The sequence below is a fragment of the Dipodomys merriami genome, unplaced genomic scaffold (genome assembly GCF_024711535.1).
Source record: "Dipodomys merriami isolate MVZ:Mamm:240054 unplaced genomic scaffold, mDipMer1.0.p SCAF_2, whole genome shotgun sequence".
In the NCBI taxonomy this organism is placed as follows: Eukaryota; Metazoa; Chordata; class Mammalia; order Rodentia; family Heteromyidae; genus Dipodomys; species Dipodomys merriami.
The window spans coordinates 17,263,729-17,335,817 of record NW_027203381.1 but is presented as its reverse complement, the minus strand read 5'-3'; the positions used below and the strand labels follow the sequence as shown (position 1 = coordinate 17,335,817).

General features: G+C 43.8%; 1 protein-coding gene across 1 annotated transcript; it reads right to left on the bottom strand.

Moving 5' to 3' along the window:
• Window positions 1-32,703: 32,703 nt before the first annotated feature.
• Mex3c (mex-3 RNA binding family member C) lies at window positions 32,704-53,099 on the bottom strand. Its single transcript, XM_070029126.1, has 2 exons — window positions 51,914-53,099; window positions 32,704-35,724 (listed from the first exon to the last, which is right to left on the bottom strand). The coding sequence occupies exons 1-2, from the start codon at window positions 52,656-52,658 to the stop codon at window positions 34,499-34,501; spliced, it is 1,971 nt and encodes a 656-aa protein (XP_069885227.1). The 5' UTR covers window positions 52,659-53,099; the 3' UTR covers window positions 32,704-34,498.
• Window positions 53,100-72,089: the final 18,990 nt, after the last annotated feature.

Genomic DNA, 72,089 nt, shown 5'->3' with positions numbered 1-72,089 from the left:
ACTCTGGGCCTGAGCGCTGTCCCTCAGTTCTTCAGCTCAAGGCTAGCACGCTACTCCTTGAGCTACCGTGCCACTTCCGGTTTTCTGGTGGTTTATTGGAGATAAGAGATAAGAGTCTCATGGACTTTCCTGCCCTGGCTGGCTTTGAACCGTGATCCTCAGATCTCAGCCTCTTGAGTAGCTAGGATTATAGGTGTGAGCTACCAGCTGGGTGCCCAGCTGGGTCACCCTTCTAAAATGCCCACCTAGTACTTGCCTTCCATGCTGTGATTTGAATCCACTTCCATTGATCTGCTTGACTACTGTATTGTAATGAATGACATACTTAATACATGGCAATATATAGTACTATATCAATGTATGTCATAATATATATTAGATCTCCTAGGGTGAAGGTATTCTTACTTTACTTGCAGAGACATATAGAGTACAGTGCTAAAGCCTTTTTACTACTTCCTTCCTCAAAGGTAGCTTTTCATGGATGATTTATATCCTTCCACTTTTTTCTCAATTCATTTACTATGAATACATTTATACACATAATAGTTTGTACGATGCACATGCTAATAAAATCCTAACATTTTATCAGGCGCAAGATATCATATGTGCCACATGTTACCAAGAATATAACACTCTTCTTGGTAAACTATGACACCATGCTGTCTTTTCACTTGTTTTTATTTTGTATTTGCTGACAGGGTTTGCTTAGATTTATTTGCATATAGTTTTGTGTGTTTCATATCATGTCCAAAGATTAAATGTCAAATATAGGTGGAATATATTGAGTCTAGCGTTTTCTACAACAATTGTTAGTGTTCAGAATTGCTGCTTTGGAATGATTTCTGACTGAGTTGCCTATGTCTCTGCCATCACACGGTTTCCTTCACGCCAGCAGGAGCATTGGGATGCAGCATTTCTTGCAAGACTGCTTCACTACTATTTCTGGTTGTTCACACCCATGCGGCAACTAAAAAATATCATTAGTGTATGCTAATTATACAGAGTGAAGGATTTCATTGTGATATTTTTCTATCACACACATGCACACAATGTCCTTTGATCATATTCACTCTCCATTATTACCCCCTTTGCCCTCTTCTTTAATTTTTGAGGTGGGCACTTCCTTCATCTTATATGAAGTTAACAGAAAGTTTTCAGACAATAGACATAATCATGTCCTTCCTCCACTGGTCCTTCAGTGGCCTATAAACTGACACTTTAAGGGGCCATGTATGATTCGCAGTATGGGTCCATTTTAACTGGTGATTGATCAGTAATGTGTATGAGTATGTTTTCCAAGAGAAGCAAGTGATAGTACCTTAAGGAGTTCAGTCTGACAGAGTCTAAGCAGCTGAAGGGAGCCTGGGCCTATAGTTCCTAGAAATGTTTCTCTCTCTCTCTCTCTCTCTCTCTCTCTCTCTCTCTCTCTCTCTCTCTCTCTCTCTCTCTCTCTCTCTCTCTCCTCTCTCTCTTCTCTTCCCCCCCCTCTGTTGCTGTCTCTTTCCATCACTTTTTCTCTCTGTTTTTGTGCTGGTTCTGTAGTGTCTGGGTGCTGTCTTTGAGCTTTGTTGCTCAAGGCTAGATAGTACTTTACCACTTTAGCCACTTAGGGACTTAGCCACTCCACTTAGGGACTTTTTTCTTTTTGGAAGTATATTAAACAGTCTCATACACTTTCCTGCCTAGGCTGGCTTTTAACCACAGCCTTCAGATCTCAGCCTTCCGAATAGCTAGAATTACAGACATGAGCCACCAGTGCCCAGCAGTCAGCTTTGGTAGGGAAACATTCCGAGAATCCTCTGCTGCTGCTTCAGCGAGAGACCTCAGGACTCCTATTTGTTCTTTCTCAGTGAGGAGAAGGGAGAGGAGAGGAGACAAGTTTTCTGCAGACCAAAGTAGCAAGTGGCGGGTGCTTAACTGAAGTCAACTAGGACCACCAGCCTTGTGAGGGAAAAGCTGGAGCATCAGAAAGGAGTCCTGGAGGAGAGACCTGTGAACCAGGCTTTGAACGTTGGGGAGAATTTCAGTAGGACATATTATATATGGAAAGAGGCTTCCAGAAAGAATATGGCAAAGGTAGGAGCCAAGTTGATTTCTGGAGGCTTTGGCAGTACCTGGATTCCTAGGAGATTGAGAATGGAGACACAACCCTAAAGAAGAGTTGGGGTCGGATTCTGCTGAGGCTTATGAACAGGCACAGAAGTTGCAACTTCAGGAAAAATGCAAGGTCAGCTTGACTTGTTTTGACCTTACAATGTTCTTGCTACTGCCCAAAAGGGAGAGGCTATATTCCAAGTTAATATTCCATTTTATACCTGATATGAAAGAGAGAGAAACATGGGCACTTAAGCCAGGAGTAAACAGTCATTACTGTGACCACAAAGCATCACTGATGGACCAATAAAACGTGCAAGGAGTCACAGGAGAAACAAGTCCATTTCCAAAGCGTGGAAAGCAACACCACCCCATAAACCCACTGACCGTCCCTGGGACCAACAAGCCCCCTACCTGGCAAGCTTTCACTTTAGTTGAAAGTCAGATCACAAGCAGATTGCCCTTCAAGACTGGGTTGGATGTGTTCACATCCTCCCCCCTGAATGTGATATTATTTGGGTATGGAGTTGTGGCAGATGGAATCCAGCCAAGATCAGGTCAGTTAGACTAATATCCTTATAAAAACAGAAAAGACACAGGCTCACACACAAGGACATCTGTGCAAAGACAGGCTGAGATGGGAGGGCTGGAGTTACAGGCCAGGGATGCCGAAGGGCTGATGCCAGCACTGTATGCTTCGGAGAGAGGCCAGGAAGGAGCATCCTGGGGAGGTGGCCATACCATGATTTGGAACCTCTCCATACATTTCCATTGTGTGTATTCTTGGCTATGCAAACCTAAGCAATTAATGCAACTTCATTCATTCATCCTTCAGACATATAGCATGTGCCCAGTCTGAGTCAGGCTCTCTCTTCTGGGAGCTTCGAGTGACTGCTGAGTAAGATGCTGGCTGCTCATGAGGACTTAATATGGCCAACTTAGCAGCTGATGGCTCTCAGAAGTTAGTATGTGACCAGGTCAAGATGTATCCGCTATCTTTAAGGAGACCTCCTGGGGACCCAGGCTCTGGCTGGGGAGGTCAAGGCGCATGGGATGCGATCAGAGCAAGTCTTTGGAACACTCGGGGCAGGGTTAGAATTAGGAGGACTTTCCTTGACACCTCCTAGCATCCTGGAGATGCCTTTCCTTGGTGCTCTGAAGATCAAGCAAAGAGCTGGTCATAGAAGGGGAGCGGAGGAGTAGAGGCCCTTCCTGGAGTGGCAATGTGTGGTGGTGGCAGCAATCTTTTTTTTTTTTAATTTTATTTTATTTGAGAACATACTGTACAGAGGGGCTACAATTACATGGGCAGGATAATGCATACATTTCTTACCAAGCATTGCAGCCTCCTCCTTTGTTTACCCTTCACCTCCCTTCCCAGCCTCCCCCCTCCCCCCACCCAATTATACCCCCCTCCCCCCCACACCGACATTGTAAAGCTGGTTTTGACATGACATTTTGTACTTCTCATTGTTGCAACAGGTCCACCTGAATCCTTAAACGACTTGTTTGCCCCCATCTCCTCCACATGTTATACTGACATCAAATATAGTGAAAGCGGGGGTTACACTGTGGGGGAGGGACATACAAAGCAACAAAGAAATAATCTTATAAATGCGTTAGAAACACATGTATGAAAGAAACGAAAACATTAAAATACATATTTAAGGGTTCATTTTCCTAACATCACATTATCTGACCTTTTCTGCTTGACTCATACCTATACTAGATATTGCAAATAAGGGAAACCATGGGACCTATGCTTCTTTGGGCCTGGCTTACTTCACTTAATATAATTTTTTCCAAGCCTTTCCATTTCCTAACAAATGGGGCAATGTCATTCTTTCTGATGGAGGCATAGAATTCCATTGTGTATATATACCACATTTTCTTGATCCATTCATCTACTGAGGGGCATCTGGGTTGGTTCCATATCTTAGCTATGGTAAATAATGGGCAGCAATCTTTCTTTACTGTTACATACATGAGTCACTGGCAGACACCTGGAGGTGTCCTGACCTGATTACAGGTTAGCTGTCAGTAAAGTCAGGTCGCTGCTTTGTGCTCATTATTGGGCCTTTGGCAACGTATTTAACTTCTTTAAATCATAGTTTTTTCAAGCCAAGTGCCAGTGACTCATACCTTTAGTCTTAACTACTTTTGTGGCAGAGATTGTTGACTTAAAAACCAGCCTGGCTACGTAGAGGAGCCGAGCAAAGGCATGGGCATCTGCTCTGAGCTCTGAAAGCTGCTTCCTCTAGTTCCTGCAGTCACCACTAAGTGTCACCATTGCCCCGTGCAGGTCCTCTATCCTCCCCACCCTCCCCCCCTTTCCTGTCTATCCCAGTGCCACCAGATCCTGGGGACCACTGTGCTGGATGTCATGCTGCTTGCTAGCTTCACAGAGCCTGAATTCTTAAGTGACCCTTGTGTGTCCAGAATCAGCCCGGCTCTGTCTCCTAGGGGTCTGCACAGGTCAGCAGCCTCCCTCACATCTAATGGAAAGCCAGGCTCACTCCAGCCTGTACCATTGGTATACAAATGGATCCTTGGGTGTCCTTGGACTGGTAAGGGCTCCTAGACCTTTCTATGCTGGGGGTGGGGCCCAGTTCCAGTCCTGGAACCCAAGAAGCTAGGTCTGTTTTGAAAGCTGGAAGAATCTGGGGGTAGCTGGGTCTGTGTCTCCTGGGAGACAGGCCAGGGCCCTGGGGTTGGGACGGCAGCAGGGAAAGAAGGTGGCCTGACAGTGGGGAAAAGAACAGAAATGCCAGGCAGAACATTCCACTCGAGGCAACGGCTCTCTGGAATGTTTCTAGTCCTCAGCTTAGGCCGTGTTCTTGCCCTTTCTGTGCTGGCGGTGGCTCCCAGAAGCCTGGTTGGTTGTGCTAGACTTGTGCCCACCCCCTCCGATGTATTACCTGTGTGTGGACCAGAGGCACCTAAGGTCCTGGCAGAACACATCTGATGACTTGGAGCTGGGATGTTAGAGAACTGGAAAGAAGTCCTGGACCTGAAGACCCCTCAACCCTGGGTGCCCCACTCCAGCCAGCTCCCAGTATTCAGTACTGGCTGTGTCTCATCACACTTCCTTTATGGGAAGTGAGTAAAATGGCTGCCTTCTCTTTTGTCATGGATCCAACCAAACATGTAAACCAGTTTGGCAAACCGGTGCCTTCAATAAGCCAGTGGGAGAAGCAGCCAGGGAAAACCTTTTGCTCTTCCTTAGAAATGTGAAGTTCTTTGGATTAACTTTAATGTTTATTGCCTTATGCTAAAGACATAGAGAGGTAAGAAAAGTATCTCACTTTGCTTCTCCATCCTGCTGGAGAAAGACTGGAGGCAGAGTGGGCCACGGCTGTCCACTGCCCTGGGAGGGGAGAGGAGCGGCCTGCTGGGCGGTGGGATGAGAAATGACACCTGAGCCAGTGCGCAGCCACTCAGCAGTCAAGCAGGCCGCTGCCAGGCAGGAAAACCAGCCTCGTGCCACCAGATCTAATATTTCAGGAGGGACCGGAAACCAGTATTACTGATGTTTCCCAATGTTTGAAGGTTGGCAAATGATTTAAAAAATTATTAAACACTGCAGGCCAATCCAAACAGGTTTGCGAGCCAGAGTAAGGCCTCTGGTTGCCAGTTGGTTGACCCCAGATCCAGACCTCTCTGGGGCCCTGCGCTGGCAGCTGGCTCCTGACCAGCCATTTCCACAGGCAGTGGGAAACGCCTGCACTCTTGTCCTTGCGACTCTCAGCTGTCCTGGAACTGAGGCGCGTAGGGTACCAGGAAATGTTTCATTCGGAGGCATAGAGATTTGGAAGGATCTTTGGGAGGTTTAGCACCCATCTTTCTCTGTTTCTCAGACAGCTCTAGGTAAAGGGTGGCAAGAGGAGGGGCCTGCAAACCCATGGTCACTGCTCCCTTGAACCCACTTTCCTAGCTACACAGTCATTCAGATCAAACTTTTCATTGGCTCTAGTGTCTTTTTTTTTTTTTTTTTTTTTTTTTTTTTTTGGTGCCAGTCCTGGGGCTTAAATTCAGGACCTGGGTGCTGTCCCTGAACTTTTGTGCTTGAAGTTATAGCACTCTACCACTCTGAACAACACCAGCTCCTTGGTAGTGAATTGGAGAGAAGAGTCTCAAATACTTTCTTCCCCAGGCTGCTTTGAACTGTGATCCTCAGATCTCAGCCTCCCAAGTAGCTAAGATTACAGGCGTGAGCCACTAACGCCCAGCGCGAGTCAGTTTTTGTTAGGGGAATGGAAGAATTTTTGAAGCATGGTACTAAAATGTAACAATTTTGTTCATGGTTTTAGTTGAGACTCTAAAGTCTGCTGCTCAAAGAAAGATACTGTGAACCTCAGGTGTCAATTAATATTTCTAGTAATCATATTTTAAAAAAAAGTTGGGTGCTGTGGCTGACACCTGTAATTCTAGCTACTCAGGAGCGTGAGATTTAGAGGGTTGTGGTTTGAAGCCAGCTTGGGCAGAAAAGTCTTCGGGAAACAAAAACTAAAGCTAAACTGGAGACATGGCTCAAGTGTTAGCTGTGAGCAAAAAAGCCAAACAAGAGCATGAAGCTCTGAGCTCAAACCCTGGTAATAGCAGGTGCACACATGCCTGCATGCACGTGTACACACACACACACACACACACACACACACACACACACACACAGTCGGAAAACATCAGTTCAGTATGTAATCAATCTAACGTCCTATGATATTTTACAAAGAAAAGATTAAGATGCCTCTTGCCTGAGATGCCTCAGAAGGGCTTTTGCAGGTCAGCTACTCCCCAACTTTTCTAGGTAGCAGCTAACACAGTAGCCCGTTGCCATGGGCTGGAGTACAGAGCCCTACAGCACAGAAGGACAACTTCCGGAAGGTACCGAGAAGAGCCGGGGCCATGAATCCCAGGAAACTGTTTGACACTTTGAAATGAGCTCCTGGCCTCTCATAAACAAACTGAACACTAATTAAGACGAGGGTGGGTAACTGTGGTTGAGGGTTGGGATCCCCACACTTCATGAGGTGCTAGAGGAGGCTTGGACTGTGAATTGAGCCCCCGCCCCAGGCAGCTGGAGGGGTGTGGGTGACTGTAGTCTTTGGGACAAGACGTATGGCTGCTCTGGGAAGCAGCACATCAGCAAAGCCCCGCCCCTTTGAACCTGTGACCAGGCTATCTGTCATTCACGGTTGAACGAGGCCATTCTGCAGCCTGAGCCCATTTTTAGCACCAAAGCTCACATGCAGGGGCCCCCCATTGGGTTTTTCTACCTCCCACGGGAAGCTGGTACTTTCTATACTTTGACTCTACACCTGTTCCTCTCCCCCCTGCCCCACCCAGTGGAATAGCTAATACTTTAGGAAGACTTCCTGGGTGCTACACATTGTTCTATGTTTTGTGTGAATTATTTAATCCTCACAGCAACCTGATGAGAAAAGGGATCATCATTGCCTTGTTATACAAATAAGAAGCAGGAGGCTTATCCAGATCGCTGCGAAGTGAAGTGACTTAGCCAGGATACACAGTGAGTAACGTTTTTTTTTTTGTTTTTTGTTTTTGGGTCCGGTGGTGAGGGCCTGAACTCTGGGCCTGGGCGCTGTCCCTCAGCTCTTCAGCTCAAGGCTAGCGCTCTACCACTTGAGCCACAGCGCCACTTCTGGCTTTTTGCTTTTTGCTTATGTGATGCTGAGGAATCGAACCCAGGGCCTCGAGCATGCAAGGCAAGCGCTCTACCACTGAGCCACCTTCCCAGCCCCACAGTGAGTAACGTTTGATCCCCAACCCAATCCAGTCTCAAAAGCCAGCCTCTCAATCACTGTTTTAAGAAATAGCTCCAAGGACTCAGACCCATCAAATAGACCAGGTGAGGGGTGATTGGTAGCCTCTGGGCTGGGCTTCCCAGGTGTGGCCCTGGAAGAGTGCAGTATCATCACATTTTGGAGCTGTGTGGCCGTTTGACACAAAGGGTGGTACTTGCCAAACAAAGGTTCTTGGCAAAGGACCTGCGTGAGGAATGGGGCAGGCATAATGTGTGTTGGGACCCAATGTTTCTTTTGAAATGCTGGAGTGTAATTTTCCTGGTGAAACCTTCACCTTGCTCAGGTACCTGTATGCTTCATCTGTTCGGTAGAATTGACTAGGGTCCCGCAGAGGTCACCTGAAGAAGGGAAACTAAGAATGCCCAAAACTTTGCAAAGCTCTCCCTGTTCCTGATTGCTTTGCTCTATCTGTATCCTACCACCAGGCAATTCAGAAATTGAGGCAGAAGCCTTGTGAAGGTTAAAATATGTTTGTGACGTTAAGTATCACTATTCCACAATACTGTGAAATATGTGAATTTTATGTAATCACCTATATCAATTTTTAAAAAGTGGGAGAAGGGATGGGTTAGGAGGGATGGGTGACAATGTTGTCAGACACCTTGGATTCATATACTGTTTTGTAGAATGGGAACTTCTTTGTACAACTACTTAAAGATAATAATAAAAATATTTAAAAAAAAAATGCAGAAGACTTTAGGGATCAGAACCTTTGTGTGGCAGCTCAGAAGACTCTCAAAATACACATTCTAAACCGGTTTTCGTAATTAAAAGAAAAAACTGGAAAAGGAAAAGAAGCCAAGCTGGTAAGATCTTAGTAAAACCAGCCTATGCCTCCTGAGATGCAAGGGGCTGTTTCTTCAATAGCTTTCTCTCCAGCTCTGTGCTTTGGTGCTTTCTTTTCCTGCACATACACCTGTCCTCCCTTCCTCCAGGTACTGGCATGCACCCTGGAGGAGAGCAGAATCACAGCTGGACGCACCAGCCCGGGCAGGCTGAGGGCTGCTTGCGTGGCTGCCAGCTGTGATCCCTGTACATCAGACACTGCCTGGCCGGTCAAGGGTCTGTGGCTAACGGAGCTTGAATTTTCTCTGTGCTTCTTGGATCCCTCACAGAGACATAAAATTCATGGCAATCTCTTTACTTCAAGGATCATCTTGGTGCCCACTGTTGTCTGGATCCTGGGGTGGTTAGACACCCCATCTGGGAAGCAGAAAGCCCCACTCCTAGAGGTCCTGTAGTTGCTGGCTTCAATGTGTGCATAAACACTTCGGCATGTAAATGCACATATGTGAATATATGCATACATGTGTCAGTGAGATGAAATGTGTTGATCATGTTTAAAACTTTGATTTTTAAATCCTGTTTATTTTTACTATAACAGCCTTCAGACACATTAAGTCACATTATATAATCTACTGTTAATGAACTATTGTAAGGGGAACATTTTGTCATCACCACACATGCAGGAAGACTAGAGCTTGTGTCACACACACACACCCTGGCTCTTCACAGCCAGCCCTGCCTGTCTGAATAGAGGCCTCATAATGAAACTCTGGATTTATACTTTCTTATCTTCCCAAGTGAAAATAACCTACCTACATTAGTCAGATCTTGTCTTTTTTATATATCCTTTAAATCTTTGTTAATTTGCAACTTTTTCTTCTCTGAGAAGTTCGCTTAAAAACATTTCATCCAGGGGCTGGGAAGGTAGCTCAGCGGTAGAGTGCATGCCTTGCAAGCATGAGGCCCTGGGTTCGATTCCTCAGCACCACATAAACAGAAAAAGCTGGAAGTAGCGCTGTGGCTCAAGTGGTAGAGCACTAGCCTTGAGCCGAAGAGCTGAGGGACAGCGCCCAGACCCAGAGTTCAGGCCCCATGACCGGCAAAAAAAAAAAAAACAAAAAAAAAAAAAAACATTTCATCCAGCTGGGCATTGGGGGCCTTACACCTTTCATCCTGGATACTCAGGGGGCTGAGATCTGGGGACTGGCGTGAAGCCAGCCTGGGCCAGTTTTAATTTGCTGGAAAGGAAAAAGTGGAGGGGTGGCTCAGGTGGTAGAGTGACAGCCTTAAGCAGAAAACTCTAAGGGACAGCGCCTAGATCCTGAGCTCAAGCCCTAGGATTGGCACCAAAAAACCCCAATAAATGAAACCCCACTTCATCTGGTACAGGTTTTCAGATTCTGGATTTGTTCACTACATTTCCTGACATAATTTAGCACTCTAGGAACCTCAGGATTCCTATAAGTTGGTAAGTGGATCTTAAAATCTTAGCAGGATCTGTTGCTTTGTGGTAAGAGTCCATAAAGTTGCTTGATCGATCATCGAAGGCCATCATGCATGACGCCCCTCTTCATGATGACATTTAGTGGTTATTGTACTACATATTGTGTTCCAGGTCTCCTTGCGTTGGTTCATTGAGGGGTCAAAACAGCTATGTATGGTTGCCCCATCCCTGTATTCATTTGCTGCCATACTTCTGTAATAAGAAATTTTACCTCATCTTCTATTTGGATTCCATTGTCCAGTACAATAGAAAAACTCTGCAAGCACTTGATTATTTCCTTGTACTTACCTGTTACCAGAATGAAGACCTGGATTCTCAGCAGCCTCCGTGATGATCAATTAGTGTTTTATTTTTTTGTTGTAATGAACCAATGGATTTTAAACATGTATAAGTACACACACACACACACACACACACACACACACACACACACACACACACCCTGGATTTTAAACACACACACACACACACACACACACACACACACACACACACACACACACACACACACACACACACACACACACACACACTGTACAGGCTAAGCAGTTGGACCACTAAACTCCAACCCCCAACCTTGACCTAAACAATTAGATGTCTCTCATCCATTGCAGTGGTAACCCTTCATACACAAATTGTCCCATATTTGGGCAGCTGGAGAGCGACTTGTACCTATGATTCTTTTAGCTTCTTTTCATCTGTTATAACAAGATACTCCAAAGCTCGTTTTGTACCATTCTTGTCCTAAAACTTTCTCCCTGAAGTGCTGGCTCTTAGTAGGAAATGATACGCTACTGACCACATTTGGTTTGTGAGCACAGCTGAGCAGATTCTTTTGGGTGTATTTTCTCAGTCTGTTTTGCTTCCCCTTCTCTGCTTTTCTATGGAGCATGCAGTCAGTACATATTATACTCTCTCCTTTATATCTCCAAGCAGAGTTTTATATATACAAACATATGATTATCAAAACTTCATTCTTTAATGTTAGTCTCCTAAGAAAGAGTTACAGAATTAATATTCTCTGAATTATCATATATGACAGGCACAATATTTTTGCAATATTGTACTTTAAAGCCCAGAGCTGGATATTGTAATACATGCTTGTACTCTCAGTACTCAGAAGACAGAGACAGGAGGATTTGAAGTTTGAGGGCAGTCTAGGATACATATGGAGGTTCTATCTTTAAGAAGGAAAAAAAGAAAAATAGGAAGGAAGGAAAGAAAGATTTTTAAAAGTTTGGATTTCATTTTCTTTTATTGAGTATTTAAAATATTTTACACATTTTCTTCTGGCATACAGTATCTATTATTTTAATGTCCATTATTTTAGTAAATCTGTTTTAGTATTAGTCAGTTTACTTTGGGTCTGTTTTTTCAACTAAGTCCTTTAGATTCCTTTTAGATATTTTTGTTTTCTCCAGTTTCTAGGAGAAAAGTATTACCAGCCTTTTTTGTTTGTTTACTGTGGGGTTTGAACTCTGGGCCTGGATGCTGTCTCTGAGCTCTTCAGCTCAATGTTAGCACTCTTCCACCTGAGCCACAGTGCCCCTTCCAGTTTTCTAGTGGTACTCTATCACTTGAGCCACAGCGCCACTTCCAGTTTTCTGGTGGTTAATTAGAGATCAGAGTCTCACGGACTTTCCTGCCCAGGCTAGCTTTGAACTTGGATCCTCAGATCACAGCCTCCTGAGTAGCTAGTATTATAGGCGTAAGACACCGGCACTGGGCTCAGCCTTTTATATGATGATAAAAATACCTCTTTACCTATAGGAATGTCTTTAGTTGCCTTTAGTTAATTTGGTTTTTGATTGTTATATAATTTTAATATTTTAATTTCTATCAATTCTGGTCCCTTTCTTTTTCTCTTGTATTCCTTTAATGTATTTTAACCGTATTTTTTTTGTCTTTTCTTTTTTGGTACTGGGGATCGAACCCAGGACGTTGCACTTGCTAGGCAAGTGCTTTGCCACTGAACTACATCCCAGCCCCTTTAATGTATTTTAAATTATTTACCTTTCTCTATTTACCTGGTAGCTATTTAGAAATACGCTTTTTAGTTTTCAAACTTGGACATGACAACAGACTTCAAGTTATCAAATTTTAAAAGAAATGACTACTGTCATCACTTCTCAGTATACATGTCTTACAAAAAGCTGATTGCATTTACTGCCTTCCGATTAATGAGCATCAACCATGTACTGCCCGGCAGCTTGTGGCCCTTTGCACGCTCTGTCTCCACAGGCTATCGACTCCAGATGTTTGTCTTATGTTTGTTTGCCTTCTGCTCTCTAGAGATCTTGACCCAGAAATTCTTCAATTGCACATCACCTGTCTGACGCTGTCATTTATCGTCCAACTTTCCCACTTGTCCTTGGTGGCATGACTGCTAGTTCATCGTCTGCCAAGGATGGAGGTGGCTGTCCGGTGCTGTTTACTGCACTCTACATGGTGGGTCCCCACTGAGCCTGCTTGGATGGGGTACTGCTCTTAAAGGAGTAGTTGAGATTTTACGGCTCTTCAGCTTCTGCAGTGTCTGGGAAAGATGAATCATAGCCACAGCATGTGGTCTGGCATCAAGTGCTGGGGTGGGGTATGGGTTAGCAGAGCCTGGGGGCTGCACAAATTGCTTATTTGTCTGAGTAAACATAATCTAAAAGAGCACTTGAGGGCATGTGCCATCCTGAGCGGATTCTGGAGACTGCTGGTAAATGAGAAAATATCCTTCCACTTTTTTTCTTTCTCTATCTCTAATCCTTCCCTCTCATCATCCTTTCCCTCTTCTCCCTCCCTCCTTCCTTCCTTTCTCTTTTTCTGTTTCTCCCCTCCCTCCTTTTTCCCCCTCTCTCCCTCTTTTCCTTTTCCTTCCTCCTTCCTTCTTTTCTTTCTTGTTTTGTGCTGGTACTGAGGTTCAAACTTGGCTGTTTTTTTTGGTAGTCCTGGGGCTTGAACTCAGGGCTTGGGCACTACCTGAGCTTCTTTTGCTCAAGGCTAGCACTCTACCACTTGAGCCACAGTGCCACTTCCAGCTTTTTCTGTTTGTATGGTACTGAAGAATTGAACTCAGGGCTCTATGCATGCTAGGCAAGCACTCTACCACTAAGTCACATTCCCAGCCCTTGCTTGGCTTTCTCTGATCAATGCTGGAACTATACCACTAGAATTATACCTCCACCTCCAGCTTTTTGCTGGTTATTTGAAAATAAGGGTCTCTAGCATTTATGTTCTCTGGCTGGCTTTGAACTTGGATCTTCAGATCTCAGCTTCCTGAGTAGCTAGGATTACAGGCATGAGCCACTGGCACTTGTTTTTCCTTCCACGTTTATCTGGATGGATGCAGTGAATCCAGTGCTGGCTCAGCAACCTAGCAGTCTTAGCCAAAGGCCAGTCAGTCCCTCCTGAGGACAGGGAAGCCTTGGCCTTTTTCAGGAGAAATGCAGATGGCTGGCACTTTTCCTCTAGAACTGGGAGGAGATGGATTCCAGAGTGCATTTCCCATGTGCATTCGGGAGTGTGTCAGAGGTGGGGTCAAACGCTGCAGGATGACAGGTGGGTGATGGTGAGCACTTCCGCACCACCCACATGGTCCTGAGGGAGCTGCTTTTGGAAGCCGCTCCCCAGTGCTTCCTTTGCTGCGTTTGTGTCTAAGTATATCTGCGCCTGTTTCTTATTTTGTCTTCCTTTACCAACCACCCCCTTCCAAATGAGATTCTAGCAGGTTCCTGTCTCGGAAGGCAGGGAGCACAGATCTCTCAGGTTTCTGCCCAAGGGGACCTGGTGGCTGATGTCCCAGCTCAACCCTGGAGACTTATTGGCTGGATGAGTCTTCTATGTGGTCCCCATCCGTAGGCGGCCAGGATGAGACTCACCCACTGATTTGCAGGAACGTTATACTTGATTCTTTTAGGAAGCTGCCAGGTTTCCGGCTCTTGACATGAGCTTGGACAGAGCTGTGAGTCTTCCCTTCCTATATGGCAGCCCATAGCCAACTCCTGTGCCAGGGTGGAGGCAGGGAAGGGGAGTTGTGGGAGGGAAGGGTCGGGGTGGAGCCAAGGCTGGGGAGTGGATCGGAGCCAGGTAAGGAGCTGCTGCCTCACTTCAGGGCAATGACCTCACCTGCCCACCGAGCCTCTGGGGCATCTGCAGCTGCTGCCAGGGGAGAACTGTGTATGTGTGTGTGTGTGTGTGTGTGTGTGTGTGTGTGTGTGTGTGTGTGTGTGTGTGCGCGCGCGCACGCACGCGTGCGTGCATGCACGTGCATACACACAAATACTTCCAAAACATACTTCACCTGTTCATTAGTCAATAGATATGTGTGAACTCGCTTCATATTCCTTGACCACAAGCAGTAATGCTAAGAAACTTCAGGAGCATTCGTTGATGCTGGCCTGGTACACAGCCTGCATCCCTTCCCCAGCTCTGCCTTTGCCTCTGTCTGCCTTCTCCACATCTGCTTCCACGCCGCTCCTGGTAAGCAGCCAAGTGACACCATGCCTCCCCCGGGCCCATCTTGCTCGTCCTCAGCCTGAACAGAGTATTCTTCCCTCATTCACTTTCATCGTCAACAATTCTGGAGTTGTAGTCAAACATTACAGTAGTTAGTTTTTAAATCGGAGTCTTGTGTGTGTGTGTGTGTGTGTGTGTGTGTGTATGTGCACCTGTGTGCGTGCATGTAGTGGTAGTGCGGTGCCAGCTTATTGCTGGTGCTCTACCGCTTGAACCACTCCCCCACTTCTGACTTCTTGCTGGCTAATCGGAGATCTTAAGAGTGTCATGGATTTTGTTGCCAGGCTTGGCTTTGAACCTTGATTCTTAGATCTCAGACTCTCTAGTAGCTAGGATTACAGTGTCCAACCGTCATTGTCTGTTGTTAACGACCAATCATTCAGATGCCTGTCCTTTCACTGTACAGAGCCTAACCCACCATTTAACTTAGGAATACTCAGAGGGCTTTAAAAAAATAAATCGATTATTGATCCTTTTATTTTTTGCTGCTGTTATTGTTGAACAACCTCTCTTAACAAAGGACACCAAAGTCTTACTCTTCTTCGGGATTGACTTAAATTATTTAGCTGATCATAGTACTTAAATATAAACATTATTTGCTGTAAGCATACAAAACATTAATATCACATGAAGTTATATGTATTTCTATAGCTCTTATATATGTCTAAAACTCCAATCCGTTTATAAGTGAAAATTTGAGTCCTCACAAAGCCACCAGGATTCAAGTTAGTGCCCACACTTTAATCTACCAGGTTATTTTTCTGGACCTCTAAATTTGGGAATATCACCCACAAAGTCATCTTCCCACAAGGTGGGATGATGGGATTCTTCCATGACAAATGGCCACATTTCCCTTGGACAAAACAGCCCTGTGTTTATGATAAACCCTCTGTTTCATTCTTCTTTTTAAAGAGACAGGGTCCGGTAAATTGTCCTGGCTTAACGTGAACAAGATTCAGGTGGTTCTCCTGACTGAGCCTCAGCTTGATTACAGGCACCATCTTGACTGTCTCCTTAAAAATTAAAAAAAAAAAAAGTCCATACCGTGTAATCCGAAATCTCTAGAAACACTTAATTGTGAGACCTGTCGGAGGGTCTGAAACACGTTTGCATTGTTTTGTGATTTTATTGGAATGAAGGTTGACACACTCAGTCTCTTGATGTGTCTGCAGCTGTCAGGGTGTGTGAAGGACCCGGTTCTAAAATGCCTGGATTTGAGGTTCTGGCTTTTGGCAGGAGAAGCTCTTTTGTCCTCCTGAGCCCAGCCGTCCAAGCCCTGTGGATTTGTGGTCCCTCAAGAAGGAGCATGGGCCTGGCTTGTTTTTGTTTTGCTTTTCCCAAGTGAGGTCAGCTGCACACCAAGTGTAATTGGAACCCAAATACAAAGGGTTAGGTAACTGCTCAGGGGACTCCCACTGCTCCGAGGGCTTGCCCCCACCTGTGGCCTGTCCCCAGGGGTCGCATGGGGGCTGGCCCAGTGAGCAACCTCTGCCACCCAGCCTATCCTGGCTGGGCAGTGGACTAGGGGCTCAACAAAGAGGAAAAAACAAAGCCAAACAAAACAGCAGTTCTGTCTTTGGAAAAAACTAGTAACTTGCACGACCAGAATAGCAGCAACCAGAGATGTACTTCAAACCAGAAGCACCTGCTTCGGAATTGTGACAGGAAATGAGATTTCTGAAATGCTACAAGAATTTGGTGAGGCTGCGGCCCCTCCCTCATACTTCCCCTGAAGCTGGGGCCCGTGTGGCTGCTGGGCAGGCCTGGGGGAGCTGAGGCTGGTGCATGGGCTGCGGGGCTCCCAACCCAGCGTGTGGCCTGCCTGACACCAGTAACACCCCACCTGCCATGCTGGCTTCAGGCAGGAATCCATGTCCAGCTTCTGAACTTTTCAGAGAGAGAGTCCATCACAGGGGAGAACAGTTGGCCTCTGAGACCCCCAGGGTTAAGCTGGTTGGTTTGTTTGCTTGCCAGTCCTGGGCTTGAACTCAGCACCTGAGCACTGTCCCTGAGCTAGCACTGTACCACGTGAGCCACAGTGCTACTTCCAGCTTTCTCTGTGTATGTGGTACTGAGGAATCAAACCCAGGGCCTCATGCATGTTAGGCAAGCGCTTGACCACTAAGCCACATTCCCCACCCAGAGGAAGCTTTTTTTATATGGACTTTGTCGCTCTGAGCAGATCCTCTTGATGAAACATGCCTCTCTAGGGAGGGGAGTCAAGGGCTTGGCGTTCAAGAGGGAGCCTGGGGAAGATGATCCACGGGCTTAAGGGGAGAAAAGACGCATCCGTCATTTGAACTAGTGTTTCCCTGCGAAAGTCAAAGAGAAGGTATCCCTGCAGTGCTGTTGATGCTGTGGATGATGGAGCCCTGCATTGTCCTGTGGGAGGAGGAAGGTTGTGTGTGTGTGTGTGTGTGTGTGTGTGTGTGTGTGTGTGTGTGCGCTTGCGCTTGCGCTCGCGCGCTTGTGTGCTTACATGTCCCCACTGGAAGGGATTTAGAGATCTCCTTATCTACTAATAAGTAAACATTCACAAGGACAAGAGGCTTTAAAACCACTTTGAAGACAAACCTTGGACTGAAGATAGCAACGGATGTGGAAATCGTAGTCACAGCCCTCTTCCCAGCCCCCCAGTGCGCTCCTTGTCACCCATGTCATGCAGTGGAAACAGCTGTGAACAAGGGTTGGCCAAAGATCAAAATCAACTCCATGACCATTGAAATGTGGCTTCACATCTGTTAAAGAAATGGGAATGCTGCTGGAATCAAAATGGAGTCCTTGACAATAAATACAGAAATAAATACTGGAAAGTGATCATGCATGATCGCCCAAAGTAACTATCACAGAAGACTCTGCCAGATTCACATTCCTGTGTGGAGACCACCAGGGCTTATGCAAAAAGTACTTTTCAAGAAGCTGAGATCTGAGGACCACAGTTTGAATCCAGCCTGGGCAGAAACGTCAGTCCACTCTTAATAACCAGCTAGAAGTGGAGCTGTGGTTGAAGTGGTAGAGCACCAGACTTGAGGGGAAAAGCCCAGCAGGAGTGCAAGGCCATGTCCCAGCTCGCATACCAGGGCACACAGGAGTATTTCCGCATAGATGTAGGATATCTGCTTAACCACTTTCTTATCCACTTGTGTTCTAAATCTTCATGGGAAGGTTTGCCAGTTTCATTATATCTGATGGAACTCCCTCATTTTTGTCTTTACCCTTTCTCTCATGTTAACCTCTTTGAACACACCTATAGTTTACTATGGCACCTGCATGTCCATTACAATAAATCCCCAAGGAGAATATCTGATTTTACTAGGTTGACACACCCATGGTCACTTGCAGTGAGTTTTGTTGACGTGTGTGCTGAGCTGTGCACATGGCAGGCATTGAAACATCCTGTTAACTCTTGTTTTGTTTGTTTTTTTTGATGCTTTAAAAATAATAGAACTAGGGCCTGGGAATGTGGTTCAGTGCTAGAGTGCTTGCCTAGCATGCATGAAGCCCTAGGTTCAATTCCTCAGTACCACATAAACAGAAAAAGCCAGAAGTGGAGCTGTGGCTCAACTGGTAAAGTGCTAGCCTTGAGCAAAAGAAGTTCCTGAGTTCAAGCCCCAGGACTGGCAAAATAATAATAATAATAATAATAATAATAATAATAATAGTAGTAGTAGTAGTAGTAGTAGTAGTAGAACTACATAACTTGAGAGTAGGGGTAGGTTGGGAAGAGATGAGGAAGATGATGGAAGGAAGGGATGACATGGATCAAGATGCACTGTAAGCCGGGTGCTGGTGGCTCACATCTGTAATAATCCTAGCTACTCAGGAGGCTGAGATCTGAGAATCATGGTTGAAAGCCAGCCCAGGCAGGAAAGTCAGCATGATTCTTATCTCCAATTAACCACCCCAAAATTGGGCGTAGAGCTGTGGCTCAAAGTGATAGAGTACTAGCCTTGAGCAGAAAAGCTCAGGGACAATGCCCAAGCCCCATGACTGACAAAAAAATGCATTGTACTTGTATTCTGACTTGCAGAATTGAAACCCCTTGTACAACTACTTTAAAAATAAATATAAATTTAGCCAGGTGCCAGTGGCTCACACCTATAATTCTAGCTACTCAGGAGGCTGAGATATGAGGATTGAGGTTCAAGTCTGTGAGACTCTTATCTCCAATTAACCACCAGAAAACCAGAAGTGGTGCTGTGGCTCAAGTGGTAGAACACTAGCCTTGAGCTGAAGAGCTGAGGGACAGTGCCCAGGCCCAAGGTTCAAGCCCCACAACTGATAATATAGGTAGATAGATAGATAGATAGATAGATAGATAGATAGATAGATAGATAGATAGATAGATAGATTTAACAAAGAATAATAGTACACAGTACAATGTACGATGGAATGTCTTTTGGCTGCATGAACACAGGAGTGGCAATATGAAAGCTGGAGACCTGATCCTGTGCAGTGGGAGTCAAGCTTTATGTAGGTCACACTCACCTTGAGTCTTGCTAAACCTGGCCACTGCTCACTGTTGCTGGGCACAGCCCAGTGTGTGATTCAGTGGATGCTCCCAGGTAAGGGATGTGGAAGCTGCTGGCGAGGGGGGTGTGGCAGAGGGAGGAAGGCACTGTGAAGTATGGACCCCTGGTCTGTGGACATGAACACAGACTGACTGCAAGCAAGCTGAAGTAGATGAGCCTGGGGATCTGCCCCCCACAGGCCGCCCCGCCCCCTGCCTTGGCCTCTTTCTGCCTGCAGAAAGGCTGGAACTAGAAAGGTGACTGAATGCTGGGCAGGGATGTTCAGTTTTCCTCCTGACCTCACGGCCAGGTACCCTGAGGCTCTGATGCTGGAGCTGTGTGGATGGGGCTCGCTGCACCGCCCTGCGCTACCTTCCTTGTGACTTCAAATGCAAACGCGATGATTTCTAATTCTCTCTCTGCCTTCTCAGGAGGGAGGTTTGGCAGTGGAGGGAGGCCAAGGGGAGAAGCCGCGAGGAGTGGCTGCTAGGACGGCGTGGAGTGGGGAACTGTGGGCAATGCATACTGGGGAGACCTTCAAGCACGCGCTGTGGGCCAAGGCTGACTCCATACTAGTGGCTGGCCTCGAACCACCCTCCTCAAAGCAGGCCAGGAGGGCCACGCCCAGAATCCCATGGATGTGAGCGAAAGCCGTCGTCTCCCATGGCCTCTCTCTGCAGGCCTCTCTCCCACACCCCAACCCATTTTTTTTCCTCCACATATACAGAAGCAGTCATACATGATGGGAAATGGCCTCCTGGGTAGGCCTACCCATGAGGTAGGCGAGCCCAGGCAAAGGAGTAAGACAGTGCATCCTTATCTTGAAGAACACCCACCTGCATCTGGGGTGCTCCCTTCCGATGGAAGGCCTCCTGTGATGTCAGCATGTGGCACTCACCGAGTTTTGGCTGTTGGTAAAATGCAGCAGCCTCTGTGTATGGGCTGCTGAGGAGCAGGGATGGTGCACAGCACCGGCCTTACCCCAGTGGGGCTTCATCTGAAGCTCCTGCCAGGCAGCATGGGGTCGTTTGCACTCCCTTCCTGTTTCAGCCAGGGGGTCCAGGCTTTGTCTTTCGGGTTAATCATGCAACTTCCTTTACTAGAACGACTGGGGAGAACTGGGTGGAGAAAAGAGGCCTTGGAGAATCCAGATCTGTGCCCCATCCCTGGCCATCTTAGGGACCTTGAACAGGGTTCTTGATGTCACTGGGCTCATCTCTCTGTTCTGTGAGATGGGGTGATGAGGGTACTGACGGCAGATGGCCCCCAGGATGAAGCAGATGTATGCAAAGAGCTGGCCCATTGGATATGTGCTGATCTGATTTGCCCACACTGGAAAATCCCCGTGGGTTAATCCATTGAAAGAGAAACTCAGGGATTCTTAGTTGGGGACTCCTGGGGGCTTTGAAGTTTAGAGCCATTAGCCCATTCATACATCCATACAACAAATATTGAGTGCTGCCTGTATGTCAGGCAAGGGAGTAAGTACTATGAACACGGGCTTCCCCGTGGTTACACATGCCCTAGGGCCCTGGCTGCCAGGGGACTGAAGCCATTTCCCATCCAGACAAACTGGCAGAACCAACACACAGGGATTCCAGACCACAGCAAGGGTCAGCCACCTGTGGCCCGAGAGTCAAACCTGGTCTGAAGCCAGGTGCTGGTGGCTCACGCCTGTCATCCTAGCTACTCAGGAGGCTGAGATCCGAAGATCATGGTTCAAAGCCAGCCAAGGCAGGAAAGTCTGTGAGACTTCCCTCCAATGAACCACCAGGAAACCAAAAGTGCATCTGAGGCTCATAGTGGTAGAGCACTAGCCTTGAGCGAAAGAGCTCAGGGACAGTGCCCATGACCCAAACCAAAAAAGCAAAGAACACCCATTCTGAGCTGATTGTGTGTGACTGGAAAGTGAGGGTGTTTTTCAGCTCAGTGGGATTTTGTGCCATGTGGACATGCACATGACTTGAAACCCAAACGTCAGTGTTCATAAAAAATACGTTCATTTTGAGGTGTGTGGGGCAGTGTTTGTTGGGTTGTCAGAGAGCTCGTGGGGCCTACAAAACCTGAAATATTTGGTCCTTTGTGGCAAATGTTGGCTGAGTGATTGGTGCCTCGCTCTCAGAAACACACTCGTACTTTAATTCATTCCCATCCCTTAAGCATACGACATGAAGCATGAATGGAATCCGAGCTCCTATCTATGACAGGCAGCCTCCTCTGGTTGACTGCTGGGAGAGTTTGGGAAAAATGAAGGTGTGGGAGTAGAGAGCCGGCGGGGGGCCTAGAGCTAGGCCGCAAGAATCCTGCCGTCTAATTTCTGCTTCATCCGAGAAATAATGTGACTTGGTGCAGCAAGGCCTCTCAAGTATATGTCATCCGTCCAAGGTCTGCCCTCTTGACCTTCCAGAGGAAGACAATAGCTGTGAGCCTGAAAGTCCACTCAAGACGTAAAGATGAGCCAATTCTAGAGCATTCTGATGAAGTCTGTCTGTTCTCTCAGGGCAGGACAAGGAAAACCAATGTCCACAATCGATGTAATGACCCTATTCTCAAAAATCCTTGGTTTGACAAGACTTATTCTAGACCTATGGCATTTGTGCAAATGACATTTTAATCATTTCCAAGCCGACCAGAAGGTTCCTGACCTGCCTGTCTATTATCTGGCAGATCTGCACATCTGAGCTCCTCATCTACCCAGAGTGAAGCTAGGGGTGGCCTGGTGTCTGCATTCCAGGACAGCTAGCTGTTCTGAGTTACAGCAGACACAGGACCCAAGAAAGGCCTCAAACATACACCTTGTAAAGAAAGGCCCTGTCTCTGAAGTCTCAGGAGGGACTAGCCACATCATTTGCAACTTACTGACCATTAGGAACTCTGGCTTATGGTGAGCATTTTTAGAAGTGAAAGTGTCTTTGAACACAATCCCTGGGAATGGCTTCCTTCTATGGCAGACTCAGCTTCCGGTTCCTAGAAATTGCTGATTCCAGTTGCAGCGGCTCATGCCCACGTGTCACCTGAGAGGGCCTGCGGCCAGCAATGGGTGACAACTACATTTTATTTGAACACCAAAGCAAGTTGCTGTTTGAATTGTAGCCACACCCTGCCCGGCTTGCAAGGCATGTGGCAGCAACAGAAGCGCCTCCTGGTGAGTCTACTTATGTTCCATTCACAGAACACGTGTGCTCTTAAAATGCCAGCGCACACCCTGGGCCGTGCCAAAGGCACAACAAACAAATTGCATCACCTGGATTGTTTTCTTCTATAATAGCTACCCTCTGCTGGCAGTGCAAATGGGCCAGTTGTGTGCTATTTTAAACCCTTCCTGCTCCTTTCCCCGTTTTGTGCCAAGGTCACACACAAAGCTGCACAGAAGGGAGGAATTCAATCAGCAGGAGAAGAACGCATTGAAGTCAGATTTCCTAAACCCCACGGGAGACCTGAGTGGGGGGAGGAGGACTCAGCTCGCTGAGGAGAGGATCCTTTTTATGTGTCTTTCCCCAGTAGAATGCTAGGCCTGGGCTGACGAATGCCAATGGGAAGGAGCAATGTGGGAGGGTGGCTGGAGGTTCAGAGAGGCCGGGGGATGAGGGACAGCAAAGATGTCCTTCCTGAGCATTCACCCGGGTTCAGAGTTTGGAGCTGCCACCCCCAGAGAGTTGTATCTGCCTGCTTGGCCAGTCTCACTGGTCCTGACTGGGAGACCAGTCAGCACCCCATCCCTACCAGAAACCTCTGGCCAAAGTATTCTCATTATTAGACCTCTAGTTAGTACCTGGGCTGCTGGGCTAGCACTCTACCACAAGCCACAGCCCCACTTCCAGCTTTTCGGGCAGTTAACTGGAGATAAGAGTCTCATGAACTTTCCTGTCCAGGCTGCTTTGAATTGGGCTCCTCAAGAACTCAGCCTCCTGAGTAGCTAGGATTATAGGCATGAGCCATGATGCCAGGCAGCTCTGCATTTTTTGTTATGTGTGTGTGTTTGCTCTCTCTCCCTGTTGGGCTTGGGACAAATGCAGTTCCTCTGCCAGGCCTCTTCTGAAGAGGCATGCAGTTGCACTGAGTGTGTCCAGGGCTGGGCCAGCCAGGCTGGACGCCACGCATGCCCATGCCTCCATGAGCCGCTACATACCTGGGCTGCTTGCTAGCTGGTGACCACATAGCCAGCCTGCCTCCCAGTTCAGAGTAGCGCCATACCCCTGGTCCCTACTCATCCCAGCTAGTCAGAATGGGCTGTCAATTGGTCTCTGGGGATAGATAAGTTCTGTGGCCTTCAGAATGTGAAAGCATGGGGTGTTGCATCAAAGTACAGCATGGGATCAAGTTCACCCTAATGCTGTTTTATATCTAAGGGGGGAGGATAAGTTAGCCCCCCAAATGGTAGGTGACTGTGTGTAGAGCCATAGCACACGAGGGCTCAGGAACAGGGATTGGAGTCTGAGTGCTATGAACAATACAGAACAGTTTTGATGAATGAAATCAGCCACAGTTGGGGGACTTCGTTAAAATCAGCTGTGAAGGCAGAGGTTTAAGCACGTTCTGAGAAGAGCTGTGTTGCAGGCTGGCATCCCAATCAGTAAATACACATGGGCTCTGCTTCCCGCTCACCGCGTGGGCACCACAGGCTCTGGACCTGCAGTTCAGGCAACTGCCGAGTCTGCTCTTCACTCCATCTATACACTGGGGTCACTGCCCTACCTTGTGAGATAAAAGTTAATACTACCTGGAGCTCTAGAATGAAAGGGGGAAAAGGCCTGCAAGGCATTTAAGTGAGCATCTGCAACTCAATTGGCACCTTTGCATGGACCTAGTGCTAACTTTCTCAAGGGCTCTAGGTGACACTAGTGTGCAGAAACTGGAAAGCACTGGTGGGAGGTGGATAGTTCTGGTGCACATTTTCTTGGCACTGGGTCTGGATCTTTTTTTTTTCGTCATGGGACTTAAACTCTAGGCCTGAATGTTGTCCCTCAGCTCTTCAACTCAAGGCTAGTGCTCTACCGCTTGAGCCACAGCGCCACTTCTGGTTTTCTTGTGGTTAATTGGAGATCAGAGTCTCACGGACTTTTTCCTGCCCTGGCTGGCTTTGAATCGCAATCCTCAGACCTCAGCCTCCTGAATAGCTAGGATTACAGGCGTGAGCCACTGGCGCCAAGCTGGATCTTTTGTAGATGAGATAAAGTGACTTCTCCAAGATCCGAGGAATGCTGAGATCACCCCTGGGGATCAAACCAGTGTTAACATCAAGCCCCAAGGCTAAGCATATGGAGTTGCGCCCCAAATGGTCTTGGCACGGCCACTCAGCATGCTCTGAGAGACTGGGTACAGATCTGGCAAAGAGAAGGACTCACACGGAGGGGTCTTCTCTTGATTGGCAAGGAATATCCCTAGCCCCTGAGGACTGGGTGGAAAGGAGTCCTTCAAAGCCTGGGGACTGGAGGTAAGGGCTCTGAAGATTTCTATTCCTTCTTGGCAAACGGCTGAAGGAGAAACTAGAGCAAGAGGAGACTTCCTAGAAGCATCCAAAGTTTTCAAATAAAGTCTTATGGACACGAGAATGGATTTGGGGGCAGCTTACTTTTGTTCCTTTCCCCAAGCAGATTCTGGGTGACTGGGTGGGGCTCTCAGAAATGGAGTCTAAGCCAGGCAGGCGTGCAGTAGGTGAGGGTCCGCTCTCAGGGCTGTGTACTCACTGCAGCACGTGGAGCAGGCCAGCTGATTAGGGCAGGAAGCAGGACGGCATCTGGCTGAAGACTATGCCACAGAATCCACACGCCTCCCTCTCCTCCCCGCCCAGGGCAGATGTCCTTCTCTGCATGACCCCATGGTAAGTGGATATCTCAGGTTCTCTCTTGGAGATCAAGGATTAAACTCAGTCTTAAAGAAGACTACTTGATTCAAGTACTGAAAATGGTGATTATTTTGGCCACTTGAAAACATTTTTCCTGTCACTTGCCCTAATATAGAAGACTTCGAGGTGACTGGCTAAATGATGACTTTATTTCGCACTCGACTCAAGCAATGATTCTTCTTGTGATAGTGGGGGTGAAGGAGGTACTTCTGTCTGTGGTGTGTGTGTGTGTACAGCCAATGGCAGAAGATATTTTGCTTGCCACAACTGGATGCGAGTCATCTAGATATACTGACATTTGGAACGTAGAGGGCAGGGATGCTGGTAAACATTGTGCAGCTTACAGAACAGACTCTCCCTTGAAACCACCCAGCTCCAAATGCCAGCAGACTGCCCTTGACCCAGAGGGAGAAGCTGGCCTTGGAAGATGCAAAGAGAGGGGGACATAAATCTATAGATGGGGGATCTACTGTCAGTGCCTCAAGAGGAAACCACCTTTTTTCAACTAGGACACTTTCAGCAGCTAACTGGAGAGTAAATAAGACACTGGACTCAGAATTATAGACCAGTGGACTGATTTCAACAGCCTTTTGGTAAGATGACATAGTATGGATCTATGATGCTCCTGAAACCCCCCCATTGAAGACTTGGCTCCCAGCTGGCTTTGGGGGCTGACTTGATCAGTGGATTTGTCTATGACTTCACAGCCCAATGGGCTATTAGGAGGTGGTGGAGTGTCTACTGGAGCAAGTAGGGCGTCTTTGAAGGTTTTATCTTGTTCCCAGGCCCTTCCTTTCTGCTTTGTCCCCCAGGTGACCAGATTTGCTCCACCACATGCTATCTGCCATGTTTTGCTTCTCCAAGAGTCAATAAACAGTGACGTGACTGTGGACTGAAACCTGAAACCATGAGCCAGAATACATTCTATGATCTTCTAGGGTGTTTAAATTACAGATTTTGTGACAATCTGTCAGTTAACACAGATGTGAAGAAGCAACCGAACTGGCTGTGGTGGAGCACACCTGTAATCCCACATCACAGTAGATAGAGGTGAGAGGATCTGTTTGAAACCAGCCTAAAGTATATATTGTATTTGAGGCCAGTCTGGGATACACAGCGAGATACTGTCTCATTCTGCTCCTATTGCCAGCAATAGAATATTGAGGATCAGAATAGAAAAGCAGATAGATGGAAGAAAAATAGGGACATTACATGTTAGTTTACTGAGACCCATCCTCTGTTCTTGATTTCCTTCTTAGGATAGGGATATAGTCTTCTTTTACTAAGACTATAAAAACTAAAAAGTAAATAGGAGGTTGCATTGTTCTGGAAAAAGACCAATAACAGAAAGTCAAGTTATCTCGCTAGGCCACTGTTTGTTCATGCTATGGCCTCAGAAAAACATTAAATGAATATAAATTGACCCTACCATATAATAAAGTATGACAAATCTTTTGATTGACATGTCCAAGAATTAAGGGAGCCACTGGATTAAATGAAAAAATGCTCAATTGTTAAGCAACATATAAAACATTTTCCATGGAATCTTTTGAAAATGCATTGAGACTGAGGGATTTATACTTTTTCCTTAAGCCAGTTACTTAACTCTTAAGCCTAAGCTTTATTCGCTGCAAGATGGAGATAATAGTTCCTATACTCCTTGGGCTGTAGTAAAGATTAAATAAGATTATGGGCTGGGTTCACTTTGGGTCACACAACTAAAGGTAGTATTCAGGAACCTAAGGGCTTTTTATTTTTACTTTACATTCTAACAGTATTTTTCAGGATTATGTTTTGTTTTTGTTGTTGTTTTAAGGAGCAAGAGAAGGATGCTACGGAGGAAAGCAGGTTACTTCACATCTATCTATCTATAGATCTGCTTTTTGGGTTTTCATAGTCTTCAAAGGTAACTTCCCCCGCATTTCACAGGGGCTGGGAAGGTGGCTCAGTGGTAGAGTGCTTGCCTCGCATGCATTAGGCCCTGGGTTCAAATCCTCAGCACCACATAAGCAGGAAACAGCCGGAATGGCGCTGTGGCTCAAGTGGTAGAGTGCTAGCCTTGAGCTGAAGAGCTGAGGGACAGTGCCCAGACCCAGAGGTCAGGCCCCATGACCGACTGAAAAAAAAAAAAGAGAGAGAAAAGAAGAATCAAAGTACCAGGGCTGGGGTTCAAGTGGCCTAGCAAGTATGAGGCTGAGTTCAAACCCCAGGACCCCAACTCACTTATCCATGCACAATTTAAGTGCAATACTTGTGTGGAATTATGATGCTCTGACTAGGCCACTTGTTCATGCTATGGTCTGAAAAAGATTAAAAGCAGAAAATAAGGAAACATGAGTCACAATGGAAGGCTGAACTTCCATTCTCTCCTGCAGAATGAGTTCTACCTCTGCTGTGGCTTGGAAGGTTTGTAGGCCAAGCTCAGGAGCAGTAGCATAGACTCAACTACAAGGACTTGGAAAGCATGGGGAAGACTTTCCAAAAGGTGTACTCTACATAGTGACACAATTACCTTCAACCATCTACCTCGGAGTGAAAGAAAACTCCAAGTGACTTATACCAAAGCTTGATCAAATGGTGTGAATGGCCAGAAGGCTGCTGCTCTGAGGAAGATTTAAGGTTGAGGATCCAACATCGAAACATCAAGGATAGGCCTGTCTACCCGTCAAGAAACTTAAGGGACCATCTCTTCAGCCCTACATACAACTACAATCTTTAACCCCAGGATGTAATTTTCCAAACCTACCGATGGACCACCTGCTTAGGAAGAGAAAACATGAGATTCTCTCTCCTCATGTTGGTGGTTTGCCTGCAGCCCAAGAAAAGCACATTTTTGCAGTCTGCCTTCTCGGGGTCAGGGGATAGCAGCTTCAAAATATGAATTCCAAAAATCTTTATTCATTTGCTTAACAGATAAGCCTGGGAAGATCTGTCTAGCCTCTGGTGGAATCTTCTAGAATTAAAAGGAAAAACCCTAAGCAAGTCAAGTGTGGAGCTGGAAAAGTTGGGATTGAATCCAAACACAACCAGTAACCCATTTTTATAGTTCCACCTTGGTGTTGGTGGTTGTTTTTTTTAAATAACATTAGCTTATGTTGGTATAATTTGGGGAGGGGAAGGGAAAAAATTGTTTAACTAGGGATACAGGTGGACCCATTGCAACAATGAGATATACAAGACCTTATGTTGAAAAACGAACTTTACAACTTTGGCAGGGGGTGGGAGGAGATGGAAAGGGATGCGAAGGGGAAACAAAGGAGGAGGCAACAATGATTGATAAGAAATGTACTCATTGCCTTGCCCATGTAATTGTAATCCCTCTGTACAGTATTTTCACAATTAAAAAACTTATTAAAAAAATCAGTAGCCTAGACACAGAACAAAAAGGCCTTAAGGTACCATGGGCTATTTTAATAAAGTAGTATTAAAGGACAGAAGCTCAGTGGTAGACTGTTTGCTTAGCATGTGCAAGGTCCTGGGTTCTATCCCTAGTACTTCACATAAATAGCAGCTTTAAGCTGAGGTGTTGGCCCACCAGAATCCACTTGTTTGAGGTATGAGGATCAGGTTCAAGGTCAGCCTAGGTTGACTTTGGAACCCTGTCTCAGAATTTAAAAAGGGGAAAAAAAGCAACTTTAAAGAAAAGTTTTTAGACATCTACACATTTACACACACACATACACACAAAACCAAGAAAAGTTTCTGGCAAGTTTTGCTAACCTAGCCAGTTTTCCTGTGGTTTTAGCTGGTCTTTCAGGAAATCTCCTTCATGAACATCAACAATCTCCTATTCACTCTATTACGGTTTCTTCATTGTAATCTACTAAGTCTATACTTTCAATCTAGGTAATTTTCAGGCAAGAGATATACTACGCTGTCTGTAAACTATCAACTATCCTGTCAGTTCTGACATTTTAGCACCAGTTTTATCTTTTAAGTTATATTTATCTACAGTGTCCAAGTGCTTTCTATACTGCAGCACTTCACAATGGATTCAAGTAGACTGCAAGCTACTAACCCATTTGTCTCATTCTACCTTGGTAATTCTTCTAAAATTATGGCAAAAGGTCAATGCTCCACTGGTTTTGATCTTGGGAAATAGCACAACACAGTCAGAGCTTTGGTGCTTTAAAACCTACAATTTAAGCTCCAGTTTAAAGTAATTGAACATTTTTAACAATCTCCATCTATTTCTACATTATAGGCCATTTTATATTTTGAAGTTGTGTGTTAATTTTAAGATAGTGTAACTGATTCTTCACATCCTGATGTTCAATGTTAATGGGCTGCAAATTACGTACAGTACTACTAGGAGCTCTGGGTTAAGACAAGTTGCTGGTAAGGTGCTGAGCAGATTTACACAGACTCGACCCTTATTTACTGCCTCTTCTTCATCAAGCTTTTGTGAATTCTGCTCAATATTCTTGCTAAGCCTTCCATAATTTTTTTTTGTCGGTTGTGGAGCTTGAACCCTGGGCCTGGGCGCTGTCCCTCAGCTCTTCAGCTCAAGACTAGTGCTCTCCCACTTGAACCACAGCACCACTTCTGGTTTTCTAGTGGTTAATTGGAGATAAGTCATACAGACGCTCTGGCCTGGGCTGGCTTTGAACCATGATCCTCAGATCTCCGCCTCCTGAGTAGCTAGGATTACAGGTGTGAGCACCACCGGAGTCTGGCAACTTCCATAATTATTCTTTTTTTTTGGGGGGGGGGGGGAGAAGGATCTGGTCGTGGGGCCTGAACTCTGGGCCTGGGCGCTGTCCCTCAGCTCTTCAGCTCAAGGCTAGTGCTCTACCACTTGAGCCACAGCACCACTTCTGGCTTTTTTCTTCTTCTGCTTATGTGGTGCTGAGGAATCGAACCCAGGGCCTCATGCATGCCAGGCAAACACTCTACCACTGAGCCACCTTCCCAGCCCAGCTTCCATAATTTTTTAAAAAGGTATTTATGTGTATGATATTAAGAGATTGATGATTTCTCATTTTAAACATATCCAAAGGCAGCAAGACAAGTATTTGCCACTCATTCATAAACCCATTTACCATAAGAATTACATATTAGTAAAGGTCTAAGATTTCCCCCAGGGCCTAAAACTGTGTGCTTTGTTTTCCTTTTGCTTTCCAATACCCTCTTTGACCACTTAATACTCCCTGCTGAAGGCCCCTTGCACTGTACATGTTGGTAGAAGTGGAGCTGTGGCTCTAGTGGTAGGGCACCAACCAGCCTTGGGCAAAAAAGCTACAAGGGACAGTACCCAGGCCTTAAGTTCAAGCCCTGGCTTAAAATAAGAACAGATAGGGACTGGGAAAGTGGCTCAGTGGTAGAATGCTTGCCTTGCATGCATGAGGCCCTGGGTTCGATTCCTCAGCACCACATAAGCAGAAAAAGCTGGAAGTGGTGCTGTGGCTCCAAGTGGTAGAGCACTAGCCTTGAGCTGAAGAGCTGAGAGACAGTGCCCAGGCCCAGAGTGCAGGCCCCATGACCAGCAAAAAACAAACAGACAAACAAAAAAAATAAGGACATATAAAAATGAAGGCAACAGAAAATGGCAGGAAAATGTAAGTCTTTTACAATGTTCAATTATTCTACATGGTCAGCTTAAGAAACAAAATAAGAAAAATTACTATTTGATTCCCAAATGGGGAGCCACTACTCTGTATTAAAAATGCAATTTTGTTAGGTTTCTCAATACCCTTTCCTGTATTTCTTTAGTGATCCAATGCCCACAGTTACTTGATCACTGATTACTAATGGTTGGGTTACAGAAGAGACACTACCAGGATTACTGCAACCATATGGTTATAGATTACTGACATGAAAAAAGTTTATTACTTTTTTTTTTTTTTGCTTATGTGGTGCTGAGAAATTGAACCCAGGGCCTCATGCATGCAAGGCAAGCACTCTACCACTGAGCCACCTTCCCAGCCCCGTTTTATTACCTATTTTAAACATCCCCAAGCACTTGCATTTATGAAAGTTTTTGAATGTGAGGAATAGAAATTTAAGGGAGGGGGGGTAAGGGAGCAGAAAAACATATCTACTGAAGAGAATCAGTAAAGTGTAATAACAGGTTCACTACATCTATTCTGTATGTATTTCCTAAACCAGCTGTAACCTTTTCCACTCTTGCTTAAAAATTTACACAGGGATTGCTCCAGTAAAATCCTTTAGAGAAAGAAGCACAAAATTTGAGAATAACTAAGCTGCTAGGTAATATTTTCAGTTTTAGTTTACAGGAGAAGCCCATGTCAACGAATTGTCAATCCTTAATTTCTGATTCCACACTGTGGCTTTATGGAGTTGGGCTGCTGCTACTCCTAACAGAGTAGAGTTCCTAGAGACTCCCAGTACTGTATAAACAAGACAGTTTGCACACAGCTCAGACTGAAGGGCAAACACAAACTTAGAGCTAGGGCAAATGCTTACCAGTTTTGATAACACCGGGTCCAGACAAAAGTTTTGGCTAACTCTGGCAAGCAAAACATTAAAAGATTATTTTTTCAAGGTCCCCTGGAAGATCTTGACCTTAGGTTAAAAAAAGTTCATTTTTACAGATAATCAACCTAAAGTGGCATTTTGTACTGTTGTATAAATGTATACATGTCCATGTAATTTAATTTTCATGGTTCTGAAGGCAAATCTTAAAATAAAAAAAAATTCCTGGCAATTCTATGCTCCAATGTTCTAGTCCAGCATCATTTTTTTTCCAAGCTACAATGAAAAGATTTACTATGGTTGTGTGATACTAAGTATTAAAAAACAAATAGAAATTTAATTTCTTTAAAATTCTCAAAAACCTTTATTCCTTTTAACCAATTGACAACAATCTACTCTGATCAAATCAAATCTATTTCATAAATGCAGTAGTATTTTTGTCAATTGTAAAGCCACTCAGAAGGTAGTTTTAAACAAAACTTTAAAACTTGTACCTTCAGGTGCTGGGAATGTGGCTTAGTGGTAGAATGCTTGCCTAGCATGCATGAAGCCCTGGGTTCAATTCCTCAGTACCATATAAACAGAAAAAGCTGCAAATAGCACTGTGGCTCAAGTGGTAGATGGCAAAAGCTCAAGGACAGTGCTCAGGCCCTGAGTTCAAAGCTGCAGGACTGACAAAACCAAAAACAAAAATCTTGTACCTTCATACCAGAAGAGTGAAGTCAAAATTAATATTAATATGTAAAATCACTTAATACTTGACTTACAATTAGGTCAGAAGTAGTAATTTGTGGTCAAGTACATAGACATGCAACTAAATCTAAAATCAGATAAATCTGCACTTTACTACAAATAACATCTCTCAAAGAAAAAGGTAAACTTGGACTGGAACGCAAGCCACATGGCTTACCAACAGCACAATAATAATAATTAAAAAAAGCCATAGAAAGTTGGCATGGTGGTTCATGCTTATAATCTCATAGCACACGGTAAGCTGAGTTTGCAGGAGGATGCCGAGTTCTAGGCTACCTTAGGCTACAGGTTGAGACTGCTTTACAGAGAACTAAAACAGAAAGAGAAGTCACAAGGATGACCCAGGTTGGGACTAGGGAGACCTGGAAAGAAGAAAATCACAATTGTTTAGCAGTTCTCTTCCTTCTCAGGTAAACTAATGATGACATGAAAAACACCAAGGAGAATACATTCAAGTTAATGGAAACAAGTCTTTATTAAGTAACTTTTAATATCAGAAAAATAAAACTCTTATAATTCTCTTTACAGCAAATATATAATATCAGTGCTTTGGCCATCTTAAGTTAAAGGCCCTTTATCATAAAATATATGGTTTTAAACTTTACTCAAATTGAATTTATAATCCCTATGACTTCCCTACATATACATAACAAAAGAGTGTAGTAAAATTAGCAAATACTAAACTATATTGATAATTTATCATTCTTAGTTTGTGGTTTTTAGAAACAGTACACGCACCTAATATATGTCGATTCCTTGGCTTATTAGTTGCAGTGTACAATGCAACAAAATACAAAATACATGCTTGGTGAACATTCGTTCATATCTACAAGACGACAGCTAGAGATTAGGTTTCAATACTGACATATTTACCTACCCTACAAGCAATTAGCATTACATCATAATATGCCATCAAGGCAACTTTTTTATACTGAAAAAATCAAAATAAAAACCGTTATTTGTAAACTTTTATACGAAATGTAACTCTTCAAGTGGAAATAAAAAATAAAATTTGTCTATTTACTATTGAATACACATAGGATTTCAATTTTCGTTATACTGAGAAAAAAAAAGCTCTTTTGTGTTGGGAAAATAACGCTTCAAAAAAATAATTAGTAGAAAAACCCACCAGTATAATATTTTGTCCTTTCAATGCCAGCAGAGATTTGGGAACATACTGAGGATGACGTCAGAGGCATCCACAGGTGAAATGTACAAGTGTTCTTAAATCTTTCCTTGTGATTGGAAATAGTTTTGAAATGAAGTAAACTGACTGGAGGTTGTCACAGCTGCTTTTGTGAATTATGCCAAGGGCCCTGTTACCTCCCCTCCCACCCCCATTACTAAAAAATAAAAAACATATTTATAATGTGCAAGACAAATATGGTTTGAACATAAAATGTTTCACATTTTGATCTGTACTCTAAAAATTAATCAATAGCTTGATCAGACTAATGAATGGAATGTTCACATCGTCAATTATCAGCCAATGTAGGTGTATCCCAAAGCCCTTCCTGAAATGGGAAAACACAGGCGGCCATTCCCACATTCACCAAGAGAGGCAGTGGGAAGGAATTCACAATCAAAGACAATTGCATTCCTGATCCATTGATCATACCAGCCTTGAGCACTCTGGGCGAGATGAAGGTCAATGTAGCAGTTTTGTCCCAAATTCTAACCAATGATCTAGTTAACTGCCATCAGCCCTATTATTACCAATAAGTAATCACAATGCATTTAAAAGTTACTTGCAATCCTGCAGAATTAGGCATAAATTGTTGTAAAATAAAAAACAAACAAACCTGTTTTGTCAAAACTGGCAGTGTAAAGAAGGCAGCACTGGAAGTGTCTGAGTCATCTGTAATGCCAAGTACCCTCCATAAACTCTTAATGTGGTTAGGCTTTTGGGACCCATTGTCTGGAATCTCAGACTTTTCTCATAGATCACACAACCTATGATCTTCACTCAGCCAAGTGGAACTTCAGCTTTAGCAATTCTTACATAAACTGTGTCTCTGGGTCTACAGAATAGTATTAAGAATTCAAACCAAACTAATAGACAAGAGACCACTTAGGTTTAGTGTTACCATAGCAGCCTTTTGTAAGTTTACTAACAACTTTAGCCTAATCCCAATAAAGCCTGCTAACAGTCATAAGAATTCATTAGGAAGTTTACTGGGGTACCATTATACCCATGCCTTTACGAGTCCATATAGAGATATACTATTTATGTATATATATATAGTTAAGAGTGAATTTGGATTGCCTGAGTAACAGCTGTCTGGCAAACTGGACATGATGGCGTTCTCTTTTCACAGATCTTGTTGGCACATTCCATGCAGAAGAGGTTGTGGCCACATGGAACTAGGGCAGCAATTACTTCATTCTCAAAGCAAATCACACAGTCGTGCTTTCTTCTTGATTCTGGAGGTGAGCTGGAGGTGGAGCCACCATTGGAAGAGGAGTAACTATTGGTACCATTAGAAAAAGCAGGGATGTATATTGGAAGGCCGACATGGTTGCCTGTACTAGGTGGGTCGCTCCTAACCCTCCGAGCAAGTGGGTGTTCTATGCTCTCGGGAAATGTAGGAGACAGACGAGGAGTAGATGGCTGACTTCCTCTACGCTGAGTCTTCATGTTACCAGAAGGATCACTCCCAAAGCCAGAGAGTGGGTTAACTGGTTCAAATGGAGTCCAGATAGTTTGAGCGGATGTTGGTAAAGAGTCAAAGGCGGGAGAGTCAACTGCAAGATCTTCCGAGCCTACAGATGGTAGTGTATCTCCAAACCAGAAGTTTCCTGTGCTAAATGGGCTTGTTGGACTAAAGTCGGCCAGCCTATTGCTTCCAAAGTAGGAATCGGTGGAACCACTGCCTAGAGAACTGGAACTATCATTTCGATAATTGGATATCATTCTCGCGCGGCTAGGAGGAACTGGATTGGAGGAGAGCCACGCAGAGCCAAGAGTGCCACCTTCAAAACTCACATCGGTACCATTGTAATGGAAATCATTCTCTTCATTGAGCTCTATGTAGTTTCCGGTACGCATGGCAATATGCATTTCGATTTCTTCCCGTGCTCGGTCAACATTTTCCGGCATCCCTGTCACTTCAAAGACAGGTTCCTTATCTCTGCTTGGAGTCACTATGTATGTGTGGGTCTGTTGCTGAATTCTTTTAATTGTTGCTCCTTTGGGTCCAACCACTAATCCCACCACACGATAGGGGACCCTGACCTGGACCGTCGTCTGACCGGGCAGATTAGGACTACATGACAGCCCTCCCAGGGCAGGGCCATTTTTGTTTCGAGATGCTCGAATCATGGAGAAGTGCTCTGCGGCTGACAGGATTTCTCTTTTGGCCATGGCAACATCTTCTTTCCGTCCAGTGACAACAAAAATGGGCTCTTCACCACGAACAGGTGTCTTGATATATGTGTTTGTCTTGGCTCTCAGTGCTTTAATTTTACAACCTGTTAGGAAAAAAGATTCAGAGGAATCAATACCTACTTCAAAAACACTTACAAAGACAAAGCACAGAAAGCTCTTTTTAAACTGCTTGCCCATGGGGCTATTTTTATTAATTTTTTGCAGAGCTGAGGACCGAACTCAGGGCCTTGTACTTGCCAGGCAACTGGTTTTCCACTGAGCTAAATTCCCAGCCTCACAATTTTTACTTAAAGAAAAGATCTCTCAGTACAGTTGAGCGGCAGTTGCAAGCTCATTGGCTTGCAACCCTAGCTACTCAGGAAGCTGCAATCTGAGGATCAGGGTTTGAAGGCAGGTGAGGAAGGAAAGTCTATGGGACACTCATCTCCAATAACACTACTAAAAAACAGAAGTGTAGCTAGTTGTGGTTCAAGTAGCACTGCATTAGACTTGAGAGGGGAAAAAAACAACAGGCTTAAGAACAGCATCTAGGTCCTGAGTTCAAGCTCTAGGACTGGCACATACGTATGCACACACACTCCTACACCATAAAAACGTATCACTACACAATGAAATGTTCCTGATTCCACTAAGGCTGCTAGATCTGGGCATGTACTTACCTGATGGTCTTTTCATGTGAGAAGAGATGGTAACTCTCCTGGGAGGTTCTAATTCAGAAGTCAGCTTTACTATTTTCTTACTGTTTGTACTACTCATTGCAAATTATAAAGTCTGCTATATAAGAAAGCTATATTGTGAATGGGCATGATTTTTCGAACACTAATATTTAGTACCTAGCAAGTGTGTGGGTGGCAAGAAAAACAATAGTGTGCAAGTGAAACAATCTATTGTCAAAACTGACTTCAAAAAATCTAAAGCCTTAAATGCAGCAGTGGACACTAAAAAGCACTAGACACACTATATTGAAAATGAACTATACAACTGTAGATGGGGATGGGAGGGAAAAACGAGGAAAGTAAAGAAAGGGGTGACACTGTCCTATAGCCCTGCCGGTCACTGGTAGCTCGCATGCCTGTAAATCCTAGCTGAGGAGGCTGAGATCTGAGGACAGTGGTTTGAAGCTGGCCTAAGCAGGAAAGCTCTCCAATTAACTAGCAAAAAGCCAGAAACGTACAGAGCCTTGAGCAAAAGAAACTTAGGGGCCAGTGAGCAGGCCATGAGTTTAAGCCCTAGGACTGCCAAAAACAAAAACAACACAACCAAAAAGACAATGTAAACCAAGGCCAGTAATGTATCTTTGCTTCTGTTCCTTCAGCTAAATTCTAGGTCCATCACAAGTCAGTGTATTTACTTCTATCTTAGTTTAGTTATACTAATGTTTAGTCATACTGATGCTACTAACTAAATTCTCTAAATTATGACATAAATGAATAGAAAATGTATCTATAAAAATTAAGCTGAATGAAGGAAGGGAGCTGGGAGAAAGCTGCTGCTGCTGCTGAATTTTGAATGGGTGAGCTTGGGATAGGGCAAAGAAAGAAGCGATAGTGTACACCCTATGAAGTTCTTGATCCAACCAAACAGATACTGGACATGGCATGATGTGGATGCTCAATGTACTTTTATTAAAGAATTACTCTAATTCAAGGCAGGCCTGGGCTCAAATAAAGGGGCTTGCTTTCAAATTCTTTATTACGTTAAATAAAACATTGAAGCATATATGCCTAACGTGTCATAAATGCCCATTTTAGTCAACTTTTTTTCCTTCAGTACCAACCGTGCAAACTGTAACTCAAAATCTCCACTACACAACCAAGGTAAAAAAAAAATTATGGTGCTATACTTTTCAACGATGCTAACATGATTTCATGAGTATCATGCTATTTTTAGTTTCTAAAAAGAAAGAAAAGAATAAGGTACTATTGAAGATTTAAAAAACACAAAGTAATAACGTGTAAAATTTAAAACCATTTCTAGTCTGCCTACCTACAATAGTACGCCCACATACAACCCCATATAGCTCCCTGTGTTCAGTCTTGCCCAACTCCAATATTCTACATGTTCTTTAGTGAAATAAAACCTTCTATAAGGTTTCCTTCCCACCAAGACTGGTCTGTCCTACACATTGCTAAAGCACCCAACAACTGAATATGCAAATATCCCATGGGGTGGTCATGCAACATGTTGAAAAGATCACTATGTTGTATTAGTTTGTTCTTTATCATAAAAATGTATCAAAATGATGAAACCTTCCTAATTCCACTAATACTGCTACATCTGGACATGTACTTCAGTAGCATGTATTTAGGGGGAGACTATAATTCACACTTCCCAGTACGTATGTATTTTTTTCCTTTCCTAGTTCAAGATTTTCATATGGCCCCATATTAGTAATCCATTTTACCAAAGGGAGCTGATTGTTAATTTCAACTATAGCATATTCAAAGTGACTTTACTGAATCTCCAATTTTTCATTCACACACACACACACACACACACACACACACACACACACACACACACACACACACACACACAAAAAAAAAAAAACACAATTCAATTCTCGACTTCTCTCCTATAAATGAGAACACTGAAAACCTAAAAGACAAGTAGTCAAAGAAAAAGTAAGCATACTGCTGGTATGCATACTGGTAGCTCATCTCTATAATCCTATCTATGCAGAAGATTGAGATCTGAGGACTGTGGTTCAAAAGCCAGCATGGGCAGAAAGTATGTAGACTCTTATCTCCAATTAACCACCAGAAAACCAAAAGTGGCACTATGGCTCAGAGAGGTAGAATGCTAGCTCTGAATGAGAGTGCCCAGGTCCTGAATTCAAGCCCCATGACCAGCACCGCCGCAGCCAACAAAAGCATACAAATAGTTCCCTAGATCCTATCATCTTAAAGACTGCTTTCTAGCTCCATTAGTTCCATGAAGCAAAATAAATAATGTAAAAATTAAACCTGGTGTAATAAAGTGAGAGGACTGAGAACATCTCAGGAAATGCAACTTCAATACATATTTATAAGTGTTAATATTGCATTCTCCTTGGCCTTTGGAAGCCATGTATTGGATACAAGTTGTTCCTTTGGTTTTTATTTTCATTCTTAAATAGTTTACACTTAGGTGGTGGCAAAAGGACATGTCTTCTAACGATATACCACTTTTTAATTAAAGCATTATATAATAAAAATTTAACATTTAGGTCACTAGTCTACAATTAGAAAAATATAGTCCATTATCCATCATTCGTTACCAAGTCACTAAAAAAAACCCATCTCAGCCTTGAGGGTTGGGATTGCAAAAGTAATCCTGCACCACCCCACCCAACTAGTTGACAATATTATGAGATGAATAACCAACGCCCCAGGTTCCAGACCCAGGTATAAACATACTTTCAGTTATCCAAACACAAATTTAGGTGTCCTGGGAAGGGATTTTGTAGATGTAATATCAATTCACCTGGAAATAGGGATAATCTGGGCAGGCCTGACGGAGTCCTTTAGAATGTTTTCCAGACAACAAAAAGCTTGGGTCCGAGGACGTAAACCCCAGGGGTAAGGAATGGAGTCCTGGCCAATGGCTTGATTTCAGCCCAGTGAGATCTGAACAGAAAATCTGGACATACTATGTCTGGACATTCGGTCTGCAGAAACTGAGGTGATAAATTTATATTGTTTGAAGCCAATAAACGAATGGAAATTGTTAGAACAGAGTTCTTATGCCTTTTAAGGGTTCTACAACTAAGAAAAGCATAACTGTATGTTCTTAGTATCACACCAGACATTCTAGAGGACTTTCCAATCAGAATTAAGCAATAGCTTTCAACACACAGTATTACATTACTAAAATGGCATAGTAAACATAAACTTGACATTAGTTCGACTACAGTCCAGAAATCTTTTGTCTATAATTCTTACAATGTTCTTATAATGTATACCCCCTCCTCCTACACATTAAAATGATAAATTTGTGTCACTGAAGCCACTGTTAACTTTTTATGGCAGTATTAGAAAACTAAAGCAAGTAATAAGGTGTTGATAAAGGTAACTATGTTTAGAGGTAAGAGTGGCTTGTTGGAAGATAAATTAACAAACAAGCTGGCCCTAGGGCTTTGCCTAGGTTTTCTCAGCTAATTTTTTTTTTTTTTTTTTTTTTTTTTTTTGCCAGTCCTGGGGCTTGAACTTACGTCTTGGGCACTGTCTCCGAGCTTCTTCTGCTCAAGGCTAGCATTCTACCACTTGAGCCACAGTGCCACTTCTAGCTTTTTGTTTCTGTGGTACTAAGGACTTGAACCCAGGGCTTCATGCATGCTAGGCAAGCACCCTTACCACTGAGCCACATTCCCAGCCCTAAACCATTCCCTTTCTGAGGCTTAAGAGCAGTTTAGAAACTGAAGGCTAAAGTTCAGCTTAATGCCTGAATTTTTCCATTCAAATATTAACTCTTTCTGAAGGTTCTGGTGCGATTTCCATAGTTTCATGAGGAACTCATCATTTAGGACCTCAAGAAGCATAATCAAAAGTGAAAATAAGCCGGGCACTGGTGGCTCATGCCTGTAATCCTAACTACTCAGGAGGCTGAGATCTGAGGATCACGGTTGAAAGCCAGCCTGGGCAGAAAGTCTGTGAGACTCTTATCTCCAATAAAAATCATTAGAAAACTGGAAGTGGTGGTGTGGTTCAAGCGGTAGAACGCTCGCTGTGAGCTGAAGAGCTCAGGGACAGCACCCAAGCAGAGTTCAAGCCCCACAACCAAAAAAAAAAGGGGGGAGGGATAGTCATATAAGCAATACAGATGAAAGACAATTGCTAACATGAAAAGCAGCATATTAAGATAGTGGAAATATACGAAAGATGACTTTCCAATTTACACTAAATGAAAAAAGGCAAAGGCATTTGCACTATGACTTGAAGAAAGTGGTTTGTCTGTGTGGGAAGTTTAAGAACCACAAATGCAAATCCAGAGAATGGCACATCCAGAGGATGGCATAATGGGAACTGAAGCTGGTTCAGCACTCAGTGAGCTTCAAGCAACTGGAGGCAGAACAGAGATAGGGCTGGATGGGAGGCAGAAGTCTTCAGTGTTAGACAAAGGAGTTAATCAATTTTGGAAAGAAGTAACATGATCAGATATGCTGTCAGGCTGATGGGAGCATAAAATATAGACCAAAAAATAGACAAAGAGCCAGGTGCCTTTGGCTCACACCTATAATCCTAGCTCTCATAAGAGTTCTGATGATCTCTGCTGGAAGCCAGTCTAGCCAAGAAAGTCCATGTGACTCTTATCTCCAATTAACCACCAAAAAGCCAGAAGAGGAGGTGAGACTCAAGAAGTATTGTACAAAGCTCAGGGACAGTACCCAGGCCTTCAGTTCAAGACCTAGGATGGTGCCGGTGAATGCTCACACAAAGACAAAGAACTTAGAAACTTAGAGACTTATTTATCTGAAAGGCCACCATAATCAGAAAATGAAACAGTTCATGAGACAGGGACCAGGAAGAGCCATTGTTATATTCTAATATACAGTATATGTAGTATATTCATCTTTTTCTTGTGCTAGTTTTTGACAAAGCTGAGTTCTCCAAAAACTAAACTCATTGTATATATGTGTACGTATCTCATATGGAGTAATTAAAAATTTTTGTAAGAATTTATACATACACATAATTAACTCTCCTCCTAGAGACTCTTATCTCTAATAAACCACTCAGAATACCAGAAGTAGTGCTATAGCTCGAGTGGTAGAGCGCTTGCCTTGAGCTAAAGAGCTGAGGGACAGCGCCCAGGGACAAGAGTTTAAGCCCACAACAGACAAAAAAAAAAAAAAAAAAAAACACAAAAAAAGACCCCATACAAAACACCAAAAAAAAGACAAACAGGACAAGAGCTATGCCTGGTGGTGGCACATGTCTGTAAGTCAAGCATTCAGGAGACTGAAGCATGAATTGAAGGCAAGGCTAACCTGGGCTAGCATAGTATGACCTAGTCTCAAAAAGCCATTCCAGGGGCTGGGAAGGTGCATCAGTGGTAGAGTGCTTGCCTAGCATGAATGAAGCCCTGAGTTCAATTCCTGAGTACCACACAAACAGAAAAAGCCAGAAGTGGCGCTGTGGCTCAAGTGGTAAGAGTGCTAACATTGAGCAAAAGAAGCTCAGAGACAGTGCCCAGGCCTTGCGTTCAAGCCCCAGGACAGACAAAAAAATCAACAAACCAAAACAAAAAAAGAAGAATGTGGAATAACCCAGATTAACAAACATAGCCAATTCAAAAAATGCAAACTGTCAGGCTCTATGAGCAGAATCATAATACAATCATTATCATAACCACCATCAAGAATCCCTTATGGTCCAGTTCAAAGGAAATAATAAGTGAAACCAGAAGGGTTCTACTTTTGACTTCTAATAACCTCCATCCTGATTAGCTTCCAGGCTGGGTTCTAGCCACTTATCTTACTTTTGGTCACTCAACTTTCAGGTCTTTTCCAACTTAATATTTGTGATCAAGTCTCTCTTCCAGGAAATACACAATCATCTCTTCTTCAAAATCACTTGGGGGCAATCAGATACTATAATTTCACACATATATTCTTTTTCCTCAATGAAAGGTTACTTAAGACTTAAGAACACAAAACTCTGAATGGAACATCATGAAACATCTTAATGAACATGTCACTAAACCCTACCTCTCTTTCCTGTTCAAGGATCTATGATTAAAGGTATTTTCCTCACTTAGTTGTTACTCATAACAACTAAGTACAATACTGTATGACTGGGCTAGGGTTGTAACTCAGTGGTAGGGTTCGAGCTAACCGTGCCTTGGCCCTGGGTTCATCCCTTCCTTTCAAAGCTGATCACAGTATTTGGCAGGTTTTTAAAGATTTATCTATTCCTCACTATTCACCTCTTCCCATCACTTCATGAGTAAACTCAGCTAACATCTCGGGGCCTCAATTAACTTTGAAATAATAAAAAATTCACAAAGCAAAGCATTCTTTCATTTCATTAGTATTGACTTTTGAACTCAGGGCCTCGTGATTGCTAGACAAAACTCTATTACTTGAGCCATGTCCCCCAAGCCTACTTTTCCATTTTCTAAAGGCTGTTTCCCAGATACAATATTTTCATTAAATGACCATAATAGAACAGTTTTGAAAGGAGAGGAAAAAGATTAATGGAATTGCTCCAAATCTCCCAGCTATTCAGTTGGGTATCTAAACTAAATTGTCTCATTTCACACGCCTTTCATCACTACTCTGCACTCTTCCTGTAACAGCACATCGTTTCACATTGTTAATGATAGATTATAATAGCAAGGGGACAGGGTCATATAATATCATGATTTTTAAAATAAGGGCCTTTCCTTATCGGGATAGTCTATTCAAAAATTATTTTCACTTGACAAAATGTCAATTTCAGCTGGGCATGGTGATTCACACCTGTAGTCACAACACCCAGGAACGTGAGGCGGAAGCCACTCTGGGCTATGCAGTAGGACTCTGATACAAACACTACAAACCAACGATTAAAAACTCAATTTCAGCATCACATGTTCAAAGCTGGATAAATATTAAGTTAAAAATTCCAAGGAGAATGTTTCGTATGCATTTACTGTAAGAACGCATTGTCTGGGAAGGGAATGAGGAGGGGAAGAGACCATATGAAAGGAAATGTACTCATTACCTGACTCCTAATTGTAATCCCTTTGTATATCACCTTCATAATAACAATATTTTTAAAAGTACATAGTATAACTGCAACCTCTATGTACACCACCTTTATAACAACAATTAAAACCTTTTTTTTTTTTTTTTAAAGAATACATTGCATTCTGGTCTGGTAGTGATATATATGCCTGTTAATTCCCAGTACTCAGAAGTTAAGGCCAGATGATCTCTAGCTTGAGGCTAGCCTGGCTGCTACTGAGCCTCAAACAAATGAAACAAAAAACAGCACAACATATTTATAAATGTACGTGTGTGTGTGTGTGTGTGTGTGTGTGTGTGTGTGTGTGTGTGTGTGTGGCTGCTACTAAGCCTCAAACAAAATGAAACAAAAACCAGCACAACATATTTATAAATATACGTGTGTGTGTGTGTCTTGAACTCGGCCTATAAATGTACAAGTGTGTGTGTGTGTGTGTGTGTGTGTGTGTGTATGTGTGTGTGTGTCTTGAACTCGGCCTATAAATGTACAAGTGTGTGTGTGTGTGTGTGTGTGTGTGTGTGTGTATGTGTGTGTGTGTCTTGAACTCGGCCTATAAATGTACAAGTGTGTGTGTGTGTGTGTGTGTGTGTGTGTGTGTGTGTGTGTGTATGTGTGTGTGTGTCTTGAACTCAGCCTGGGTGCTGTCCCTGAGCAACTCAGCTCAAGGCTAGTGCTCTACCACTTGAGCCACAGCGCTGCTTTCAGTTTTTTTGGTGGTTAACTGGAGATAAGTCTCTCAGGGATGTTCCTGCTTGAGCTGGCTTTGAACTGAGATCCTCAGATCTCAGCCTCCTGAATAGCTAGGATTACAGGTGTGAGCCACCCGCGCCAGACACAGTAATAGTATTAATAGCTTTCCTTTACAGGGTGTGTCAGGTCTTTAAAGTAAAACTTAGCTGAATTTTCAGTGATGGATACTAGGTTCATCTCAGTTTTGGGATTACTACGCCAGCACTTCACACAACTCCATTTATTATGCAGTTATGTTCTGTTTACTATGAACATTTAAAAGAGAAATTTAATGTCTTCAATTTAAACAATGTCTTCTATACTTCAAAGCACCACATAATCTCAAGGTTGGTTGACTCATTAAAGCCAAGAGGGAAAAAAAAGACCTCATTACTACAGTTTGGAAAGTAAATCAGTAAATAGCAAAATACCAAGTTTCTAGCCTAGTAATTCAGCATAATTACATAAACAGCATCTACTTTACTATTTCAGGTACTTTAACTGATATTAAGTACACAAAAATGACTGATATCTAGTTCTGCCTTTACTGTTTTATCTATTGAAGAATCAAAAGGATTCAATGTTTATATGTTTTTGTATTGGAAGTATTCCAATCACCTATGATCCTGCTGATTTTTTGCTTTCTTTATTCTGTATCTTGATGGGACAGATATGATATGAATAGTAAGTAACAGCTTGAGACCTTGGATAAGTTTCTTATATTTCCTTACATGTATGGTGGAAATAATAGAGCCAATACATGTAATTCTGCCCAGTGCCTGATACATTTAAAACTTATTAAAAAAGTTGAATAAGCTAATTTTCCTGGAGGAATTTATAGTATACTTTCTAAAAAATACACAAAGCTGGAAAGACACATGAAGGCAATGTAAGTGGTAATTAGAAATCTGTTTATGTGATTTGAAGTCCTGCTGTCTTTGGACAAAGCTCAGAATATAAGAGAGATCATGTAGTTCAAAAATCTGACTTTATGCATGTCCAGAGTTAAAAATTAGTGATTCTTTAAAAAAAAAAAAATCACCATTCTTCTAACCTACCTTTATTTTTTCTAGTAGGTTTTTAGGGCTAGAAAAGAAATCCTTCCATGTAAAGGAAACACATATTTTATACCATCAAAACACATATTTTATACCACACATTATATGATATGTAACTATTATATGTGATGCAATAACTATTACATATATCTAATATGTATCTATATACTAAATATATTAAACTAACCCCCACCTTATTTTAACTTAATTACACCACACAAAAGGATAAAAAATACTTAATAAAAAAAGTTAAGTTGGGGACCAGTTCAGGCTTCTTAGTGATAACTTGTCCTAAAACATACATTACTTTAGAATCATCTGAAAAAAAAAAAAAATCACTGCAATTTTCATGTGCTCTCTCTTTGGGGACACACGATTGTAATGGGTTTTCTAGCCCAGGTAACTTACTTTGATTAAAGTAATATGTGGAAATATGTTAAGTATTATTTCCGGGTCTAACATGTGCGTATACTACACAATAATCTCTCACTCTGGCACAAGGAGAACTTAACATCTGAGAAAATGGCTATTCCATGGGCCTGTGTCCCTAAATGACCAAAATGATCAAAGCCCCTGTGAATAAGAAATAAACCTTGATTGTGAACACTGAGATACGGGGATCCTTTGTAACACAGCAAAGAGCCAGTTATCTAACATGGACGCAATCATTGGCTGGTTCTAATTTATTACAGAAGTATATAATGTGAGAAACTGAGAAAGCCAAGAAAAGTTGAATGGTCCCAAGCTAATTTCACATATAACAAAAGTAAAATGGCTTTAAAACCTAATTTCATGTATGTCAATCTGTGTATCATTCAGTCTCTAGAGGTAGATATGACTGTACCATGCTGCAAAGAGGAATCTCTAAAGGTCAGAGTTTAAGTGACTTTAAGATCACGAGATTAGCTGAGTGTTGGTGGCTCATGCCTGTAATCCTAGCTACTCAGGAGGCTGAGATCTGAGGATCACGGTTCAAAGCCAGCCCAGGCAGAAAAGTCCGTGAGACTCTTAACTCCAATTAACCACTAGAAAACTGGAAGTGGTGCTGTGGCTCAAGCAGAAGAGTGCTTGCCTTGAGTTGAAGAGCTCAGGGAAAGTGCCCAAGCCCAGAGTTCAAGCCCCATGACCAACCAAAAAAATAATAATAACGACATCCACTGATTGCTGGCTTTTTCTATATACACAGCTTAACTGTGTTACAGCACACTGGCATAATTTACTGTCTCTCTCTATATATCCATATATATATATCGATATATAGAGATACATCTATATCTCTATAGATATAGATCTATATATATATATCGATATATAGAGATATGTCTATATCTCTATATATCCATATATAGAGATATGTCTATATCTCTATATATCCATATATATATATTCTTCCCCTGCTCCAGTACTAGGGCTTGAATTTAGGGCCTGGGTACTGTCCCTGAGCTTTTACTCAAGCTAGCACTGTATCACTTAAGCCACAGTGCTACTTCCAGCTTTCTGTTTATGTGGTACTGAGGAATCAAATCCAAGGCTTCATGTATTCTATCTAGGCAAGCACTCTACCACTAAGCCATATTCCTAGCCCTACAATATATATTTTTTAGACTAAACTATACATCTTAAAATATGTCTGCATTAAGACATTAAGTTTTCCATAAAATCGTCCATTTATATAAATACTTAAGTACTCAAAACAAGATCAAGGATGTAATAAATACCTTTAAAAAAAATGAGTGGTACCTTTTTTTGAATTTAAGGTGTAGAGAAGAGTTTACACATTGTTGGAAATTTTAGGGTTGTTCTTAACAGAAAACACATCCTTGAATCACCATTTTATTTCTCTTTTTAGAATAGTGAATCAGCACAGTTCAGGAAGGAAAGGCACTATATTCCCCAACCATTTGTAAGACAATTACAATAACTGTCCCCTCCTATGGCCCCAACATTAATACATACTATTGTATATATGGTAACAAACCAAACTCAAAACCTTTCTGCAATGTTAGAGCATGTAATTTCTTAAGACCAACATGTAAACTAACTTTCTCAATGGCAGTGAACTTTTAGACAATTTAGTACTGTGTTAAGGCAACTGTGCATAGTTACTATGCTACTTCTGCCTAGACGACTTATTTGTTTTATTATTTTTTTGTTGGTCGTGGGGCCTGAACTCTGGGCCTGGGTGCTGTCCCTCAGCTCTTCAGCTCAAAGCTAATGCTCTACCACTTGAGCCACAGCGCCACTTTTGGCTTTTTCTGCTCATGTGGTGCTGAGGAATCAAACCCAGGGCCTCATGCATGCAAGGTAAGCACTCTACCACTGAGCCATCTTCCCAGTCCCGACAACAAAAATTTTAAATAAACCAACTTGGATAATGATATTTTAAATTATGCATACTACAAATAAGGAATCCCAACTCAAGATGATCAGGGCAGAACTATATCCAATATACTATTAGCTTTCCAGAGCAGAATACTGAGACAGCAGGGTAGAGTAGGAAGAACTTTATTTTTTATGTCAAACAAGCTGGTCTAAATACATACATGTTCTATTATTTGAAGTCATCTTCATTATCTACATCTGCCAAATAGCTATAACTACCCAGCAAAGTGACACTGGAAAAATACCTAACATGTTTGGTAAAGAAGACAACATCACTCCACCCTCAAGGAGAAAAGCAAAAAAATGGACACCATGCTTTATTATTATTATTATTTCTTCTTAGATCATGTGCATTCTATTGTAGTTTCTGGTTTGTTTTGAGACAAGGTCTCATTATATATAACCCAGCTGGCCTTGAATTAGTGATCTTCTTGCTTCCTATGTAATAGGCATGGAGGAGCAATGTGAAGTTTTCTGTTCTGCCAGATCAAATCATACATTATTTCTGTTGTGTATAATTTCATCACAAGCAATTGAAGAAAAATGTCACAAGTGTACAACAAAGGCAACTTTGAAGAATGTTATATGTGACAATATACATTACCACTGGGTATCAGTGGAAAAAAAATAATTTAAAAATTTCCCTATATGACCTAGCTTAGTGATAGCCAAAGTCAAGTATAAGAAAATCCACTGGAATGTAGAAACAAATGCCTTATTCTTGTAACTTTTTATATACAACATAATGTTGTACATTATAAAGCACACATATTATACACAAATGTCCAGATATTGGGAGCATTAGTAGTTTTTTTTGACAGAGTGTATAAACAAAAAAGGATAGAGATCATTCTACCCTATAAGGTTAGAAAGTACATACTCTATCAGTTAAAGTCACCATTGAATATAGTTGAAGGTAACACATCAAACAGTAAATATGAAACTTTTGGCTGCAGAATCTTTAAACAACTCAATTTAGGAAATTCATCATTTTCTGAAGTATAGTTGAGAATGGGACTTGAGTTCTACTTTAACTCACTGCTGGATATCAGTGATGACAGAAACCACATCAAAACCCAACAATTTAAATGTCAACTACTGTTAGTGTGTCTTGCAAGCACTAGACTAAAAAAACAGATATTTCTGTTGTCAGATTTATTTTGATGTCTATATTTTAAAATTCTTAATTCCTGATTTTATTTTTTATTTTTTATTTATTTTTTGGTCAGTCGTGGGCCTGAACTCTGGGCCTGGGCGCTGTCCCTCAGCTCTTCAGCTCAAGGCTAGCGCTCTACCACTTGAGCCACAGCGCCACTTCCGGCTTTTTTCCTTTTTGCTTATGTGGTGCTGAGGAATGGAACCCAGGGCCTCAGGCATGCAAGGCAAGCGCTCTACCACTGAGCCACCTTCCCAGCCCCATTCCTGATTTTATAGTATTATTTCACACAAGATACAAAACAAAACTCCCCCAAACCCAACAGGACTAATTTAACATATCCAAAGATCATATACTACTAGGAGAAAATAAGAGATCAAAGTGCTGGCAGACCAGCACCCATCACTATCAATAGCAATAGTCTGAGGCTGGACCTGGTGTTACAGGACTGTAAGCCCAGATTTCTAGAGGCTGATGAAGATGGTAGGATGGGAGGTTAAGACAGACTGGGCTACATAGTGAGACCCAGTCTCAAAAACACAGCAGTGGTTTGGGTTAACTTTATTTATTTTAAAATAAGACACTGGAAACAGAAGCCATCTACAAGAGTTGCTAGTCTGTGTGACTCAGAATTCCATTTGTCCTACTCTGCTTCAGAGCTGAAGTCATAAATGTCTTCATCTGTGACATAATTATTTCCAAAACCAATTAAGAGATGTCAAATTGGAAATTATGACTTCAAGGTAACGAATTAAATGGTAGGAAAGGCTATCTTTCAAGGATGAAAATGTAACTTCTTCAAAGCAAACAAGAAAACAAATGACTTGTCCTGTTTAACTCACTTAGGACAGGTACTCACACTGTAAAAGTATGTGATTATTAGAAGTCACTTAGTTCTCTGTACAAATGAGTGAGTACTTTACATATTTTATTACCATGCTCCTGGGGTGTGGGGTGGCAAAAATGTCAATGATCCACTAGGTGAATGATTTGAAACAGGAAAAGGGCATGACTTTACGTTCTGAAGAAAGAGGAAGATGACATACTTTTAACAGTATCGTCAACTCTGGGAAAATGTAAGTGCAAAAAGAACAGTCAGCAATTTGTCTCATGTCTATGGCAGATTCACATCCTTATTAGCCAAATAAGAAAAACTAAGGCGGGCTGGGAAGGTGGCTCAGTGGTAGAGCGCTTGCCTTGCATGCATGAGGCCCTGGGTTCGATTCCTCAGCACCACATAAGCAAAAAAAAAAAAAAAAAGCCGGAAGTGGCGCTGTGGCTCAAGTGGTAGAGTGCTAGCCTTGAGCTGAAGAGCTGAGGGACAGCACCCAGGCCCAGAGTTCAGGCCCTACAACCGGACCCAAAAAACAAACAAACAAAATAGAATATTAAAAAAAAAGAAAAACTAAGGCAATCTCACTTATCTTGTAGTAGCAGATGGTACAAAACACAAGCTTGGAGTTTACTTTTTCAAGGAATAGATCTGCATAAAGGTAACGGTTTACACAACTAAGGACCATTTTATAGTGCCTAAACAGGCAGGACAAAAGTTTGTGTCATATTAAATCTACAAAACATATGATTTACCTCATCCTGTAGGAAAACTAGTGTGTAAATGCTCTTGCCTTTGTTATCCTAGGCTGTCACCATATACACACAGAGGCAACTTGTGCAGACGAAGTATTATTCTAGTATGGCATTCAAAAGTCTCTATTCTGGCCTCAACAATCATCTTCCCAGTTTCAATCACTTCCCTTTACCAGATCAAAATCATCAACAAAACTGAAAGTGACCTGCCCATCATTCCTAGTGGTCTGCTCCTTAAGCTTCTTCACATGGTTCCTCTTCCATTTGCTAACTCCTACCCAAAGCCCTCCAGGATCTATGCTCTCAAGTGTATGCCTTTTGTCTATCATATTATGTGTTAGTACCAAATATCTCCACATCAGTGCCACTCTATTCATTAGGCTGTTAGCTTCTAAAAAGGGCAGAAAGTTTGAGTCAACTAGGAATTCTTAATTACCACGAACTCAATACCTGACGAAATACAAACTTCATACATAACTATCTCAATGGTCAGCTCATTTTGGATCTATAAACTGAAATGCAGTACTTTTATCTCACGTAGGTGAAACGGTTAACTCGGACTATTTTCCATCCCTTTTTGTCTAGCTTTCAGATGGCTTTTTAAAATATGGCAATTCCAGAGGTAAGTCAACTCTGATCTATCAGGCTTCCGTTTCAACAGTCCTCTTCTGTGTACTTCAGACCACTTGGGAGAGATGAGATCATTTAAGCAGCAGCGCCATCCTCTCTCTTTATTTGACCCCGACAATGCTTCAAGCTAACAGTAAAGCTGGCTTGCACGAACCAGGCGGAACCATTCTGTAAAAAGGGCGGCCGCAGGTAATATTTACTACTTTTGCAAAGGGGGAGAAGGAGAGGCTACACTCAAAAAACACAGAACCCCCTCCTAAAAGGTCGATACAGACGGAGGTCCTCTGGGCATCCCCTTCCCCCACCCTCACAAATCTACTCCAGGAATCGGAGACACAGGTCCTTTGTCTGAACAATGTGGGAGGAGTCTGTCTGCAGTGCTGGTGCGCCGGCCAGTGAAGAGGAGAGATGATTGAAAAAACTGCACAAACGCCTAAAGTTCCTCCTTAGTTGCCTTCCCGTCCAGCTTTCCCTGCATGGTGCACGCTGGAGTGTTCCAAAAGACAGCCAATGTGCCTCTTCGGGCATAAAGAACACGGAGAGGCGCAAAGTAAGATCAACAGAGTTAGGGAGCTCTTCCAAAGCTAAGTTTGGGGAGAGCAAGGGCGGGGTGGCGGCGTGACCGCTGCAACATCGCTCCCTTCCATCCCGACCGAACTCTCCACACGCCTCCATGTCTGTCCACTTTTCACCTGCATCAGCTGTCTTAGGGGAAAGCCGAGCAAACTTGTAACACCTCCACTCCTCTGACCTGGTCTTTCCTCAACTCGCTGAGCGTTCTGATGCCCCGCCAGCCGGGTCTTGCACGAATACCGCCCGAGTAGAGGGAGCCCCAGCAGACCGGGTGGCCCGAGGAACTTAACAGTTTCTTTTTCAATTCAGCGTGGATTCCGACCAGGTGAGCGGCCCTCCCGTCCCGCCGGCCCGTCGGGAACTCGCGGGGTTCGCTTTTGTCCTGTCCTTCCCGCCGCCAGCTCCCACCCAAGCCCCGGCGGGTCTCCCCCGCTTCCCCGCCACTTACCCTGGCGGCCGACAATCTCGGCGACGTGCTCGGAGCTGGGCACCGGGACGCATTCGGTGGTGTTGACGCTCTTTCTCCGGAGCAGGGCCGCCTGATCCCCGTTCAGGGCAGCCACCGCCGCCCCGCCGCCGCCGCCGCCGCCGCCCGGGCCGTAGGCGTGGGACAGCATCGCCGCCATCATGCCCTGGGCATCGTCCCCTCCGTAGAGCACCCCCGCGGCGGCGGCCGCCTCCCGCGCGTCGAAGCCCGCGGCGGGCAGCAGCACCGACCCCAGGGGCCCGCCCGGGATCGGCTGGGTCTGGGAGGCGGCGGCCGCGGGCGGCGACAGCAGCAGCAGCGACGGCCGGTCCTCCTCCTCCTCGGCCTCCTCCAGCTCCTCCTCCTCCAGCAGGTCTCCGTCCAGCTCGGCCTCCTCCCCCTCGTCCTCCTCCAGCTCCAGCTCGGCCGCCTCGGGAGCCGCGGGCCGCCCGGGCGGAGCCCGCTCCTCCGGAGACAGCCCCGCCGCCCGCCGGGCCTGGCCGTGCGCCGCCGCCGCCGCCGCGGGGGCCCTCAACGCCGGGGCGCCGGGCTCCGCCGGGCTGGGGTCGTCGAGGCCTAGCGCGGCCAGGCGCTCCCTCAGCAGGAGCCCGTCCCCCTCGAGCTCCGGGCCGCCGGCGGGCGGCGGCAGCGGCGGCGGCGGGGGCGGCTGCGGCAGGGGGGCCGGGGCCGCCGCCAGGGCCAGGGCCGCGGAGCTGCCGCTCGGCATCGCGGCGGCGCGCTGTCAATGGCGGCGGCGGCGGCGGCGGCGGCCGGGTCAGGCGCGGCGGGCGGCGGGCCCCATGGCGGACGGGGCCCGGCTCAGCGCGCAAACACCTTTTCCTCTGGGGAGGCGACGGGGCCCGCGACCCGGGCTGGGGAGCGCCAGGGCCGCCCGGAGAGCGGAGGCGGCGGGGTGGAGGGGCCGGGGAAGGAGGCAGAGGCAGGTAACTAGGTGGGTGGGTGGGGACGGCGGCGGGGCGGGCGGGCGGAGGTGGCAGCGGCGCCCCTCTCAGGGTTTCTTTTGTTTCATGGCCTTAACCAGCCCCCAGCGCGCGCGGCGGCGGTGGCGGTGGCGGCGACGCCCCACGCCGCTCTCCGAATGAAGCCGGCGTGCTCTGATTGGCTGCTTTTAATCTCCGGGAGCCCGCCCTCTCCTCCTACAGCCTTCTCACTCGTTTCCCTAGCCCCACCCCCCCACCCTCTCCTCGGGCCCCGCCCCTCCCCTCCCCAGAGCGTTCTGATTGGGTGACCGGGACCAGCCAGTCCGTGAAGCCGGCTCTACCGTCCTCTCCCTTCTCACAGCCCCGCCCTCTCCCTTCTCACAGCCCCGCCCTCTTTCTCTTCTGACTCACGAAGAGAGAGGCTGTGATTGCTCACTTTCCACGTCACTCTTTGTGATGTACACTGATAGGGGCGGGGAGTGAGGCGGGACCGAAGGCGTTTTAGCCAGGCTGAAACTCACGAGGCCTGCGGGCTTCTCGCGCAGGCGCGATCAGTTCAGCCACACTGAGTTTCTTTCCCGGAGCCGCTAACACCCCCCTCCCCGCCCTTTCTGTAGCCCACCTGGGCTGGGGCTGCTAGGGAAGTTCCTGAGTGGGACCCGTCTACGCGGACGTTTTCCTCGGTTCAGGAAAAGAAGATCCTTCTCTCCCAGGGGAGGAGCCTAAGTGGAGCTCTCGAAGGAGGCGCCGGAGGGGAACCGCCTCCAGCAACCCTGGCGGGGGCGGCTTCCTCATCCGCGTGGCTGTCGGGCCTTCCTCGACTGCGGGGACGCGCCTCCAGGCTGGCCTCCCGCCCCGCACCCTCCCGGGGTCCTCCCGCGGGCCGGGCCCTCCCTCCGTCCCCCCCTCCCCGCCGTCCTCCCGCGGGCCGGGCCCTCCCTCCGTCCCCCCCTCCCCGCCATCCTCCCGCGGGCCGGGCCCTCCCTCCGTCCCCCCCTCCCCGCCATCCTCCCGCGGGCCGGGCCCTCCCTCCGCCCCCCCCATGATCCTCCCGCGGGCCGGGCCCTCCCTCCGTCCCCCCCTCCCCGCCGTCCTCCCGCGGGCCGGGCCCTCCCTCCGTCCCCCCCTCCCCGCCATCCTCCCGCGGGCCGGGCCCTCCCTCCGCCCCCCCCCGTGATCCTCCCGCGGGCCGGGCCCTCCCTCCGTCCCCCCCTCCCCGCCGTCCTCCCGCGGGCCGGGCCCTCCCTCCGTCCCCCCCCTGCGGTCCTCCCGCGGGCCGGGCCCTCCCTCCGTCCCCCCCTCCCCGCCATCCTCCCGCGGGCCGGGCCCTCCCTCCGCCCCCCCCATGATCCTCCCGCGGGCCGGGCCCTCCCTCCGCCCCCCCTCCCCGCCGTCCTCCCGCGGGCCGGGCCCTCCCTCCGCCCCCCCCCATGATCCTCCCGCGGGCCGGGCCCTCCCTCCGTCCCCCCCTCCCCGCCATCATCCCGCGGGCCGGGCCCTCCCTCCGTCCCCCCCCATGATCCTCCCGCGGGCCGGGCCCTCCCTCCGTCCCCTCCCCGCCATCCTCCCACGGGCCGGGCCCTCCCTCCGTCCCCCCCTCCCCGCCATCATCCCGCGGGCCGGGCCCGTCCTCCGTCCCTCCCCGCCATCCTCCCACGGGCCGGGCCCTCCCTCCGTCCCCCCCTCCCCGCCATCATCCCGCGGGCCGGGCCCGTCCTCCGTCCCCCTCCCCCCCGTGGTCCTCCCGCGGTCCGGGCCCTCCCTCCGTCCCCCTCGCGGGGGCTGGACTCACCCACGCCCCCCCCGCGGGCCTGGCCCTCCCTCCCTCCCCTTCGCCGGGGCTGGGCTCACCCCCCCCCCCCAGCTGGTTGTAATTCAGGTGCCTGAGGGACGCTGGACTTGTAAATTGCAATGCATTTGTTTGCTCTTAGAGTCCCTCCTCCTAACGGGGCTCGGGTGATCTCACCAGTGACTGTCTTTCCTAGGGGCTATTTTTACAGGAGTACTTAGAGCAAAGGATGTCCTACCAGTCCCTTCAGTAGCAGACTGATTAGTCTAAACCTCTAGCTTTGTCCCGAAGAAAAGAATCTAAACACTTAGGCAATTCTAAAGTTTCCAGTGTCCGTGAGGATGGAAAGAAGTACATCTATTTCAACATCTATTTCAAAATATTTCAACATATACACGGCTTATAAAATTATTATTGTATTTTATAGTTTATGTTCACTTTTTTCTTTTTCTTTTTTGTGCCAGTCCTGGGGCTTGAACTCAAAGCCTGGGCATTGTCCCTGAGCTGCTTTTGCTCAAGGCCAGCTTGAGCCACACCGCCACTTCAGGCTTATTCTTTCGAGATGGTACTGAGGAATGGAACCCAGGGTTTCATGCATGCTAGGCAAGCACTGGACCACTAAGCCACATTCCCAACCCCTTAAACCTCTTTTTAAAATTAAGATTTTTAATCTGCATACATGAGTTGTACAAGAGGCTTTTGTTTCATTGTGACATTTCCATATTTGTAAGCTCTGGGTATATTGGATTTATTAACTTTATTTTGTTAACTCACACTTGTTTCTTTTGTAGTCAACTTTGAGTTAAGACCTTAGGACAAATAGCACAAGAGAAACTGAGCTATGGCTTCGGTTCTCTATACTCCCATGATAATTTACACAATCTTTCAATGTCTCTTCCTTGTCCCTTCAAAGGCCTAGAGCATTGAATTACACATAACACTAAACCTTTCAGGTTACTTTTAAGCTTTTCTTCCTTCTGTATGTTGCATTCTATCAATCCACTCAGCAGGGAATCTGAACCCTGGTTATACATCAAGAAGGTCTTTAAAAAATAGGTGCATATGGACAGGAGAGAGACATACTCCTAAAATCTGGATTTAGTACACTTGAGGGTAGGGAGTGACATGTTTTTCAAAAGCCGTACAGGTGGTTCCAAAGCATTGCCAGGGCTGAAAATGCTTGTATGGTTTGAGTTTTGTTTACAGAAGTCTTGCTATTAATTCGACTAGGAAATTTGATCTTTTCCTACTTTCCCAATCAGGCATAATCTCCATTTATTAATGTATAAACCCTTTTTTGAGATATATTTCATGTTTTTTGTTTTGTTTTTAGCAATACTGGAGTTTGGACTCAGGATCTGATGCTTGTTAAGCAGGGGCTCTATCACTTGAGCCATACTAGTCCTTTTATGTGTGTGTTTGTGTGTGTGTGTGTGTGTGTGTGTGTGTGTGTGTGAGATGGTCTTGGTGCTTGAACTCTGTCCCTGAGCTGTTTTGCTCAAGGCTAGTGCTCTGCCACTAGAGCCACAGCACCATTTCTGAATTTTGGCTTCTTAATTGGGAGATAAGTATCTCTGGGACTTTCCAGCCTGGGCTGGCTTTGAACCTGGATCCTTAGATCTTACCCTCCTATGTAGTTAGCATTACAGGCATGAGCCACCAACACCTGGCTTCTGGTATCTTAATAAAGGTACTGAGTTAAAAAAAAAAAAGTACCAGTGAATAATACTGAATAAATTGATGTTTACTTGTAGAATATACAAAAATACTGCCTGTTCTTTCAGTAGATTATTTAAAGAACAAATCTAATTAAAGGAGAAAACCAAATAAAAAATGCAGGGTATATCTGTCACTGGAAGGACATATAAAATAAATATAAAATAAATTTAAAATGGAATGTCTTGGCAATTCCTCTTCATGAATTGTCTATCATTTTACGCTAACCCCTAAGTCCTTTAAATTCTCATCCCAGTTAAATTCTCATTCCTGCTACTTAAACTGTCTACTACTGAAAGAAGATGATGTTTTCTTTCATGCATGTGTTTCTAACGCATTTATAAGATTATCTCTTTGTTGCTTTGTATGTCCCTCCCCCACAGTATAACCCCTGCTTTCACTATATTTGATGTCAGTATAACTTGAGGAGGAGATGGGGAAAAACCAGTTGTTTAAGGATACAGGTGGACCTGTTGCAATAATGAGAAGTACAAGTTGTCATGTCCAAAACGAGCTTTACAACGTCGGTGCGGGGGGGGGGGGGGGTGGGGAATGGGGGGGAAGGAGAAGGATTGGGATTGGGGGGGAGGGGGGAGGCTGGGAAGGGACGTGAAGGGTAAACAAAAGGAGGAGGCTGCAATGCTTGGTAAGAAATGTACGCATTATCCTGCCCATGTAATTGTAACCCCTCTGTACAGTATGTTCACAAATAAAATTAAAAAAAAAAAAAAGACTGTGGTTTTCAGATTTGGGAAAAAAATGTAACTGAAAATTTTTAAATAAAACAATTTTCTTTAAATGTGAAAAAAAAAAAAAGAATAGATTCAGGTGGCTGGGAAGGTGGCTAAGTGGTAGAGCGCTTGCCTTGCATGCATGAGGCCCTGGGTTCTAATCCTCAGCACCACATAAGCAAAAAAAAAGCCAGAAGTGGCGCTGTGGCTCAAGTAGTAGAGTGCTAGCCTTGAGCTGAAGAGCTGAGGGACAGCGCCCAGGCCCAGAGTTCAGGCCCCACAACCGGAGCCAAAAAAAAAAAACAAAAAAACGAAAACAAGAATAGATTCAGGTAGATTAGATTCACCCAGATTCATTTAAGTTTTTTTTAAAAAAACGCTAAATTGGTTTAATTTAGGTGTTTATATAAAAGTTGCTTTCAACTTCATTTTCATATAATGAGGTTTCATATATTCCTATACCCAAATACATACATTTGTGCACTAATTGCTATGTGATCAATATTGTGATTTATGAACAAGGCAGGGGATACCGAAGCTCACCAACCTTCCCATTTGGGTGCAAATTTATTGTCTTATATTTAATCTTGCCTATGAAGCAATTCTGAAAGGTGCTTTTGCTGTAAATATATGACTGGGTGCTTTCCTTTAAATCCATTGAACAACCCAGTTCCATCCTTCCACAACTTTACAACACATTAATTTTGCATTCCAATAAGGCTTCCCTTTTATTGTTGTTACTATTTATGATGAATTATTCATTGAGGCAGACATGGATCATGAAAATGAATTGGCTACTCTTTACCAAATAACAGGCTGATTGCTTAACTATTATAATTAAGTTGTGCTCTACCACTTAAGCCACACCCTCAGCCCTTTTTTTCCCAGGGGGGCCTGTGACCACCATCTTCCTGTCTAGGACATCTCATGTGTGGGATCACAAGTTCTCACCATCATGCCTGGACTATTGATTGAAGTGAAGGTCTTGCTGCCCTCCCACCTTCCAAGATGGCCTGGAGCTGTGAGTTTACCAATCTGCCTTCCAACGACCAAGTAGCATAAACCACTGGGCTCCCAAGAAAGCAGACAACAGCACAAATTTGAATAGTTGCCACAAGGCTGTAGGGTGAAATGTAGGATGAAAGGTTCTGTTGGGACCTCTCGCCTAGAAGCTCACACTTGATGGGTTTCTTTAGGGGTCAGCAGCATCCACCTCCAAGATCTGCCTTCTCAGTGCAGGACCATGAATATGCAATTCTCCTCACTGAAATGGCCCCTCATTGCCTAGGAATGGTGTACTTCACTTAGATTCCCAGGTCTCTACACAGATCGGGGCTCAAACCTTATATAAGGATTTTCCTTGCTACCTTACCTCATCACCACCTCAAATCATGCTTTCCTACAAGCTGTGTGCACTCAAGCCTGTATTTTTTTTTAAGGTACACTGACATACAGTCCTGACTTTGGCTGCTGAAGTGATTCTCCTGGTCCCTAAATTCTCAGTGTCCTTTTCATCTTCCCAATGCAGTTCTTGATACTATGATTGTTCCAGAAAGTTCTCTCTTGACTTCCCTGAGACCATATTCTTCTGCTTTTCTTCCCACCTGTATAGTTGTGTCTACAATTAACTTTGCAGGTTTTGTGTTCCTATCCCTCCCATTTGGGAATCCATGGAGGACCTATGTTGGGCTTGCTTTCTGCTTCTTCCAATGGCTCCAACCTATGATCCTCTCCATTCACAAGGAGTCTCACAATTCCCACATATCTATTCTTGTTCCTGTTTTTTCCATTGAATTTCAAATCCATACATTCCACAAAGAAGTGGGATTTATGGCAATTCAAATTCAACTCAATCTTAGCTTAACTTACCAAAGTGAAATCTCAGATAAAATTTAGTAGTAGATGGCACCATTATGCTATCAGTTTCTTTTTTTTTTTTTTTTTTTTTTTTAGATCATGGGGCTTGAACTCTGGGCCTGAGCACTCTCCTTGCATTATTCAGCTCAAGAGCTAGAGCTCTACCACTTGAGCCACAGCGCCACTTCCAGCCTTTTCTGTTTATGTGGTACTGAGGAATTGAACCCAGGGCCTCAGGCGAGGCAAGTACTACCACTGAGCCAGCTTCCCAGCCCACCACCAATCAGTTCTTTTGATCCAAACCCTTGAAGACATTCTTTTTTTTTTTTTTTTTTTGGCCAGTCCTGGGGCTTGATCTCTGGGTCTGGGTACTCTACCTAAGCTTCTTTTGCTCAAGGTTAGTGCTCTACCACTTGAACCCCAGTGCAATTTCTGGCTTTTTCTGTTTACGTGGTACTGAGGAATAGAACCCAGGGTTTCATGTATGCCAGGCAAGCTCTCTTATCACTAAGCCACATTCTCATCCCCTAGAAGACATTCTTGATTTCTCCTATAATCCTCATATGCAGGCCAAGTGTACATCCTATGACTAATACCTCCTAATTCTCAAGGATATGTCTCTACAACTGTGATATATAAAAAACTGATATATAAAAAAAGCCAGTCCTGGGGCTTGAACTTAAGGCCTGGGCACTGTCCCTGAGCTTGTTTTGCTCAAGGCTAACACTCTAGCACTTCAAGCCCTTTCTGTTTATGTGGGTACTCTACCCCTAAGCCACAGTTCCCAGCCCAGTGATTTCTATACCTGATCCCTAATGTAGTTCCTAAAACCCTTGTAACATGAGTTACAGGGCTCTTAGGAGTATCTCTCATTACACTATTATAGTCTTGTAATATTATTTCATTGTAATATTACAATACTCATTTTTTTTCCTCAGTCTCTGTTTTTCTAAATGCCTAGGAATTTGAGAAGTGATAGATGAGTTCTGATGAGTAGCTTCAGGATGGGGTTTGGAAGCTTCTTTTCAAGACAAACCTTAGAGAGAAGTTCCATACTTTTGGCCCCACCCTAAACTGCTAGGAAAGAGACTCTTGAGATTGAGTTGATAATTGATCATACCTATTGGTAAGGAAACATCCATAGAAACTCCAAAATGGGTTGGGGTTGTAACTCACTCATATAATAATTGCTACTGTGTACAAGATCCTGGGTTCCATGCTCAGAAGCACAAAAACAAACAAATGGGGTATAGCCTGGAATCCCATCCCTCAAGGGACTGAAGGGAAGGAATGTCCTTAACCCAAAACCAGCCTGGGTAGGTTTGTTTGTCTCTAAACAAACAAGCATCTGCAACTAAAAAGCAAAACTCCGATGAATGCATTTATGTGTAGAGAGCACTGCACACCCATTCTAAGGACAGAGCCCTCCTGACCTTTTACATCTGATTACTCATCTATGTCCTGATAGTAGTGATACTCTATCCTGTACATTAAGAAAAATCACTTTCCTACAGGACATTGATGGCTCATACCTGCAGTCTTAGCTACTCAGGAGGTTGAGATCTGAGGATCATGGGTCAAAAAGCCAGCCCAGGCAGGAAAGTTTTATGAGACTCTTATCTCCAATTAACCACCAGAAAACCAGAAGTGGGGCTGAGGCTTAAAGTGGTAGAGTGCTAGCTTTGAGCTAGAGTTCAGAGACAGTGCACAGGCCCTGAGTTTAAGCCCCAGGATTGACAAAAAAGGAGTAGGGGGAGGGAAGGGAGAGGGGGGAGAGGGAGGGGGAGAAGGAGAGGCAGAGGGAAGGAAGAAAAAGGAAGAAAGAAAGAAAGGAAAGAAAGAGAAAAGAAAAAAGAAAGATCACTTTCCTGTAAGCTGTGCTGGCAAAGTTGCACACTGGAGGAGGCAGTAGCCAAGGTAGATAGAAATGTAGGTATCCTGGGCACCTAAAACTTGCAACCTTCGGGTGAAGGGGAACATATTGTGGGACTGCTCTTAGCCTGTTGAGTCTATGCTACCTCAGGGCAGTTACTGTCAGAATTGAGCTGGATAGTAAGACACCCAATAGGGTTCTGGGAAATTGGAGAATTACTTGTCAGAAGTGCTAAGGTGAAATAGTGCAGAACCAACCATCATGACTACAGTTCAGGCTACTGTCATGAAAAGGTCCTCCAGACAAGTTCTGAATTACAGTTTCGCTCCTCTCCAATTTCTTTTCCATAACACAATCTGATGACTTAATTCAGGTTTATTCCATTTTTTAAAGAATTTTTTTATTGTAAATGTTAGTTACATAAGTCAAGTAATGAGTACATTTACATTTCTTTTTGAACCAAGTCACCCCTTCCTCATTTTCTCCAAAATTTTCCCACCCACCCCTTCTCCCCTAAAGTTGTAAAGTTCATGTACAACGTAGTGTCTAGTGAGGATCACTTCTGAATTAATTCACCCTTTGTCCCACTATTTCTGTGCTTATTCAGCTTTAAAATAATGGTTTCTCTTTTGGTGGCTCTTGTTTTAAAATTTTTAAATATTTATTATTATTATTATCTTTAAGTAGTTGTACACTAAGTAGTTGTATACTATTACACTTCTTTTCTCAAAAGCCTTCTTGCTGTCCTTACAATAACAGCCTCTTTTTTTTTTTTTTTTCCTGTTGTTCGTGGTGCTTGAACCCTGGGCCTGGGCTCTGTCCCTCAAGGCTAGCACTTTACCACTTGAGCCACAGCACCACTTCTGGTTTTCTGGTGATTTATTGGAGATAAGAGTCTCACAGACTTTCCTGCCCTGGCTGTCTTTAAACTGTGATCCTCAGATCTCAGCCTCCTGGGTAAACAGCCACATTTCTAAACAAATTTAGGTCTTCTGCATTTGGGTCCTGTCTACCTCTTTTCTCTCTCTCACTCGCTTGCCCTCCTTCCCTTCCTTTCTTTCTTTCTTTCTTTCTTTCTTCCTTCCTTCCTTCCTTCCTTCCTTCTTTCCTTCCTTCCTTCCTTTTTTTTTTTGTGCCTGTCCGGGGGGTTGAACTCAGGGCCTGGACACTGGCCTGAGCTGCTTTCGCTCAAATCTAGCACTCTACCACTTGAGCCACAGTACCACTTCTAGCTTTTTCTGCTTATATGGTACTGAGGGATCAAACCCAGGGCTTCATGTATGCTAGGTAAACACTCTACCACTATGCCCATTCCTAGCCCCTCCTTTTCTAAAAATGTATATAAATGATGAAATTAGGCTCTTTGTAAGTTTAGAACACTATTTTGTGAGGATAAATGCCACATGTTAGAGAAAAAACAGATTGCATGTAACCTTGGACCTTGGAGCTGAGGAATAGCTTAGACCTCCACACTACCACCACTTCTCTCTCTTTCTTCACCTCCCTCCCCCCCGCCACACCCCTGCACCTCCCCCCCAGGCTAGTTTTAAACATCAAACTAACTCTTTGTGCTGATTAAGGTTGGTTGTCAACTAGACTAGATTGGATTGAGAGATGTCTAAGAGATTTGTAAAGCAAACTTCTGGGCATGGCTACAAGGACATAGGAGAGAGAATATCTGGGGGAGAGAGAACATCTGGGGGAGACAACACTTCCCACAAGGGGAGAGGTCTAGATGGACCAAAAAGCTAGAAGCAGCAGCTCACCTGCAGAAGTGCTTGTCCTTTCTTCCTCCCAACTCCCTCTTTCTCTTTGGGCTTTATTACTGCCAAGGAGTCATGAAGAGCAACTTTGCTCTTTCATACGCTTCAACCAAATGTTCTGCCTCACAAACTCAAAAACGATGGAGCCAACCACGGACTGTAACCTCTGAAATTATGAGCCAACATACATCCTTATGTCTTTTAAATGGTTTCTTTCAGGTATTTGAAACACACAGTGATGTACAGTGAGTTGAACAAAGATAAAAATGCAACATAACAAAATTAGCAGCAGTTTGAAATTTGTGTCACTAAATGCTTACATATAAAAAAAGAGAAAGCTGTCAAATCAATCATCTAAGTTCCTACCTCAAAAAATACTAGAAAATGAAAAATAACCTTAACCCATGCCAGCAGATGGAAGGAATAAAGAACAGAAATAAATGAAATTCAAACCAGGAAAACAGTAGAGAAACGTCAGCACAGGAAGCTAATTCTTGGGGGAAAAAATCAGTACAATTGACAAACTTTTATGAAGGCTGAGAAAGATGAGAAGAAACAAAGCCATGAAATGGGACATTACTATAGATACTACAGCCATTCAGAGGATACTAAAGATAACTTTATATTTATAAAGTTGGCAACCTGGAAGACATGACTAAGATTCCTTGAAAACCACAAACTGCCCAAATGCAACAAGATGAAACAGACACAGTCTTATAATAATTAAAAATGATTTTTTATTATTATTATCTTTTTGAAGGGGCTGGGACTGTGGTTAAGTGGTAGAGTACTTGCCTAGAGTCCTAGGTTTGATCCCTCAGTACCACATAAGCAGAAAAAACTGGATGTGGTACTGTGGCTCAAGTGGTAGAGTGCTAGCCTTGAGCAAAAGAAGCTCAGGGACAGTTGCCCCTGGCAACCCTCCCCCCATAAAAAAAAAAAAAGGAAACACCAATATGTTTTAGCTGGGCACTGGTGGCTCATGCCAGTAATCCTACTTACTCAGAAGCTGAGATCTGAGGATCACAGTTCCAAGCCAGTTTGGGCAGAAAAATCCCTAAGACACTCTTATCTCCAATTAGCCAGTCGAAAACCAAAAGTAGAGCTGTGGCTCAAGTGGTAGAACACTAGCCTTGAGTACAAAGAGGCTCAGGGACAGTGCCTAGGCCCTGAATTCAAGTCCCACAATGGACCAAAAAAAAAAAATTGAACTCCTAATTCAAAAGTGCCTCCCAAAGGAAATCTTCCAAATGTCATTGAAGAAATCTACTAAGTATTTAAAGAGGAATTAAGACCAGTTTTATAGAGTATGCTGCAGAATATTGAAGAGAGAATACATTTTATGAGGCTAGTATAGATACTAAAACAAGACAAAAGACATTACAAACAAAACAAAGCAGAGCTACTAGCAAAATGTCTCAGAAACATTGAGGAAGACAACAAAATATCAAATCAAATCCAGCAATTTATATAAAGTACTATTTATCACCACCAAGATAGATTATTTTTAGGTACTTAAGCCTTTAATAATTAAAGGTCCATCAATGGTGCTGACTGTGGTGGCCCATAACTTTAATTACAGCCTACTGGAATGCTGAGTTTGAGGCCAGCATGGGCAGCTTAGATCCTGTTTCAAAATAAAACAGAAGAGGTGAGAGATGTAGCTCAGTGGTAGAGTGCTTATTTAGCATTTGCAAGACTCTGACTTAATCCCCAGTACCACTACAAAAAAAAATTCACCAATGGAAAACACAAAAATGTGTATAGGAATGTTCACTGCCATTTTATTCATAATAGACAAGCCAATCCAAAGGCCCATTATATGATTAATGCATAAACAAAGTGTTGTATAGCAATTGTATACAGTAGAATATTAAGTTATAAAAGAATGGATTCTAGCTAGGTGCAGGTAGCTTATGCCTGTAATCCTGGCTACTAAGGAGGCTGAGATCTGAGGATCACAGGTCAAAGCCAGCACAGACAGGAAAGTCCATGAGACTCTATCTCTAATTAACCACCAGAAACCTGGCAGTGGTGCTGTGGCTCAAGCTGGTAGAGCACTAGTCTTGAGCTGAAGAGCTAAGGGACACACACACACACACACACACACACACACACACACACACACACGGATACTGATGTAGACAAACTAACACAAACTTTGAAAAAAATTTGATAAGTGAAAGAAATAAGTAATGAAAGATCAAATATTGTGATTCTATTCATAAAAAGTTCTAGAATAGTAGGCAACTAAGTAGAATCAGACAATAGAAGATGCTAAGAGCTGGTAAGAATTAGCTAGGTATAGTTTTGGGGGTTTTTTTTGGATGAATATATTCTAGAATTAGTAGTGATTGTTCAAAATCTTGTGACTACACTAAAACCCCAGGAAGTGCATATTATGTACATCAAATAGGTAAACTACACTCAAAAAAGCCAATTAGAGAAATCTGTGCAGTCTATACATGAAAAGTCATATAATCTTGTCAATTGGTAGGGGAAAAAGTATAATTTAAATCCATCCATGTTCAAAAAAAACCTTTTAGAAACTCAGGAATAGAGAACTTCCTTAATTTGATTTAAAAAAAAATCTATGAAAACAAACAAAAATTGGCACCAAACCAAAATAAGAAGAGCCTAAAGCTAACATAATTATGGGCAAAAGATGTGTTTTTCTATAAGATTGGAAAAAAGGGAAAGATGACTACATTCTTATTTGATGCGGTACTGAGAATTGTAGCTAGAACAGTAAAGCAAGAAAAAGAAATAAAAGACATGCAGATTGAGCTGGACACTTGAAATAAAGTTGCTTTTAAAACTGTCATGCCAGGTGCCACACCTGTAATCCTGCTACTCAGGAGGCTGAGAGCTGAGGATCATGATCTGAAGCCAGCCCATGCAGAAAAGTCTCCATAAGACTCTTATCTCCAATCAACTACTAAAAAAGAAAAAGCAGGAAATGGCACTGTGGCTCAAGTGGTAGACTGCTAGTCTTGTGCACAAAGAAGCTCAGGGATAGCGCCCAGGCCCTGAGTTCAAGCCCCATGACCAGCAAAAAAAGACATATAGTTTAGAAAGAAAGCAATATTACTTTAAATGGAATTAACTAATCCAAATAAAAGTTAGTTGAGAATCTACAGACGAACCTTTTTTTTATTGTTTTAAAGGTGATGTACAGAGGGGATACAATTAATAAGTCAGGTAATGAGTACAATGTGAAATCTTAGTTTTTCTCAGTTTATGAGCTTCACTAGTTCAACTCAGTATCTTCATCACTGTGTTCTAGTAGAGACAACAATATCATTTTGCTGTAATTATCTATCCCACTCAATGTTACTCTGAAAGACCTGGGAACATGTTCCAAAATAAGGTTGCTACCCTTTAGCTTGAAAACAAATATCATCCTTTTTGAGCCTCATCTTCTTCCTAGACAAAATATAAATTCACTCATTTATTTCTCATTTAGCATCTACTAAGTCTAAGGTGTGTTCTAAGTATTGGGTATATATTAGTGAACCAAAAAAGTCAATCTTTCCCTTAAGGAAATGATTCTATTGGAAGGATACATTAAACAACAAATATATATATATATATATATATATATATATATATATATATATGCAATATGATAGTTGGTGATGGTATATACATATATATAGAGAAAGAGCAATACATCTATGTAGATATACCTATATAAATATAGGTATATTTATATATAGTATATAGATATAGGTATATTTATAAACATATAAATATACCTATATAGATATATAATATACCTATATAAATATACCTATATAGAACTATATATGTATCACCAAGGACTGGTTGCTCATGCCTATAATCCTAGCTACTTAGGACGCTGTGATCCAGAAGATCTCAGTTTGAGGACAGCCCATGCAGAAAAGTCCACAAAATTTCATCTCCAAAATACCCAGCAAAAAGCAGGTTTGGAGGAATGGCTCAAATAATAGAGCACCAGTTGAACAAGAAAACCAACTGAACAAGCCCTGAAGTCCTAAATTCAAGCTCAGACACCAGAAAAGTAAAACAAACTAAAAAAAAAAAAACAAAACACCAACCAACCAATCAAAAGCAAGAGTGAAAGAGAGTCAAAGGCTATGGTTTTTTGTTTTGTCTTGTGTTTTGGTTGGCATGGAGCTTGAACGCTTGAACTCTTCAGCTCAAGGTGAGCACTCTACCACTTGAGCCACAGCACCACTTCTGTTTTCTGGTGGTTAATTGGAGATAAGAGTCTCATAGACTTTCCTGCCCGGGCTGGTTTGAACCGTGACCCTCAAATCTCAGCCTCCTGAGTAGCTAGGATTACAGGCGTGAGCCACCGGCGCCCAACAGGCTATAGTTTTAAACATGGTCCTGGGTGGCTTGATTGAAAAGGTGATGCCTGAACAAAAACTTGGAGGTTAGGGGTTAGCCAAAACAACAATGAAGAGCAGTTTCTCCTTGAGTGAAAGCTAAGTAGGCCACTTAAAGAACTTTAGCTTTGCTCTGTGTGAGAAGAGAAGCCAATTTCTGAGTTAAGAAAAAGGAATAGCCAGGCACTTACTCAGTGGCTCATGTCTGTAATCCTACCTACTCAGGAGTCTGAGAGTTGAGGATCATGGTTCAAAACCAACCCCAGGCAGGAAAGCCCTTGAGACTTTTATCTTCAATTAATCACCAAAAAAACCCAGAAGTAGAGCAGTTGCTCAAGTTGTAGAGCAGTAGCTTTGAGCAAAAATTGCTCAGACAGAGACAGTACCCAGGACCACAAGAGTTCAAGCCCAAGGACCAGTACCACCATGCCCCTCCTTCCCCCCACCTTCCTCAGGTCATGTTACAAAGGTGTTGGCAATTGACTGTAGGATATAGGAATAGAAGAGATATCAGGTATCAGGAACAGTGTCATGTGACTCCAAAGTTGTTGACCTGCTTAACTGGAAGGTGTTGCCATCAATGAGTGTGTGATAAATATTAATAGGATTTGAAGAGTTTCTTGGTCATTGGTTGTAGTTTGAATCCAAAGATCTCTGCTGTGCTGCTTCTCTATTGCCAACCTCGTCTCCCTTGCAATCTCTGAGACTGAATTTGAGGGAGGAAGTTCAGACTAATTTTCTAGACAGCTTACCTTTTACCTCTGAGTTCTTTAACTTTTGCCAAAAGTTACCTCTCAGGGCACTGGTGCTTGAGAGAACACATGTGACTCTTAGGTAGAACAAAAAGTCCTTCTAATAACTTTTGTGTTTTCCTTTAAAAAATTCTAAAAATAATTATCCTTAGAATAAATTAAGTTTTGGAAGAAAATTTAATCGCCCATTTTGCTATACTAGAGCGTTAATATCTCCAGGTAGGGGGAAGTCAAAAGCATTTTCTTTTTTTTTTTTGCCAGTCCTGGGGCTTGACCTCAGGGCCTGGGCGCTGTCCCTGAGCCTCTCTGTGTCAGGGCTAGCATTCTACCACTTGAGCCACAGTGCCACTTCCAGCTTTTTCTGCTTATGTGGTACTGAGGAATTAAACCCAGGGCTTCATGTATGCTAGGCAAGCACTCTACCACTAAGTCACATTCGCAGCCCTCAAAAGCATTTCTTTTTGTTTAGCAAAATATTTAGGCCTTGACTCAAAAAAAAAAACTCTTAAAAATAAGCAGGAAATATTGTTTTCATATTAGTCTAGTCTGGCTTACTTGTTTTAGGTCATGTGTAGGAGTTGGTAAGTTTACAGTGGATAAAATGAGTTTTAAAATATGCCAACTGTCCACTAGGGCCTGGGTTGAAAACATGAACTTACTTTATTCAGGCCCTTGGGTAATAGTGATAGATGCATTGGTCCCTGAGGTCCAGTTTGCACTAAAGTCATTGCAGAGCAAAACTTCCCCAAGGCCTCCTTTTTATGTTTCATTTTCAAGCTGTTGGTGCCACAGGAACAATTAAAATTTGTGAATAATGTATTTTTCCCCCTTGATAAATAATGTGGATGGCCTACAAGTCTGCTCACATTCCTGGCAAGGGATTTAGCAGGCTATTGTGTTCATAAGAATGTGGATGCAAATTGTGCACATTTATCATCTCCAACATTTCAGGCAATTTTCAAAGAAATGTCAGTTGAAACAGATGCTCTGACCCCCTCCCCTTAGAAACCAATCTTTAGATAAGTTCTCCTCATTCTCCAATAGCACTTTGTTTTCCAGGAACTTCTATTTGTTACATAAAATAATATTGCAAAATCTCCTGGAAACAAAATACTAATGAATAAAATGTTTTATTTCATGTAAATTTGATTTCCTGTCTATTTATATGCCAGGATATGTGTATTTATTATCATTTATTATAAGAAAAAAACTAAGTATATGCAGTAAAAATTTCCTGATATAGTTACCTATAATCTCAGGATTATTATTACCTTCACTCATGAAAACCACTGATCCTAATAGGAAAGTCCAAAGATTTGAAAGTCTAAAGATCAAATTAATATTTTGCCAAGTGGGGAATTCTTTAAGAACTGTTATGACTTTTAGTACAGCATATTAGAGAGTGACATGAATCCACAAGTGATTGATTAGTGATTAGCTTTTTTTTTTTTTTCCTCTGATCCCGGGGCTTGAATTCTGGGCCTAGATGCTGTCCCTGAGCTTTTGTGCTCAAGGCTAATGCTCTACCACTTGGCTTTTTGTGCTTCATTGGAGATAAGAGTATCTCGGGCTTTTCTGCCTGGGCTGTCTTCAAACTGTGGTCTTCAGATCTCAGCCTCCTGAATAGCTAGGATTACAAGCCAGAGCCACCTGTACCTAGCTTTGATTAGCTTTTCATGACTTTGACGTAAGCATGTGGGTGATACAAAGAAATGTAAGCCCAGAGGTTGCTCAAAATCTAACTAGTAGAATGATCAAAAGTTAAAACATATAGGCATCAAAAAAGTACTCTAATAATTGAATGAATATCAGAGAAACATTTTAGATATTTTGTCCTATTTATATAGGACAAAGTTATAGGAATAAAAGTGAGCTGAGATTGAGAGTAGATGAACTCTACAGTCCATAGCTGCCCCCACCCCCATCTATGAGACTCACTGCAAGACCCCTTCAGGGATGTCTGAGGTGGGATGGTCCTAAGCCCTATATCCTATATAAACAATATTCCTCCCCCAATGCATACCTATAATAAAGTATACAAATGAGATATAGTAGAAGGTTAACAATGAGAATCCATAAAAATAGGACATCTATAACAATGTACTAAAATAAAACTGCCCAATATCACTATGCTAACATTTTGGGACCACTGTAAAGTACAATAAGCGTTACTAGAATACAGATACTATGCTAGCCTGCTGGTTGATCTTATAGCTTGGATGACTATTGATCTTATGAGCATGATGATTTTTGAGTGTCTATGGAGGGGAATGACCCATCCCAGGCAGGATTAGTGAGAGTGGTACAAGATTTCATGATTCCACTCAGAATGGCCTATCACTTAACAAGCTTATACTTCTTTTGTTTCTTGACTCTTCCACTTGTATTTCTAGATCAGAATAGTCGGTGAGTAACTGAAACAGCAGACAAGGACCCACTGCATGGGAAAAGGAGGGGGAAGGCAACTTTTTGGTATGAAACACCACAAGTAAAAATACAAAGGCAAACTCACTGACCTGGGGAAGGGGAGTAGAGGGGGTCCTGGAAGGTGAGTAGACAAGTTTGGTTAAAACGAGAGATTGAGAGTCAGCAAAGCCTACAAATGGGAAAGGCCAGGGTATTTTGTCTCTGCTCTGAGGCCTGTCCACTGTGGGTTGGCTGGATTTTCTTTCTTTCTTTCTTTCTTTCTTTCTTTCTTTCTTTCTTTCTTTCTTTCTTTCTTTCTTTCTTTCTTTCTTTCTTTCTTTCTTTCATTTCTTTTCTTCCTTTCTTTCTTTCTCTCTCTCTCCCTCCTTCCCTCTTCCTCCCTCCCCCTCCCTCCCTCCCTCCCTCCCTCCCTCCCTCCCTCCCTCCCTCCCTTCTTCCTTCCTTCCTTCCTTCCTTCCTTCCTTCCTTCCTTCCTTCCTTCCTTCCTTCCTTCCTTCCTTCGTTGTGGGGCTTGAACTCTGGGTCTGGGCGCTGTCCTTTAGCTCTTCAGCTCAAGGCAAGCACTCTACCACTTGAGCCACAGCGCCACTTCCAGTTTCCTGGTGGTTAATTGGAGATGAGAGTCTCATGGACTTTTCCTGCCCGGGTTGGCTTTGAACCATGATCCTCAGATCTCAGCCTCCTGAGTAGCTAAGATTCCAGGAGTGAGCCACCGGTGCCCAGCTGGCTGGTTTCTTATGTAAGGATTCAGAAAGACCTGTATTATATATGCATATTACCTAAGGTGTTCACTCCTTTGAACCCTAGTTGCTCTTCCTCACAAAGGAGATTATAACTGCCAGGTAGAGTTATAAAGACTGCATGAAGAAAGAATCCATTGTGGCCCAGCCAAGGGAGCACTTATCACATTAATGGACAATTCCTCTCTGTGGAGGATGAGGAGGGATGCACTCAGGGATTGTCCCCAGGGGAATGACATAATTACAGGGATAGCTATGGCATTTGGGGACTAGTCACTTTGCTATAGTGTATAGAATGAATGGAAGAGGCTATGTGTATGCTGGTGTTGGGGGAACATTAGATCACACATGAGGGATTTGAGTTTAGTCATATTAGAACCAAGGCAGTAAGAACAGTGAACTAGGGCTAGGATAGAGTGCTTGGTGATAGAGTATTTGCTTAGCATTCATGAAGCTCTGGGTTTGATTCCTCAGTACCACATAAACAGAAAAAGCCAGAAGTGGTGCTGTGGCTCAAGTGATAGAGTGCTAGCTTTGAACAAAAGCAGCTCAGGGACAGAGCCCAGGCCCTGAGTTCAAGCCCCAGGAATGGCAAAAAAAAAAAAAAAAAAAAAAAGCCAGAAAAGCCAGGTGCTGGTGACTCATTCCTATAATCCTAGCTACTCAGGAGACTGAGATCTGAGGATCATGGTTTGAAGCCAACTGGGGCAGAAAAGTCCCAGAGAGACTCATCACCTAATAACCCCCAGGAAACCAGAAGTGGTGTTGTGGCTCAGCGTGTTAAAGCACTAGCCTTGAGCAAAATAGTTCAGGGACAGTGTGTGTTCAAGCCCAGTGACCAACAAAAACGTAAGGAGGAAATAATACCCAGAAGCCTTATCTTTTTTCTGAATGACTCCAATGAGTCTAGACTTAGGTATGACCTGGGTGTGTGAGTGTCCTGGAAGGGAGTTGATATTTGGATGGGAGGTATGAGGAGCCATATGATGGAAGATTATAAACCAGTAAAAAAGTATCTTTTTGAAATACACTTTCTTATATTGGAAATGTTCACTACATAATATCCATGGAAAAGAAATTTGACACAAAATCACGTGGTAAGGGCCAAATTCTTGTTACTTTATATGCATATTTTGTACACACGTATTTGGATGTAAAATGAAACTTTGCTATTTTCTTGACCTTTTGGGTAA

Coding starts and splice junctions, on each gene's coding strand:
- Mex3c (XM_070029126.1), bottom strand. CDS start 52,658: ATGCCGAGCGGCAGCTCCGCGGCCCTGGCCCTGGCGGCGGCCCCGGCC. Junction 35,725..51,913: donor CGAGATTGTCGGCCGCCAGG/GTAAGTGGCGGG, acceptor TTTTCCTAACAG/GTTGTAAAATTAAAGCACTG.